The following is a 59,576-nucleotide window of genomic DNA, read 5'->3' as shown; positions in this document are numbered from 1 at the left end:
ACACAGAGAGAGACACAGAGAGAGAGAGAGAGAGAGAGAGAGAGAGAGAGAGAGAGAGAGAGAGCGAGACAGACAGAGAGACCAGAGACACAGAGAGAGACACAGAGAGAGACACAGAGAGAGAGAGAGAGAGAGAGAGAGAGACACAGAGAGAGACACAGAGAGAGACACAGAGAGAGACACAGAGAGAGAGAGAGAGAGAGAGAGAGAGCGAGAGAGCGAGACAGACAGAGAGACCAGAGACACAGAGAGAGATTTTAAAAAAAGTCCGGGACGGCTCGGCAGAGTGGGGTAATTGGCCGGATAGAACTGGGGAGTAAAATGGGGGGGGGGGGCAAAAGAAAAGGAAGGCAATACGAGCAGCGCCTGGTGGTGTTGGGTGGTGGTGTTGTGTTGGTGGTGTTGGTGGTGCATCCTTCTGACACGCTACAAGGAGGCCAGATTGGTCGGCAGCTTCAGTATGAATGTTACGCTCAACTCTCAGCTTGGTTTTTAGTCACCACCTTTTCCAGCTAAATCTGCTGCTACTGCTCCACCCGGGCCGCGCCATTACTGACGATTCACAGGCATTCCCCGCGGCTCGGGTTAACGTCTCAGTGATGATGATGATGATGATGATGATGATGGGGGGGGGGGTAAACTGCCAGGTAGAAGTGTCAAGTCAAGCTTATTTATACAGCACATTTAAAACAACCGCAGTTGAACCAAAGTGCTGCACAAGCTTAAAATACAATATAGAATAAGTGACACGGGAATATGAAAATACACATAAAGGAAACAATCACTCACATATTTTCACAATGTGTGTGTGTGTGTGGTGTTAGTGTGTGTGCGTGTGTGTTAGTGTAGATAGCGGGACCGAAAACTAAAGCACTTATGATCCTAATTCTTTGTGGAGGTGGTAGGTATTGTCTCAGAGAGGAAGGGGAAAATCCCAGAAAATTACAATTATGCATAATTATGCATAAATATGCAAAATATGCATTTTTCTTAAAAAAAATGGCTAAAAACCACTTTTCTCGGCATTTCAGATGATTCTGAGCATCTTTGATTTTTTTCACCTATATAAAAAAAAATTTCTGGGACTTAGAAATGTTTTGGCATTATGCAAAATACATGCATTTTTGCAAAAAATGCACTTATGATCCTCATTTTTTTTTTGGAGGTGGTAGGTATTGTTCCAGAGAGGACCAGAAAAATAGCGGAACATTAAAATAATTATAATGCATAATTATGCAAAATATGCATTTTCTAAAAATGGCTAAAAACCACTTTTCTCGGCATTTCAGATGATTCTGAGCATTTGGGGGGGGAGGGAGTTGGAGTGGGGAGGGGGGGGGTTAGGGGCAGGGGGGGGAAGGCGGTTAGCTGGCAGGATGAAGAGGAGGGAGATTTAGACGGGGTGGATAACCAAACCGCTACATTGTAGCGGGGTTCTTCTGGTAAAGAATATAAAATATAAACAATAAAACATAAAAGTATATTTGCACACTGAAAATCAGGGTGTCAAGCTCGACTTGAACCGAATGCCAGCGAGAGGATGTAGAGGTCTTTAACCGAGGTTTGAAAGGCCTCTGGGGCCGGAGCAGATCTTACGTGGACTGGTAGGTTGCTCCAGAGACCGGAGGCAGCCACTGCCTTAAGGCTGGATCTGGGGACAGGTAAGAGCGCCTGGCTCCTCCACCTGGGGGCCTGTGGCTGGTGTAGGATGACGTATCAGCTCGCGTGAACAAGGTGGTGCCAGCCATTGCCTAAAAACAAGTAACCAAACCTTAAACTGCAACACAAGAGCTCATGGAGGGGGAGGGAGGAAGGGAGGGGGGGGGGGTTGGGTGTAATCCTCCTCTGGCAGGATCTTCAAAGTCCCCACAGACGAGACGGCGTTGCGCTTAGATAAACTGTGTGTGCGTGCAGAGTCAGGAGATGGCTGGCAGGCGTGCAGGATCGGGTGCAGGATCGGGTGCAGGATCGGGTGCAGGTTTGACGACCGTGAAGCGCGTGGGTGCAGTCTGAGAACTCTTTACAGCCGCGTGTAAAAACTCAACCGGGGAAAGAAAAGAAAGAAAAACTGGCACAAACAGCAACAGGAAGTGGTTTGAGTAACTGGTCTGATGGGGTTTATTGTGTGTGTGTGTATGGGACGGGGCGGGTGGGGGGTAAGTGATAGATCCATCAATGTCAGAAGTGCGTTGGAGGCGAGAGTTCCTACATGTTTCATTGGTCGTTTGGCGTCCATGAAGGCGGGGTCGGCCATGGTGGAGTTGGAACTTTCTGGGCTGCAACAGCGCGGGGGGGGGGGGGGGGGGCTGGCCGTCCATCGAGCGTGACGTCACCAACCATCCGTCCATTCCACCAACCAGACCGCTTCTCCTGCTCTCAGGGTCGCGGGGATGCCGGGGCCTGTCCCAGCAGTCACTGGGCGGCAGGCGGGGAGAAGACACCCTGGACAGGCCGCCAGACCATCACAGGGCTAATTAGGGTGTGTAGGGGTGTAAATGTGATCTGTAGTGCGGTGACTTGGTAGAAAGCCAAACCGACCCTTGCTCAAACTAAAAAAACCAAATATAAATCATAATAATAATACACATTTGCACTGCACACAGCGTCTACACAACATGAGAATCTGTTATAAACCCCTCTATGCTTTCAGTTTCTCAGGTCACCGCAGCCAGGCTCCTGGTGCAGCCACAGCCAGCCTCCTGGTGCAGCCGCAGGCAGGCTCCTGGTGCAGCCGCAGCCAGCCTCCTGATGCAGCCGCAGCCAGCCTCCTGGTGCAGCCGCAGACAGCCTCCTGGTGCAGCCACAGGCAGGCTCCTGGTGCAGCTGCAGCCAGCCTCCTGATGCAGCCGCAGCCAGCCTCCTGGTGCAGCCGCAGGCAGCCTCCTGGTGCAGCCGCAGCCAGCCTCCTGGTGCAGCCGCAGGCAGCCTCCTGGTGCAGCCGCAGCCAGCCTCCTGGTGCAGCCGCAGCCAGCCTGCTGGTGCAGCCGCAGCCAGCCTCCTGGTGCAGCCGCAGGCAGCCTCCTGGTGCAGCCGCAGCCAGCCTGCTGGTGCAGCCGCAGCCAGGCTCCTGGTGCAGCCGCAGCCAGTCTCCTGGTGCAGCCGCAGCCAGCCTCCTGGTGCAGCCGCAGCCAGGCTCCTGGTGCAGCCGCAGCCAGGCTCCTGGTGCAGCCGCAGGCAGGCTCCTGGTGCAGCCGCAGCCAGGCTCCTGGTGCAGCCGCAGGCAGCCTCCTGGTGCAGCCGCAGCCAGCCTCCTGGTGCAGCCGCAGCCAGCCTCCTGGTGCAGCCGTAGCCAGCCTCCTGGTGCAGCTGCAGCCAGGCTCCTGGTGCAGCCGCAGGCAGTCTCCTGGTGCAGCCGCAGCCAGCCTCCTGGTGCAGCCGCAGGCAGGCTCCTGGTGCAGCCGCAGGCAGTCTCCTGGTGCAGCCGCAAGCAGCCTCCTGGTGCAGCCGCAGCCAGCCTCCTGGTGCAGCCGCAGGCAGCCTCCTGGTGCAGCCGCAGCCAGCCTCCTGGTGCAGCCGCAGGCAGCCTCCTGGTGCAGCCGCAGCCAGCCTCCTGGTGCAGCCGCAGCCAGCCTCCTGGTGCAGTCACAGTGGGTCATTTCTGATTAAACCATAGCGTAATGTCTGTAATGGCAAGTCTGCTTTAACCCACAGCATAAAGCAACGAACAACCGAGTCTACGTGCTCACAAACTGTGTTTACCACGGGACTGTCTTTGTGCGGGTCAAAGGTCATTCTGAGACAGTATCTGTTTAGTGTTTGAGAAAGGAGTCAGACTCCACCTTCACTTTCCCACGGGTTCACTGGGTCACTACTTTGTTCCTCTCTGTCAGAAAGCCATAGTTTATTGTGTGGTGGTATTATGTAGTCAAGTTTGATCACTGCCGTAAATATTGGAAGTACAACCGGTGTGCTGGACCGGGGCCCAGAAGCTGTCAGGGGCCCATGAAGGAAGGGGATTTGTTCTTTTTTTTCGGTGGCTGCTTACTGGTATTTTCAAACATGGAGCAATTGACGCGCCTAAGTAATCCATCCATCATCCAAACCGCTTATCCTGCTCCCAGGGTCGCGGGGATGCGGGAGCCTATCCCAGTAGTCACTGGGCGGCAGGTGGGGAGATATCCTGGACAGGCCGACACATTCACACCTAGGGACAATTTAGTACGGCCGATTCACCTGACCACATAGTATACACCATATACATATATACACACGCACACATAAATATATATATGCATACACACACATATATATACTGCTATGATATATATACCATATACATACTGTTTTACACATGTATATTTACATATACACATATACTGATATGATATATGCATCATACTGTTTTACATATATACATATATACATATATATATATATATATATATAACTTTGTTAAAAGAAACGTTCAACGGTAGGAAAAGTGCTCAAAGAGGAGCAAAATAATCCAGTGATTCAAGTAAATTCTTTATGAGACATCACAACCCTGTTTCCTGCCATAAGCGACCACCAGCTGTCAATCTGATGTAATATATAGATGGACTATATACACACACACATATATACAGTGCTGCTTGAAAGTTCGTGAACCCTCCAGACATGGTCAATGTTTTTGTAAAAAACATTAAGACGAGCTTATTACACATACATCCAAATCCCAATTTGTAAAGCACACCTTCCAAATAATGGACACACACACAAAAAGAGATATATTTTCATTATTTAATTCAACAAAGGTGGTTTATTTCACAAAAACTGAAAATCTAAAATGTGCAAAAGTATGTGAACCCTTGTATTAGTAGCTTGTGGCTCCTCCTTTTGCAGCCATTACTTCAACCAAACGTCTTCTGTAACCACTAACCAGTCTCTCGCATCTGCTTATGGGGCTTTTTGCCCAATCCTCCTTGCAGAACTCAGCCAGTTGAGAGAGGTTGGAGGGACATCTGGTGTGTACCAACTTCTTCAGGTCTCGCCACAACTTTTCAATTGGATTAAGATCCGGACTTTGACTGGGCCAATCCAGAGTACGAATCCTCTTTCTCTGAAGCCATGCCTTTGTAGTTTTGCTGGAATGCTTTGGGTCATTGTCTTGTTGCATAATCCATTTTCGTCCCAGCTTCAACTCCCTGGCTGACGGCAGGAGATTCTGGTCAAGAATTTGTTGATATGCCGGAGAATTCATGGTTCCTTGGATAATATGGAGTCGTCCAGGTCCAGGAGCAGAAAAGCAGCCCCAGACCTTCACATTTCCACCACCATGCTTCACTGTTGGGAGGAGGTTCTTTTCTTCATATGCAGTGTTGGCTTTTCTGCAAACATGTTGGTTTTGATTGTGACCAAATATTTCTATTTTGGTCTCGTCTGCCCAGAGAACGGACTTCCTGAAGGCCTCTGGTTTGTCCAAGTGCTCCCTGGCAAAGTTGAAACGGGCGGCTTTGTTCTTTTTTGAGAGCAGAGGCTTCCTTCTAGCAACCCTCCCATGATTCAATTTCCGTCTGATTGCAGACGCATGCACATCTGTCCCGGATGCTACCAGAGAGGTCTGCAACTCTCTAGAGGTGATGTGTGGGTTGGCCTTGACCTGATTTATTATTTTTCTGGTGCTTCTGGGTGATAGTTTTGATGGGCGTCCACTTCTAGGCAGAGTTGCTGTCATGTTGAAGGCCCTCCATTTGTAAATTATTTGTCTTACAGTGGATGGATGGAGCTGGAATCTTTTGGAGATGGTCTTATATCCCTCCCCAGACTGATGGGCTGTCACTACCCTCTTCTTCATGTCCTCGGATATCTCCTTTGCTCTCGGCATTGTTGATTTGTATGGGACCACAGTGGTTTGGTTGGTTTCCTCTCTCTTTTAATTAGTGCAGGCCAAACCCTTTCCCAAGGATGTCTCATTTCATTGGTCTGCTTAAAGGATTAATTAAGCACCCAAATGTGTTTCACCTCAGTGTGTTACCTGCTTGACTTAACCAATGCAGCTGGGGGTTCACTTACTTTTGCACATACCCTAATTCCATGTTTCATGTAGTTTTTGGGCTACTTAAACAAGTCCCACTAAACAAGTACCTGCAACTGATAAACATATATCTGACATTTCATACATAAAAAATGGTGATGATAGAATAAGAAATCATGGTAAAACAACAGAAACATCTAAACTGCTCAAGGGGTTCACATACTTTCAAGCAGCACTGTATATATGGCATACATATATATCAATCTATATATGTATATATACATATATATTATACACATATATATGACATACATATATATATCAATCTATATATGTATATATACATATATAATGATATTATACACATATACACTACCGTTCAAAAGTTTGGGATCACCCAAACAATTTCGTGTTTTCCATGAAAAGTCACACTTATTCACCACCATATGTTGTGAAATGAATAGAAAATAGAGTCAAGACATTGACAAGGTTAGAAATAATGATTTGTATTTGAAATAAGATTTTTTTTACATCAAACTTTGCTTTCGTCAAAGAATCCTCCATTTGCAGCAATTACAGCATTGCAGACCTTTGGCATTCTAGCTGTTAATTTGTTGAGGTAATCTGGAGAAATTGCACCCCACGCTTCCAGAAGCAGCTCCCACAAGTTGGATTGGTTGGATGGGCACTTCTTTGAGCAGATTGAGTTTCTGGAGCATCACATTTGTGGGGTCAATTAAACGCTCAAAATGGCCAGAAAAAGAGAACTTTCATCTGAAACTCGACAGTCTATTCTTGTTCTTAGAAATGAAGGCTATTCCATGCGAGAAATTGCTAAGAAATTGAAGATTTCCTACACCGGTGTGTACTACTCCCTTCAGAGGACAGCACAAACAGGCTCTAACAGGTACTATTTAATGAAGATGCCAGTTGGGGACCTGTGAGGCGTCTGTTTCTCAAACTAGAGACTCTAATGTACTTATCTTCTTGCTCAGTTGTGCAACGCGGCCTCCCACTTCTTTTTCTACTCTGGTTAGAGCCTGTTTGTGCTGTCCTCTGAAGGGAGTAGTACACACCGGTGTAGGAAATCTTCAATTTCTTAGCAATTTCTCGCATGGAATAGCCTTCATTTCTAAGAACAAGAATAGACTGTCGAGTTTCAGATGAAAGTTCTCTTTTTCTGGCCATTTTGAGCGTTTAATTGACCCCACAAATGTGATGCTCCAGAAACTCAATCTGCTCAAAGAAGTGCCCATCCAACCAATCCAACTTGTGGGAGCTGCTTCTGGAAGCGTGGGGTGCAATTTCTCCAGATTACCTCAACAAATTAACAGCTAGAATGCCAAAGGTCTGCAATGCTGTAATTGCTGCAAATGGAGGATTCTTTGACGAAAGCAAAGTTTGATGTAAAAAAAATCTTATTTCAAATACAAATCATTATTTCTAACCTTGTCAATGTCTTGACTCTATTTTCTATTCATTTCACAACATATGGTGGTGAATAAGTGTGACTTTTCATGGAAAACACAAAATTGTTTGGGTGATCCCAAACTTTTGAACGGTAGTGTATATGACATACATATACATCAATCTATATATGTATATATACATATATAATGATATTTTATATATATACATATATATACACCATATAAATGATACCATTTTACAGTATCAATGTGCTTAAATTTTTTTTTTGTGTCATTGTCAAGAAAGTGCAAGTGCAGCGCGTGCCGGTGTTGACGTCCTGATTTGAAAGCGGTGGTTCTGCAGCCGTACTGTGTTCTAGCAGAGTGTGACGGATCTGGAACATGTGCTGCGGTTCACACGTGGCACAGCTATGACATGTACCCTAGTTGACCCCAAACAGAGGCAGGAAAAGAATGTCATGGCGGCAGCTCAGCTCCAGATAAAAGTGAAGGAAACCGGGAGGGAAAAGTATGTCAACACATAATTTACACAACACCCCCCACCACCACCACCTGTCTCATTATGATCCCAGACGGTGTAATGGTGCTTTGAGCTTAACAAAAAACGCCGGTCAATCTCAGTTGCAAACACAGGCAGGCATGTGCACGCACATACACTGAGATCTTTTTTGGGGGGGGGGGGGGATTCCGGAAACGCGAGCATTTACAGAGGAGAGGGCTTGGCTCGCTTTACTATTGCTGTTGCGTTTGATTGAGTCTCGCTAAACATTGCACAACACGGCTCACACTTGTGTGTGTGTGTGCGCGTGTGTGTGGGGGTCAACTATGAATGTAATGAACTAATATCAGTTCTTGCAAAAAAACTGTACACAGTTTGAGATTATGCAGAGAGGCTTTGGTTTTTTTTAAGGGTCAGGTTGAGCGTTTACTGGCGGAGCAGTGAAGAGGAATCTTGGCTTTTGCACTTATCCGGTGGGCGGGACGCGGGGTACTCTCGTGGGGCACCCCCCCAGCCTCTTGTCCCCATTTCTGCTCCGTCTCTGGCACCAAAGTTATCAAAAGAATGCGGAGTACGGTCATTGTTGGCTTGCGCCCGATACATTTCCATCTGCCTCTGGGAGAGCCAAGAGTGCAAAAAGTGGTGTGTGTGTGTGTGTGGGGGGGGGGGGTGTGCTGGGAGGGGGTGGGGGGTTGTACACTGCACATCTTGTGAACACAAGCTAAAATGTGGGAAAAGAGCAGCTGGCCAGAAAACGTCATGTCTTCAACAAGTATTTTCACGCAGGGAGGAATTGGTAATCCATAAGAGTCTTTCAATTAAGCGCCTCTGTTTGATCCAAAACACTGTCTTTGCTCCCGGCCGAGTTTATAATAAGGGCTGTCATCGCCACTTAGGACCATCATTTTAAATATTGCAGAGACTGGTCGGTCATCTCTTAATTATGGGTGTAGATACGCAGACTGCACACACACGCGGTCACACACGTGCACATGTTCTTATCTCATTAATCCGCAGCCTTTTGCGCTAATATGATTGCACTAGTAAGTGACCCGCAACCAAGCTGCGGTGATCATGACCTTTATTAGCTATCCACCCGTCTACATCTCCCTCCTCTTCACCCTGCCAGCTAACCGCCTTCCCCCCTGCCCCTAAACCCCCCCCCCACTCCAACTCCCCCCCCCCCAAATGCTCAGAATCACTTGAAATGCCGAGAGAAGTGGTTTTTACCCATTTTTAGAAAATGCATATTTTGCATAATTATGCATAATCATTGTAATTATATTTTAGTTTTCTGCTATTTTTCTGGTCCTCTCTGGAACAATACCTACCACCTCCAAAAAGAATTAGGATCATAAGTGTAACCGGTTATTTTGTTGCCCGGTGCGGGATTCGATACGGGGTGTACTGCGCCACAAGGCGACGTCACTAACCGCTTAGCTAAAAGGTCAAACCCGTTAGCTGGGGGCTAACGTGTTTTAGTAGTTTACATAAGTGCTTTAGTTTTCGGTCCCGCTCTCTACACTAACACACACACACTAACACCACACACACACACACATTCCGAAAATAGATGAGTAGAAGGTGGGAAAGTACCCACACCTGTACGACACGTCACAGAGAGGATACACACCACCGTCTCTTCAGTGTATTGTCTTGTAGAGCCAGCAGGCGAGAGCGTCTCTTCCTCGTCGTCAGTGTCGGACGCCATGACAGAAGAGCGTAAACAACCCGCGAGCATTGTGGGTAATGTAGTGTTTCACGGACGGTTTTACAGGAAACTACAACGCGGAAGTGCGCTCGACTACGGAAGCCCAAATGACCGCGGACGTTCCTCGTGGAGTCCGCTCCGCGTGCGTCCCGCCCGAGTACGTTTGGGCCTTTAAATGTGATTCAGCACATAAGACACGCGGACACCTGCACGCGCGCAACAGCGGCCAACTGTATTGTTCGTCAGAACCGCCAAAAACCGAACCGCCCGCACGCGCTGATTTCCATTCAAAAACAGAACACTTGTATCGAGTTCACTTCACGTGACAGCCGCCATATACGCCCATGCGCGACCCGTGCAAATGCGACTGTGACGTCGTGGCTCATTGTATTTGCAACGCTGCTCGCGGTCTCCGCCCGCCGTCCAGCAAGCCGGTAAGAACGCGAGGTTTGCGCGGACGGCGGAAAGAGCCGAGGCGTGACGTAGCCAGAGCCGCCACCTTGTCGAACCGCTCAGGATTCTGAAGGGATTCCACATATTTTATGCATATTATGCATAATTTTAATGTTCTGCTATTTCTTATAGGTGCCCCCGATCATCCCCGATAACCTCCAAAAAGAACCGAGGCCCCAAGTGCTTTAGTTTGGCCGTTTATAGACTCTCACACAGACACAACACCGGACACACATTGTGAAAATACGGGAGTAGATGGGCTGACATCGCGACTGCGATTAGATTAAACTGACTGCAAGTATCAACACCCTTAAAGATGATGGATGGAAAGCTGGGGGGTAGGGTGGGGTAGGGGGGTGGGGGGGTTTACCTCTGATGGCCGTCTCCATCCTCATGCAGCAGGTGAAGTTCGTCGCCTCAAGGTGTTCTCTAAGCAAAGTGAAATGAATGAATGAATGCCTTTATCTGTCATTGCACAGCTGTACAACTAAATCAAGTGCCACTCCCCGGTGGTACAAACAAGGTCAAAAAATAAAACAAAATAACCTATATAAAAATAGACAAAATATGAATAGACACACATTTGCAGCACAAGCAACATACTGTAAGGTAACGTATGCATCAGTGTCAAAACAAGTGTAATATCTATCACACGAGATAGTGTGTATTGCACCAACTCGAGTCAGCATATGTTACTGCACATGCCAAAACGTACAGGTGTAATATTGCACAGTTTCAGGATATTATTGCAACCGTAGAGTTGGTTAACAAAGAGTTCAGTTCTTTAATGGCACTTGGGTAGAAACTGTTCAAAAGTCTGGAAGTACGCGCCTTGAAAGACCTATAGCGCCCCCCAGAAGGCAGCAGAGTGAAAAGGTGGTTGCCTGGGTGAGACGAGGCCTTGATTATGTTTGTGGTCTGACGTAGGCAGCAGGATCTGTATATGACCTCAAGGGAAGGTGGCTGTGTTCCAGTGGTTTCCTGTGCTGACTCAAATCACTCTCTGCAGAGCTTTCTTATCAGCCACAGTGCGACTGGCGTACGAGATGCCATTATGAGTATGCTTTCTATGGAGCAGTAACAGAAGGACACCAGCAGCGGCTAGGACAAATCAGCTGTCCTCAGTGTCCTTAGAAAGTAAAGCCGCTGCTGTGCTTTCTTCGCTCGGGAAGTTGTATTGACAGTCCATGTGAGGTCCTGGGAGATGGGTGTGCCGAGGAGTATGCAAGCTCATCTGTAGTGTGGAAATTGGAGCTGAATATGAACCAAAGTCCCCGGAATACAAGACTAACATCATATATATATATATATATATATATATATATATATATATATATATATATATATATATATATATATATATATATATATGAAAGACTTCAGAAATAAAGATTAGAGAAAGTTCACCCACAGGCTAAACTGCATTATCCAGCAGTTACGACACTGGGTTGGTTTTCTTCCACCCATTGTAATGCTAACATTTCGAGTGATTCAGCACCGCACACTGAAAGATTGTCTGCGTTCTTTCAGCCCTTTTAATTATTTTGCGTGCCGTGGCTCTCTTTTATATTCTACCAAACTGTCCAAAGCCACACTCGTAATTCCACCATGACACAATTCTCTTATTCCTTGTTATCAGAGTTTTAGGTATACTTTCTGAGGCAGCTTCAATTATCATATAGGTAACTTCACTAGTGCATTCATCCACATTACCAGTCATTTTAATGTTGTTCGCTAATTCCCAACAGCGTTCTTTAAATTTGTCCCATTGAGCCTTTTGAAAGCGCCATCTGTACATAGGAGCACTTTCTTGGGTACATTTATCAGTATTTGAATGGGAAAATGGTCACTACCTAGGTTATCATTGCTTATTTTCCATTCACATAGGTTAGCCATATGTGCAGCAATCAATGTTAAATCAATACACGACATCTTATTTATATCTAATCTTGTTCCTCTACCATTATTTATACATACAAGATTCCTTGTGTCAATCGTTTCGTCAATCACTGCACCATAATTATCAGTGTTGATCACTTCCCCTTAAACTATTGTGTGCACTCACCGCACCAGCCCTCTCTTTGACTTTCCTCCCCCATTATTTCCTCAAACACTGCTGCAGTTGAGGTACGACACAGATTATATAAATTAATTTGCTTTTGATTGAGTTTTGTGTTCTGTACACCTCAACAACTGTGCATTCATGTCCATCTGAAGGATTAATTCTTCTGTATGCTAAATTATCGTTAATGAATGTGACACAGCCTCCCCTTGATTATTTGCTCTGTCTTGTCTGACTGAATTGTGTCCTACCAAAACAAAATCTAGATGTGGTTTCAGCCATGTTCCTTGAATACATGCCAGGAATCAGGAGCAGTCATTTCCCCCCAGCAGTGCAACACAAAGACAAAAACACATATCCAAAAACTACAAGAACTACAAGAACACATATCCAGACTAACATACATCTAAACTGTCCAAGAGAGCGAACGCCAGCCAGGAGGACTGTCGGAGCTGCCGGTCCACATGGGCTAGCTAACTGCTAGCCCATGTGGATAGGTTAGCCATATTTGGCTAGGTTAGCCATATTTGGCTAGGTTAGCCATATGTGCTTCCGCGTCCTGCCAGACCCCCCTCAGCGTTACCTCCTTGGGTGCAGCTCCAGGCAGGGCCGTGGTCCCTGGGCCCACAGGACGCAGCAGACCAAGCTCTCCCAGCCGATCCAGCGCCAGCTCTCCCAGCCATCAAACAAGGACAAAACTCAGATCCAGACGAGTACAAAGACACCGCATGGACGGTACTGGGTGAGGCCGCCGCAAACGTGAATTCGCGTCGCCATCTTCGGAACTTATATCGGGATATACGCGGATATGATATCTGGTTTGTCATTTAAATCCTTTATGACCTTCTTAAATTCCTGTCCACTTGCTAATAAACTTCTGACATTCCACTGAAAGATGTTAAGTACCGTCATTAGTCTAATCACTAGATGAGTCACATTTTGAAAGGGTTCATCATTTCTTGAACTGTTTCACATTCTGTGCTTGATATCCCGAGGTAGTCTTGGTGCTTTCACAATTGTTTCGGTTCTCTCATCCCTATCATATTGTTCTAAAACCACTTTACATATATAAATGCAACTAAATGTACTGTATCCACTAACATTGTTCCCTCCTTGTGGAAGGTCTCACTTAGGCCTCTCCAATGAGTCTGTCTTCTTTAACAGGAGGATCATAACTGTGTCCCATGTTATTCCTTTCAGCGCTGACTTCCTTTGCTACCCGTTTGTCGTTGGCCCTCTAAACAGCCTCTGCATATGAAACTTTCTTTAGTATTTTAAAATGTTGGACTTCTCTTGCCGACCTTGTCCAACCGTGGGGGTCGTCTCGGGTCGTCCTCTGTGTGGCGTTTGCATGTTCTCACCGTGTCCGCGTGGGTCTCCTCTGGGTGCTCCAGTTTCCGCCCACAGTCAAAAGACATGTAGGTCAGGTGAATCGGACTTACTGAATTGCCCCTAGGTGTGAATGTGTCTGCCCTGGGATGGACTGGTGACCTGTCCAGGGTGTTTCCCCGCCTTCCGCCCTATGACTGCTGGGATACGCTCCAGCATCCCGTAATCGGGGTAAGCGGCTGGGAAAACGGATGGACGGACTTCTCTTGCACGCTTTTGTACCGCGTGTCCTCCAAAAGCTGCACCACGGTCTCCTCCACAGTTGCAACATTTAGCTGGGACATCTTTCCCACACTTTCCAAATGCACGATTACTTCCACATCTTGCACAACTTTCTTTGGCTTTGCACTGGCTGGCAGTACGAATCGTCCCCTGACCTTTAAAGCGCCTTAATACCGCAGGAACCAACTCTCTTACTGGCTAGCTGAAGAAACCTAAGGTAACGCTCCTTGGGAGCGTGTGTTCAAAGCATTTCTGCCCTTTCTCCACTTCTTTTAATACGTTGAGCATCTGCACTTCCCCTCCTTTCAGTTCTGCTCCAATTACCCCCCCCCCCGTCGATCGGGGGGGGGGTAATTTACCATGCAGGGATGGGTAACACGATCCAGGAAGTGTGGTGTGTGTGTGTCACTGGGGCGTAGCGGTAGCAATGAACGTTATCTTCCCCTGCTTGTGACTCAGTTTTTGATTGTAACAGAGAGGGGGGTGAGTAGGGACTCGTCATTTTCTGTTGATCTCTATCCTTTTTGTCCAGTTTCGCCACAACATCTTGTCAGAGCATCTTGTATTGTAAAAGTGTTTTGTGTGTGTGTGTGTGTGTGTGTGTGTGTGTGTGTGTGTGTGTGTGTGTGTGTGTGTGTGTGTGTGTGTGTACATACACACAGAGTGTTGTGATGTGTCTAGTGCAGCAGTGTGTAGTTGGAGGGAAGGTGCATGTGTTCTTCCAACCCGCTTGTGTCCTTCCTGCCCCTAGCTTGCTGCCGCTGGCTAGCCTTTGTGGCGAATAGGGAAGCATCCTAGCGTGTAAGCCTTCCCTTGCCAGTACATAGCTTCTCCTCCACCAAGACTCCTGCCAGGCCTCCCCGTGGCCACACGTGGTAACTGGGGTCTTGCGGCCCCAGGCTAACTTGGCAGGGGATCTCGGAGCAGCAGTGGGCCCCGGAGATATGGTGTGCAGGCCCACCCTGGTGGACATGCCCTGGCACCTATCAACCACTGCCCCGCTGCCTTGTGGGTGAGTCTGGGGAGACATAAGGCTAAGGGAGCTCACCCCAACAGAAAAGCAAGCTGTGGCGGTACGCTTCGAGGCGGTTTCCGAAAAACTGGATTTCCGGCAGCCCCCTGCAGTTGTGTGTTGGTGCCGGTCGTCTAGGGATCCCCCTTGCCATCGGAACCATCTCCTCTACAATCAAGTCATGTGGCGTTGGGAGAAGCGCACCTCCCCATGCCACTTTAAAAACCACCTCTGCGCAGGTATCTTCTGCTATCTGAGTCCTCAAAGGACCCACAAATAGAAGAAGATGGTCATCATCGGGCACGATGGACAACCAGCAAGCAAGTGTGTGTGTACAATAAATAACGTAATGCAGCCACACTCATGCTTGATTGGACAAGGCGTGTGGGACAGACCTCCCTACATTGGCCCTTACGTTTCGATAGTCGCCAGAGCATTTCGGTTTTCAGCCCTCGTACGTGTCCCTGCCCAGACCGGCAGGGACACGTGTGTATGGACACGCTTCTGCAGGTCACTTATACGCGTTCACTGACACGTATCTCACAGATGCCGCTAGGGGCGCCCTGTAGCCTACTAGGTGTGTCATGACCACGGTCATGACGCAATAGAATGTCAGAAATATTGAACAAAGATGGCGGAGCGAATGTTCCTGACTGCTGTCTTTGCCAACTTCTCCCAGAAAGTACAGCTGTTTAACCTCTTCAGTGACGTCTGTCACCGCTTTAGAGTGACGTACACGCGCCCAATGTCCCTTTTTATGACACTTGTTGCACTTCCTGTTCACTGCAGGACACTTCCGCTCATCGGTGCGCTGCGTCTTGCCGCACCTCCCGCATTCATCTACTGTGTTGGTTGCAGGACTGCTGCCGCCACGACGCTGTCCGCCCTTTTTCTTGCGCCCCCAGTGGCCAGAAGACGGGATTGCGGCCCCAGTGGCAACTAATACGTGTCCATATACACGTATTTCGGTCTCGCAAAACCGTGTCCTCTGACACGTACGTATTGTGACGTAGTGTAGCCCTGCCTGCCCTCGCTCTCTGGGCCGGTTCATTACACCCCTGAGCTACTCACACGACTACTTCGACGCTTATTTCTCTTTCTTTTGGACGCCACTTTCTGCCACTCCGCACCTCCATAACCCCAACTTTCATTCCCAGAAGTCATTATTGTTACATGCACGACACAGCTCTTAGTATTTACCGTCTTTCCCCCGTCCGTCTGCGACCTCTCACGACTTCCTCTTCCTCCAACCTCCGCTCACCTGTTCGCCGACCTACATGTCGCGCAACTTCCGCTTTCGTTCTCAGGAAATCCGATCGGCCGCGGGCTTGCCACAGCGAGCCAGCCCCGCGCCGGCCGCGTGTTTGTGGACCGTAGGATGGTTAGGGCAGAGGCTGCAATTCCGCTATTTGGCAGCAGGGGGAGTGTCCCCAGAATGTCCGCGTATTGAAATGTGACGTAGGCTTCACGCCACTCTGTAGACAGACAGCTGTCATTCTAGCCAAATATTTCGGTGACTTTCAGCCACTTTCAGGACGCGGACATTCTGGGGACACTCCCCCTGCTGCCAAATAGCGGAGTTGCAGCCTCTGCCCTAACCTTCCTACGGTCCACAAACACGCAGCCCGGCCTAGGCAGGAATTTGCTGTGAGGAGCTGGCCTACTTAGGAACCAGCACGTCGACCAGGAAGCACGTTGCCCTAGCAGCGTGTTAAACTTTAACTTTGCACCCAAGCATTGCTCACTGGCACGCAGGGAACCGTGGCCATGCCCAGTACAATAACAGAAGTAAAAGGACATCACTACTGTACGTTTTACTGCTCATGTAGCCTGGTGAAATCTAAATGACACAGGACACAAAACTATACTCGGGGTTGTTTATTACCCGACTACTCTCAGAAAGGGGAGAGTAGGATTAAACTAATTTGGAGTTTTCAAGTGGTGCAGATTTAACAAAGATGTTCAGATGCAAACAGATTTGCAACTTTAGACACAATGTCTGACTTCAAAATGTAGCTCATACATCCGAAAAGAGACTTTGCTATTCCTGGTCACTGATCGAGCCCTATGAAGTGCTTTAACACTCAAACAGAGCGCCCAAACTCTTAGGTTAGCATCAAGGGCCTACAGACACCAGCGTTACAGGAGCAGCGTGGCAGCAGTGTAGTTCCGTTAGGCGACTGGGGAGTGCGCAGTGTTCTGGACGTAGCGTGCTCCTCGACTACGGTCTGGGGCCCGAGAGCAGGAAAGAGCAACACCAGCATCTAACCAGGAACCAAATACACAGTGCGTTAATAACTGCCGTGGTAACTCTTGGTGCGTTCAGAAAGTTATCAATTTCAAGGGCCTCTCGAGTCACTCGGCACATGTAGATAAAATCCCCTCTTAAAGCGGCGAATGCTCCGCAGAAAAGCACATAATCAAATCTTACTTTATTCACACACAAAGGCAGGTCCATATTAAAGACAACAACAAAGACATACAACACAGGACAAGAACACAAAAATATAGCTGAAAACAGCAGCTCACACGTCCACGATGATTAAAAGCTGTACAGACATTTGTTCCAGTGTTTCTAGAAACAAGAGGAGTACCTGCTGTCACTTTGTGTAGGCTCCCTTCAGAGCATTACAATTCTTAGAATCCATCGACACATAAATTTGTACATAAAATTCCTCAACACCGCATGAAGAGCGGGGACATTACTAGTCACAAACAAACACATGACTTGCGCTTGTCCATCTTGCAAGCTTGAGTAAGATTCTAAATGCATCATTATATGCCACCTGCAGCTCTTTCATTTCTGCTTGGCTATAATGGCACCACAGGTGGGCAGTATAGAGTGGAGTACAGCAGGCCCTAAAAAGAGCAGTTTTAACCTCATCTGTACACATATGACATTTGCGTGTCAGCATATTGGCTTGTGCATACAGTTTGCAACACTGGCGCTGCACATCATCATCATCACATAGATCGTTCCTGATGATGTGACCCAGATATCTCATTTTGTTCACCACATTCAGCGCGTGGTCTGCCAAGAAGAATGAGGGAACGTTTTGCTTCTGATCCTCCTTGGCTTTAGCAATCATGACAACACTCTGTTTTCCTAACAACTTCCTTCAGTCCATATATGCACAAATCTGTGCTGTGTTTATTTTTAAAGCCAAACTGATTGTCAGTAGTTGATATACATTCTTGAAGCCTATCCAAGAGAATTCGTTCCAATACTTTGGAAGAGCAACTGGACTGGCCTGTAATGTTCTATGCTGGATATTTTACCAGTTTTGTCTGTGATTACTGGCACTAGTAAGACAGACAACATGGAGTCAGGTAGGATGCCATGCATTAACCGTCCAGAAAAACACACAGCCAGTAACACTGAGATTCTGTGGCTAGCATGCTTCAGATGTCCTGCTGTTATTTGGTCAAGGCCACATGCTTTTTTCACTGACAATTTCTCAATGGCGTAGCACACTTCATCAGGTCTAATAACCACATCATCATTGTTAGAGACATCACCAACATTAAACCCATCACTCTTTACACAAATAAACATGTCTCTATAGTGTTTTTTTCCACAATTCAGCAATATCTTCAGGCCCAGTAATCCCATCAATGCTGGATGGCAAGGGCATCTTACTAATTAATAACCTTAACTTCCTTCCAGAAGTCATGGACATTATTCTGCTGAAGCTTTTTGGCCATGGAGTTTGCCCTCATGGCCTGCTCATTTCTTTTAATAAAACGTACAGCATGTTTAAGTCTAGCGTTAGCCTGTTTCTTGTGTTCACACTCTGGGCCATGCCTAGCTTGTCTTGACAAGACCCAGTTTCTAAAAGCTTCTTTGGCCTCTACATGCAGTTCAGCTACATATTCATTCCATCCTGGCCTGACGTTATGTTGTTTAACCCTTTTCTGGTGGAATGATTTACTGCCATTATTTAGACATTTCACAATTTTATCATACATTACACATAATCACGCTTGTGGTTTTGGTTCTTACAGTTAATGCTGCCACACAGAATAGCATCAGATGGTATATGCATATTAATTAAGGTTCTCATCAGTCAGTGAATTATAATGCTTTAAGTCATCTTCTGTAAGCCTAGACCAATCTACTTTCCCACTATGTTCGTGGTTATCATAACTGGTCAACTCAGGTAGACTCTCCACATTTTACATCATAGACACAGGTATGTGATCTGTTGTGGCCAGACCACACAAGATCACCACTCCCTGTAAACATGAGCATCAGCTATACATATACAGTGATCCCGCCAGGATGTTGTAGCCATGCTTCACTGCTATATGTGTAGCTATCTACTGGCAGCAGCACTTTACTAGGAAGAACCAACTTGTAATCTTGACAACATTGGATTAGGTGTTGACCCAATAAGGAATTCATATCTGAGATACCAGCATTCATGTCTCCCACGACAAATATACACGTATATGCACTTTCTTTAATAAATGCACTGATAAAAGCGAGCCTATTAAGGTATTCATCCTCATTTTGGTTACATGCATAGGGAGTGTAACCATTTAAAATTATAAAGACATTCTTATTATGTACAACTTTGACTGCTGTGCACCAGTCAGCCTCTAATCTAACCACACTGATCAGTGCATCATATTTCTTGTGCCAGAGAATGGCCGCCCCCCCCAGGTATTCTGCCCCGCACTATCCCCATGCTTAGGTCCGTTGTGGACTCCCCTGCCCCATGGAAATCATTATTAACAGAATTAAGTTTGTCTACATCTTGTTTAGCTAATAAAGTCTCTTGTATACACAAGATATCAGCGTTCTCCAGGAGCTCGTCTATAACAACACGTTGCGAGTTATATGACACAACTCCCGTGAATCACAGCCTGTATCTACGTTGCGTCAGACACCCCGGCCTCAGGTCCGTGCATGTTTCTTTGCAGCCATAAGCGTTTTTACATCCGGGGGCCCTGCAGTAGTTCTGGGTTTGCGCACCTAACAGAAAACCCCTCTGGCCAAAGCTGAGGCTCATACATTTCTCCCTCGTCACTGCACCCAGCGGGTATTTTAAAGGAGCTTAGGCGACCTTGAGCAGTGTCTATCTTTTGACATGTTACAACGCGGAGAAGTTTGTCTTTCAGGTATTTAGTCGGTGTCTCGGAGTCTCAGTCAGGCGAAAACACTCACCAGCTTCTTTATGACTCGCATTTCCCCCCGGTGCAGGTTCCAACAATGCCGCTTGTCTTCTTCTCCCTGCAGGATTCAGGCGGGTTTTGGGCTGTATAATAACATTTCCAGTGGCGTGGCGTGTCCCCCCCCCCTCCTTTATAACACGGCTCCACACAGGTGACACCGCCGCATCGCTGCTCCGCTCCGCTTCCCGGCCTCCCTCCGCTGTACTTGCATCCAGGTCCAGGGCTCCAGGCGCCGGCGTCATACTCTCCACACCACGGCCCGGGGCCTCCTCGCTGACCTGGGGAGTGAGCGCACCCCCTCCGTTTCAACCAGGCCGCCCCAGGCCCAAGGCTCCAGGCGCCCGCACCACAGTCTCCACAGCCCGGCTCAGGGCCTCCTCGCAGGGCGTACCCGCTCTGCCCAGACCAGGTTGCTCGACCACGCATAAGCGTTACCGTAATAACCCGCGGTTACCGTAGGGAGATCCAACATCGCTTGTTTATGGTAGAAATGTCCGACCTTAGACTTTCAGTTTGGCTGAGCAGGCAAGACGTCGAGGCTGTTGAAGGTCAGAGGTGGAAGGTGGTCTGGGTGGTGGGACACAGAGCGGGGGATGTTTTCACCAGCCTCGTTAGTAAAACTAAACAGCCCTTAACGTTGTTAGTGTCTGTGGCCCTTTGTGTGATACAAGCTGCTGAGCAGAGCTTGGGCAGAGCTCAAAAAGAGCCCTTTTTTTTTTGGATTTCTCAATCCACTCCGATCCAGACCGGTTCGCAGCCAGTAAAACACTGTCGTCCTCGCTCAGAGTTTTCATTTTGACAACGAGCCAGTTTAAGAGTTCGTCTTCCACAGTAATTTAACCACGGACAGCTGCAGGGGGGCCTCTCCCAGCTGCCTCCGCCAACCCGCTCAAGATAAGTCGCTCTACGTTTCGTTCTGACGCAGCCCTTTTTGGTGGCCTTTAAAAGAGAACTAAAACTGTACTGCAAATCACGGAAATTTATGGAAAAGAAATTCATGAAGATTGTTGATGCCTTACACTTATTAGAGGAGACCCCTTGGCTTTTTGTTATTCTGCTTGGGTTGAATTGTGTTTGCACTGTGTGCTCCTATACATGATGTATCATTTTGGAAAAAAAATAAAATTCTTGATAAAAAAACAAAAAACAAAAGTCGCTCCACACGGAAGACCCTCCACTTCCTGTTTCCTCGCGCGCTATTTCCATGGGCGCAAATCTCAAATTGGGGGTTACCCAAAAAAGACACAGTGCCACCTAGTGGCTTTAGTGGGAACTTATTTTCCACTCGGCTACACTTATTGATGATAATAATAATACTGGATTACATTTATCTAGACACCCAAAGCGCTTTACATTGAAAGGGGGGGGGGAACTCACCCCAACCCCCCCCCCACCAGTGTGTCGCACCTCAGCACCAGAACGCTCACCTCACATCCGCCTGAGGTGGAGACGCAGGAATCATTGAGCCAGTTACACAGAGGGATGCATGGATGTCTTTATTATACAAACAACATTTTACAAAATAAAAGATAAAGGATAATTGCTTTTTTTTTTTTTTACACCCTGGCTTTTACTGTCATAGTTTTTGCCGTCATGCATATCGTTATCCATCAGCTTTATTTTGGTGATCTTTAGCACAGGCCAAGCTGGTCAGTAAGATGGTGGTGAAAAACTACAAAAATAAGACCCAGGTTGGTTTAAAAAAAAAACGAATTATCTTTTAAGAATGCGGTCTTTCATTTTTTTTTAATTCTTTATTTTTCACAGCAGTATATATTACAAAATGTATATCAAAACAACAACAGTTTCATTTTCTTCTGCCATTAAGGTTTTTTTTTAAACTTACAAGAGAAAGTAAATTAAAAAAAACAAACAAAAAACTATATACACTACCGTTCAAAAGTTTGGGATCACCCAAACAATTTCGTGTTTTCCATGAAAAGTCACACTTATTCACCACCATATGTTGTGAAATGAATAGGAAATAGAGTCAAGACATTGACAAGGTTAGAAATAATGATTTGTATTTGAAATAAGATTTTTTTTTACATCAAACTTTGCTTTCGTCAAAGAATCCTCCATTTGCAGCAATTACAGCATTGCAGACCTTTGGCATTCTAGCTGTTAATTTGTTGAGGTAATCTGGAGAAATTGCACCCCACGCTTCCAGAAGCAGCTCCCACAAGTTGGATTGGTTGGATGGGCACTTCTTTGAGCAGATTGAGTTTCTGGAGCATCACATTTGTGGGGTCAATTAAACGCTCAAAATGGCCAGAAAAAGAGAACTTTCATCTGAAACTCGACAGTCTATTCTTGTTCTTAGAAATGAAGGCTATTCCATGCGAGAAATTGCTAAGAAATTGAAGATTTCCTACACCGGTGTGTACTACTCCCTTCAGAGGACAGCACAAACAGGCTCTAACAGGTACTATTTAATGAAGATGCCAGTTGGGGACCTGTGAGGCGTCTGTTTCTCAAACTAGAGACTCTAATGTACTTATCTTCTTGCTCAGTTGTGCAACACGGCCTCCCACTTCTTTTTCTACTCTGGTTAGAGCCTGTTTGTGCTGTCCTCTGAAGGGAGTAGTACACACCGGTGTAGGAAATCTTCAATTTCTTAGCAATTTCTCGCATGGAATAGCCTTCATTTCTAAGAACAAGAATAGACTGTCGAGTTTCAGATGAAAGTTCTCTTTTTCTGGCCATTTTGAGCGTTTAATTGACCCCACAAATGTGATGCTCCAGAAACTCAATCTGCTCAAAGAAGTGCCCATCCAACCAATCCAACTTGTGGGAGCTGCTTCTGGAAGCGTGGGGTGCAATTTCTCCAGATTACCTCAACAAATTAACAGCTAGAATGCCAAAGGTCTGCAATGCTGTAATTGCTGCAAATGGAGGATTCTTTGACGAAAGCAAAGTTTGATGTAAAAAAAATCTTATTTCAAATACAAATCATTATTTCTAACCTTGTCAATGTCTTGACTCTATTTTCTATTCATTTCACAACATATGGTGGTGAATAAGTGTGACTTTTCATGGAAAACACAAAATTGTTTGGGTGATCCCAAACTTTTGAACGGTAGTGTATATATATACACACATACATACACATAAAAAAGGCAAACTTTAAGAACTTTATACAATTTGGGAGGGGTAACATGTGTACATAACCCTTAAATGACCTCTCCGCGCTCGGCCCTCCTGGTCTATCAGCCCTAGAGCAGTGTTTCTCAACCGGGGGTCCGCGGACCCCTAGTGGTCCGTGGTATAATTGCAAGGGGTCCGTGAAAATAAGATATCTTTAAAAAAAGATCCTATGACATTTATAGAAATAGGATTATTTTACTCAAATGTGACTGAGACCTTTATCTACCTAAACTATAAAGGGTAACAGGACTTTTTTCTCTAATTACATCTGTTTCACAAGTGTAATTTATTGTATTTTAATAAGAGCTCTCGCTCCCGTTTGCATTGTTAAAAGTTACTGCATAAGAATTCTGTTGTTACATATATCTGAAAGTTACTGAATACATATTCTGTTTAGTTACATATATCTGAAAGTTACTGAATACATATTCTGTTTTGTTACATATATATCTGAAAGTTACTGCATAAGAATTCTGTTTTGTTAACTATATCTAAGTTACAACTGAAAGCTCTTATTTTTGCCCCAAAGAGTGAATAAATGCTATAATGCAATTTAAAATGCAGTTTCTACTGTTTCTATCAAATTGCAACCCCCCTCCCCCAAGATCAGGTGGAGGGGTCCTCAGGGTAGATCAAAAATACGCAGGGGGTCCAGGACCCCAAAAAGGTTGAGAACCACTGCCCTAGACCATTCTGCCTCGTCCAGTCTGTCGTTCGTCCTCTTGAGTTCTTGTTTAATGTCGGAGAGCTGTGCCGCCTCGTTGCCTCTTCTGAACTCCCGGAGTAGGTTGAGAACACACCGCAGGCCGACTTCGGGGCCGCCTTCGCCATGTGGCGGAGATGAGTTTGGGGAGCTACTTCGGCTGCCTCGTCTCACTTCGGGATCGTTTTCCATCGTTTTCCCGTACGTCTAGTATCGCCACCCCTTTTCTTCATTGTTCCGACAAAAACGTCACAAGGGTTAACAGAACTAAAGGTTTTTGGGGTTATTTCTCAAAACCGTCGGGGAGCTCGGAAATTAGGCGGCCATTCTTTCGGTGGCGGAACCGGAAACCCTTTATTATTATTTTTTATCAGAACTATATATGACAGTCATAATTAAGGGATATTTACAATTCACATACTGTACAAGTCACATACTGCACATTAAAGAGTTTGATTTGTAAATGGAAAACTGGGACTGGTGCATGTAGTAATTTTGGCCTGTGATTTTGCTGTTTTGGTAACGGGGGCTGGGAGTACTTTACATCCAGGCTCATCCCTGTTCTCTGCATGTTGCCCCACCTTCCTTGAAAATGGGTGCATCCTGGGTGTTTTGTTCATTAGATCAGCCGCAATCTCACCCCCGTTTCTCTTTTTGGGTGACGAGGCAAGCATCGGGCCCGCGTCTTCAGGTGCTTGCGCTTTGATCTCGTCCTTGAGGTTTTCCAGGGTTTTTTTCAGCCCCTCGAGGTAGACTTCATTCTGCACACAGTACGTCAGGTCTGCCATTTCCCGCAGCAGAGTCTCGCATTCTCTCCTCAGCACGATCTTCTTCATCTTCTTCCTGTGCGGCAAGACCGTCTCCTTTTGGGAAACAAAGTGGACAAACAGCAAGATCAAATGTGGCTGATGGTGTGCGTTGTGTGCCGCTACAAGCATGTGTGTTACAATGTAAAGATTTCTTTAGCCCAATGTGGATTAAAAACGTGTAAAAAGACTAACCTCCTTTTCAAAGGAATGCGAGCGATGCTCGGTGAGCGCAGGAAACCGGGCACAGAACAGAACTTCCGCTTGCACTGACGGCGGGTCCTTCTCCAGCGCCGATCTCAAAGCTTTGGAGTGCTCCCTCCTCAGCCGCTCCTTGTTTTCGTTGATCTATACCATAAATAGTAAACGTTTTTCAAGAGACCGGACCAGTCTATGGGCAGCTAATACTTTTAAGGCCTGGCATGAGAGGCGATTTCTAGTTTGGGATATCGTATTGTGTGTGCTGTGTTGTAATCTCATTAATTTGAGTTTAAAACGAAATTCAAATCAAAAGAAAACACATGCCAAGCCTACTCTATTTCTTCCGTTTGTATGAAGATCTTTGCGTCAAAGTCAACAAGGCATCGGCCCATCAATTACATAGGATTGACCTTAAAACCAGGAAAACAGATGATTTGTGCGACATTGATCAGAGCGGGGCAGTCGAGTTTCTTGGTGTCTTGCTGGCGTTTCCTCCTCGATGTGAAAGTATGGCCCTCAAGCTGAAGGAAGAAGGAACAAAAAGACTCATGAATGGTGTACATTTGGAGTTGCACCGAGTCCACATTAAACAGTCAAACACAACTAACATGGACAGACATGCACAGGGGGTAAAGTCGGGTCTCTCTCGGCTCTGGTTACGGGGGAAACCTTCTCTTACCTCCTTCTTGTTTTTATCGGCAGCATACTTTGCTTTGATGCCTGTATTTCTGTCTTTGCCTTGGTGGCATTCAAAGACTTTGGTCCCCACCACCTGGAAGGGTATGCCGTTGAACGGGACGCTCTTTAATTCCCACACAATCCTTTTTTGAGCTGAAGGCTGAACATCTGTAGAGAAAAGTTATCAAAAGGGAAGTCATGTGTAGGATGGAAGGAGCAGGTGTGTGTGTGTGAGACAGAGAACGGGAATGGAGTGAGCGAGCAACATTTTAGGGGGACAGCGCAAGGATGACTTTGCAGCAGAAAGCAGGCCCAACAACATGCAGACTGTTGGGTCGGACCCCTGCAGATAACACTGAAGAAAGCCGCCTATTTAAAAGATGTGATCTGAAGATAGCAACTACGTCTATGATCATACTGCAGCAACCAGAGGAGGCGGTCGCTCTGACTGTCAACGGTTCTGTGCTGAGGCAACGCAAAGGCTCGTAGGACTGTTAATGTTCGAGTTGAAATTGTTATGCTTTATGTTAAATTTTTACGTGTTGAAATGTTTGGTTAATGTTGGGATGTGTAGTTTGGGAGTTTGACTCAGAATAAATAGAAGACTGTTTACCGACTGACTGACTGCAGGGCAGTGACTTAGACTAATGTCACCGGTTGTGACCTCCGGGGGGAAGTCGTTGTGTTGCTGTCTGTTCAAGAGCATTCCCGGGGCTGTGCGGTGTATGGGGCACAGTGACTGCCGTAAAATTAAGATACCTGTCTCACGACGCCTTAGCAAAAGCTCAACAATATGGTCAACTATTATATGATTACTGTTGAGCAAATGTACACACCACATACACCACAACACTCAACCAACTGCACCCCCTGCCAGCCACTCTCCCCTCCCCACCGAACCCCCACAAGCACTCAGGATCTGTGTTGAGGATGTGTGCCATCTCTTCTGTCTGAAAGTCTGTGCTGACCAGCTGCCCCCATTTTCACACTGATCTTCAACAAATCACTGGAGCTGTGTGAAGTCCCCTCCCGCTTCAAGAGCTCCACTATCATCCCCATCCCCAAGAAACCCCCTATCACAGGATTAAAGAACTACAGGTCCATTGCCCTAACGTCTGTGGTCATGAAATCCTTTGAAAGACTTGTGTTGGCCCACGTGAAGGAAATAACAGGCTCCCTGCTCCACCCCCAGGAGTTGCCTACCGAGCAAACAGGATGATGCCATCAACACGGGATTGCACTACATCTTCCAACACCTCGTTTTTAATCCACCTGCCAGTGGATTAAAAACTTCCCAACAGACAGGAAGCAGATGGTGAAGCTGGTGAAAATGACATTCAGCACCCGGAAAATCAGCACTAGCGCCCCCCAGGGTTGTGCGCTCTCCCCTCTACTGTTATCACCCTACACAAATGACTGCACCTCAGGTGACCCGTCTGTTAAACTCCTGAAGTTCCCAGACGACACAACCATCATTGGCCTTATCCGGGATGGTGACAAGTCTAGAGACTCATCAGCTGGCCCTCTGGTGCGGCCATAACAACCTGGAGCTGAACATGCTCAAAACAGCGGAGGTGACAGTGAACTTCAGGAGGAGTCTCCCCCCCCCCCCTTAACACTGCCCTCCCCCCCCCACCATACTCAACAGCACAGTGTCTGTGGTGAAAACCTACAGATTTCTGGGTTGCACAATCTCCCAGGCCAACAAAGACGCAATCGTCAAAAAGGCCCAGCAGAGGAAGTACTTTCTCCGCCAGCTCAAGAAGTTCAACCTGCCTCAGGAGCTGCTGATTCAGTTCTACACTGCAATAATCCAGTCTGTCCTCTGCACATCCATCACTGTCTGTCCTCTGCACATCCATCACTGTCTGTCCTCTGCACATCCATCACCGTCTGTCCTCTGCACATCCATCACCATCTGGTTTGGATCTGCCACCAAACAGGCCAGGGGCAGACTACAACAGACAGCTTAAGTCTGCAAAGAACATCACTGGTGCCAACCTGCCCTCCATTCAGGACTTTATACACCTCCAGAGCCAGGAAACGGGCATGCAACATCACTGCGGACCCATCACAACCTGTTCCAACTCCTCCCCTCTGGTGGGCGCCACAGAGCACTGTACCCCAAAACAACTAGGTAGAAAAACAGTTTCTTTCCACGGGTGTGATTCAAATGAACGCTTAACACTGTCAGTAAATCCACCCATTTTGTAAAGCTCCAGCATCCCCACGACCCCGACTGGGATAAGCGGCTTGGATGATGGACGGATGGATGGATGTACTGTACATTGTCCGTATACCGGCGGGCTCGGTCGTGTCCATCCATCCACCTCAGGCATGCATGCATGCATGTAACCTGCCAACGTCTATTTCAGCATCTCTTGATATTCTCTGCACTTTATCGCCTCTTATGTCGCCTGTACATAGACTCAAGCCTTGCGTATACATCTGAAGACTGTGTTGTAGTGTTGTCACTCCACGCGAAGCACACCGAGGGAGCCACGAGACCGGAGTCCGAGTTCCGCCTGCACGGCCCCGATAAACGTGGTCGCGATTGTTTTTCCTTCCGGCGCCAAAGACGCTTTCACGCGAACGCGCGTTTGCGCGTCCCCGCGAGGTTTTAAGCGCAACTTCTCAAACAAGTCGCCGAGTCCGCAGGCGGACTCGTGTCGACGGAGGGGGAGCGCGACGCGGGCTGGTGGCGCACAGAAACACAGTTTAGCCGCTTACCCTTCTCCCCAAACTCCTTCTTCTGGCCGTAATAGATGTAATGCGTTGAAGTCTGTCGCTCGATTTCCTCCTTTTTCCGCACGAAGTCTTCCACGCTAGGAAAGACCTCCATGTCGGCGAGAGACCGATTGGCTGAGCGGGCGAGAGGGGGGCGGGGCTTCTCTTCGACGTGGGTAGGCGAACGAGCGCGGAGCACGCGATTGCCCCGATAGCTCTTCTTCGTTGGTTTCACCTCTATTTACGACTTATTCGTGCCCGCAGCGCCCCCCCGTGGCGCCTGCTGAGAAATCAGTTACTCAGAAATCCGATAGAAACGCTCCCGTAGTAGTGCCACGTGAAACAGAAGTGGTACACTTGCTAAGAAATCACGTCATAGTTGCACATATTAAGTAACAGCAGTAAGACGTCTGCTAAATAGTCATCAGATTGCATGTCAAGTACATGTCGGTGTCTGTGCACCTTATTCCATCAAGAGGCGGGGAATAGGAGAAGTAAAGAAAATAGATTTACACTGACACATTATTGTCATAAGAGCAAATAGAATGACGGCACAATAGCAGACACTGAATAACAAGTGTTTAAGTAAGTCATAATGGTGTTAAACTAATAAGTAATAGTCGACCCCACCGGTAGTAGACTCGTATCGGATGTGAAGTGCCACTAGAGACCATTTAATTAAAGTAGGCCTGAAATAGAGGGGGGGGTTTTAGGCCTTTTTTTTGATGAAAGTCAGCAGCTCTGACTGGGAATTCATTCCATCGTTTCGGAGTCAGGTGAGAACAGACTGGACCTAGAGCTTCGCCAATTTTGTTAGACAACACAGATAATACCCTACCAGAGGTAGAAGTAGTACAGTAAGCCAGCTCAATACTTTCCCCCTTTGGCGCAAACAGGCATAGGTATAAAAGGTGTATGCAAGAGAGGCCAAGGATCAGGCAAAAGCACAAGTACTCTCAAGTTTATTACATCAAAACAGTTATTCAAATTTGCTCGTTAAGTTCACTATCAAAATCCAGTTAAAAAAGCAAGTTTGGATGTAACCTTGGCACAGGAATGGAATTCTTCCCACCATTTGGGTAAAAACAGAAGGCACGGGTTCCTTCTGCCTTTTAATAATACCCTTTTTTCGATTACAGAAGAGTTAAATCAGTAAGGTAAGTAACATGTTAGCATAGGTTAGGAATGTTTTGATCACACAGTTTATGCTTTCAGGCATCACGCCAAACATAATACTACTTTGCAATTTATAATCTCGTAAAAACCCGAGCACACCCCTTACAAAAGGTACATATGACTTCAGGTACACGGTGACACCTCCGGATTGAGGGCAGAGGTTCATTTCTGGTCTGAGATTATAAATTACAAGTTGAAAGTGACTCGAATGCAATGTGGTCCAAATATAAATCTACACTGCAGTGTGACAGTTTCTCTATTAGTCCATTCCATTTAGTGTTACAGAATGCTACCCCCACCCCCGCCCCCAGCTGCTCCACCTCTCCCATTCCCCCTCGCTCATTCCGTCTCTTTTCCTCTGCAACCCTCCCTCGATCTCTCCCTAACACCCCAACAGCTCTCTCCCCCTCGACCGCTCTCTTTCCATCCCCCACACTCCTCTCCCACACCCCAGCTTCCTCTCACTGCTTGAGGACGGGGAGCTCGTTGGGCTTGAAGAAGGCCTGTGCTATGCCCATGGCGAAGATGTAAACCTTAGAATCCACCACTATTTTATCCTTTTTCAGCAGCCCTGCCGGGACACAGGAGACAGCAACGGCGTCACACAAACAGTCCTGATCCGAACAGGTGCAAATGATGACTACACAACTTTGCAGCAATAGTGTGAATGGAACAAACGTTTGTTAAAAAAAAGAAAAGAAAAGTGAAATCTTTACCGTCTATTTTTGTCTGGAATTCGTCAAGAGGTAAAAGAATGACTTCTACAAACTCTGGAAAAGAAAGACAACATCATGGGAAATTTCACTTGAGCACAACTGCTAATAATGTAAATAATGCTAATAATAATAACAACAACAATAATGAAGTAGAGGAATATAACAAACCTCCATCACCTGTGGAAGAAAAAAAAGAGACATTGTTAATGTTACATAAAAACAAGTTGTTACAAACTAGGTTCACCTCAAATGATGAACTGATTTTATATATATATATATATATATATATATATATAGCGTTTTTTCCCGAAACTGTCAGTGGTGTTGAGTGCTCGACTAATGAGGAGTGGAATATATCAACAAGGATACAGGAAGAAAGATTTAATGCATAGATCTTTTTTCCTGTATCCATGTTGATATTTTGGGGGGGGGGGTTCCCCCCTTTTTCTCCCTAATTGCATTTGGCCAATTATCCTACTTTTCCGAGCCTTCCTGGTCACTGCTCCACCCCCCCACCCCCCGATCCGGGGAGGGCTGCAGACAACCACATGCCTCCTCCGATACATGGAGTCACCAGCCGCTTCTTTTCACCTGACAGTGAGGAGTTTCACCAGGGGGACATTGTGCATGGGAGGATCATGCTATTCCCCCCAGGTCCCCCTCCCACCTGAACAGGCTCCCCAACCGACCAGAGGAGGCACTAGTGCAGCGACCAGGACACACACACATCCGGCTTCCCACCCGCAGACATGGCCAATTCTGTCTGTAGGGACGCCCAACTAAACCAGAGGTAACATGGGGATTCAAACCAGCAATCCCCGTGTTGGTAGGCAATGGAGTAGACTGCTACGCTACCCGGACGCCCACAGACTGAATATATTTTAACTTATTTTTGTGTCATGCCACACAAGTGGTCTGTCCAACGGAAACAGGATTAATAAAGTTCTTTGGAAGTGAAGGGAAAACTAAGAGTGAGTTTGTCTCGGAAGGAGAAGGGGGTCTGTGTGGAGTGGAGGGTCTCAATGACCCAGTCAGTGTGTGTGAAGCATAACCAGTGATAATGTGCTGTTCATGTCTTTTAAACCCTTAACATCCTGTACCCATTCCCAGTAACATCCTGCTTCCTATTCAGCCACATTTCCATACACAACCACCACAACCGTAGACTCCTTCTGTGAGTTACGGAGCAGCTCAGGTGAAGCCATTGGCCATTATCTGCCTTGCTAAAAGGTACTTTGATGGTAGCTGTTGAAGGACTGTGAGAGTGTCAAACACTGTTAATACTTTGTTAAATATTAAGTGCTGAACACACCGGCTTGGAAAATCAGAGTGGGGACTAAACCACCGAACCCTCTGGTTACCAAAAGTGGAATAAAAGGGTGCTGAATGAACAAACGGATCACCATAGATTACTGATGGCAAGCGTAAGCATGTGAGAGTGGGAATAAATGTACCGTATGTAAGAATGACTGAATAAATAATTGAGTGAGTGAATACAAGAGCGAATGAAAAAGTGAGCGAGCAGCTGAAAGAGTGAGTGAATGGGGATGAATAAGAGGGAGAGTGACGATGGGCCGTCTTCTTACCCAGCTGCTGTGTGGGGTTGATGTTCTCTTGATCGTCTCCATTAATGTTGACAGTGATGAGCTGGGTGGTGCAGTTGGACAGGCCGGGGTCCAGACAAGTCACTGTTACAATAATAACAGCAGCAATAATTACATTAAAAGACAACTAATTTTTTTTTGAGGTAAAGTAAATGGACGTAGATAAGAGCAGAACCAACAAACAGAATACAGTGACGCCAATAGAGATAACAGCTAATGAATGAAAACTAATTTTAAGGTACAACCCTAAAAAAAAATTTTTTTAAATCTGAATTATTTATAACTATGGTGAGACAAGGTAACCGCAGTACTGTTTGGCCAATAAACCTCAAAGATCTAATCAAAATCAAAAAGAGTCACCAGGTTTGTTGGGTCAGAACCTTTTCCCGCGCCAAAAAACAAACAAACAAAACAAAAACACAGTTAAGTTTTAGCTTTCATTGTAGTATCTGTTAGGGCGGCACGGTTGCACAGTGGTTAGCACGGTCGCCTCACAGCAAGAAGATCCCGGGTTCGAGCCCCAGGGTAGTCCAACCTTGGGGGTCGTCCTCTGTGTGGAGTTTGCATGTTCTCCCCATGTCTGTGTGGGTTTCCTCCGGGTGCTCCGGTTTCCTCCCACAGTCCAAAGACATGTAGGTCAGGTGAATTGGCCGTACTAAACTGTTCCTACGTATGAATCTGTGTGTGTGTGTGTGTGTGTGTGTGTGTGTGTGTGTGTGTGTGTGTGTGTGTGTTGGCCATGTGATGGACTGGCGGCCTGTCCAGGGTGTCTCCCCGCTTGCTGCCCAATGTCTGCTGGGATAGGCTCCAGCATCCCCACGACCCTGAGAGCAGGATAAGCGGTTTGGATAATGGCTGGATGGATGTAGTATCTGTTGGTAAAGGTCTTCCACAGCTTGTTTTACCATATCTGCTGGTTGGACACGGTAACTTAGCTTCCTTTATAGACAAACCGCTACTGGCTGTCTACCTGTCTGCTATGCTGAAGAATGCAAAGGAGCTTTTCATTTTCCTGTGAAATGCCTACCAGACAGTCACCATTAAAACAAGCAACTCCACATGATCCTGAAATTCATGGGTTAGCTGTCTTGGTTCCCTGGTAAATCAGAAATAAATAGTATATCAAGTCCCTAAGCATGCTGCAAAAAGTAATAGTTTATAATTCCCTAACATTATCGTTTAGCTCTACATCTATGTGCTGCAAGCACGGCATATGGGATTATTTACAAAACCGTGTGAAAATGAGGAATAAATAGAAGGAATGTATACAAAAGGAGATAAGATGGGAGACAGGAAGCAGACAGCGGTCAGCAGTTTTACATACCAATGACCACTGAACACAGATAACAGATGACCTCCCTTGAAACCAAACAACAGTAGCAAGCAGCACAGTTCACTTGTGTAATGTGTGTGTGTGCGTGTGTTTTGAGAACACCACACCTGGGGTGACTCCAACCACCTCTCCTTTGTAGCCAGTTTCCTCTTTTAGCTCTCGCAGTGCCGCAGCCTCTGCACTCTCGCCGTCGTCTATCAGCCCTGGAGACAGAAACACAATTAAATACCAGAGTATTAAGCATCACAATAATCAGTGATCATCAGCAGGTCAGCACAAACATGACATGTCATTATAGCAAACGATTAAAAACTTCAAACAGGGTAGGTTCATTTGACTTTGCATTTTAGGCTTGTACTTTTATTATCAGCATGAGATTCACAATCTATCTGCATTACTGAAAGAGATTAAAGACAAGATCCTGAAGACTGTTGTGGTTGTTTAACCTAATGACACCGCTGGTGATACTGGTAAGTAGAATGGTGTTTGACCATTCCAAACCCCAGAGATCCAGTCATGGTTATTGTGTCATCACCTTCCCCACTGCCAAATAAAAAAATGATTACTGATGTTGTGCAATCTCTTGGGAAAGGTCCCTGACAAGCTTGTTTTGCAATATTTGCAGCAACAGCTTTGCTTTTGCTGCAAACTCAATTTTATCTTTTGCATTTGGCTACTATGATAAAGACATAAAACACAAAACACTAACTTTTCCTAGGAAAGTCCTACCAAATAATAACTATTCAACTAACCAACGACAAAAGTGTTCATGATTTAGATATTTGTGAATTAGTTGTTGTCTTAAATACATTAGCAATTCAACGTATCAAACAGGACAGAACATTTATTTCCATGCTGATCTTCAAGATCGTAGCTTTAACAGGGGAAATGTTTAATTATGGGTTTGTATTATTTAGAGTATGTTACACTAGTAAGAAAATTTACAAAAATATATACACATCTGGATATCATTATCCTTCATTTCAGTGTATCATTATAATAGAGAATCAAAAGAAAGCTACCGGGAGATCATATAATATATATTAAAAAAGTGACCCTGTTTTGAATCTATAACATCACAGATAAAAATGTCGAATTTAATCTATGCCTATTGCTGCAGACTCAAACAATCACGCGTTACACCACATTAAGTTTCAAGGTGTGACTGTGAAACCATCTGACCTGCAGGGAATTCCAGTGTGCAACATCCCAAAGGCGGTCGGAACTGCTTGACCATAACAACACAGTCTTTGTGGAGGGTCCTTTTCAGAAGGGCAATTATTCCCACTCCTGGAAAAAAGGAAGGCCAGAACCTGTGTACTTGATATATGGTGCGTTTCTCTCTGAATTTACATGGATTTGACTTGAAGAAGTAAAATAAAAGTGACTCACCATCTGCCTCTGAGTTTGTTTGTCTTGTTGTCCTTTTAACACTCTCCCAGGTTCTGTTAAATGAAGACAGTAAGTGAATTTCGGCAACAGCAACTCAATGGCATGGAGACCCTGGCTAAACTGTAAATACCTGTTCAAAGATTAGTACCTTGTGTTTCCAGCAGGGTCCACGTATGTGGTCTTCTCAAGCTTCACCCATTTCCCTGCTGTCATGACCTGGATCAAGAGAAATTGTGTTTTTAGACCAGGGGGACCTCATACAACTAGCATCAGGTGTTATTAGACATGTCTGCAGTCACAAGCATGGGGGAAATCTAAACGTTACCTCTTCTTTCACAACGTGAGGGATGGTGGTTGCCTCGGGGTGGTTAACGCCACTCATTTTCTGTCAGTGCAACTAGAATTGGACAAGGTGGTCCAGATTATAACAATGATGACAATAAACCTTTATTCAAACAACAGTTTTTGGACAAAAGTTACTAAGTGCTTTTCAACAATAAAACATTAAAAAAAATGCAACAGAAAACTACAAGAAAAAAAAAGGACGAAATAAAGAAAACTGCAAAAACGATTTCAAAAAAAATCTAAAAGCCAACAGATATTAAGAAAAGGCGTGCGCAAAGAAAGGTGCTTCAAGAGATTTAAAAGAGGATACATAATCTGCCCGCTGAAATGGGGGGGGTCACGCTGTGACGTCACACCGTTTTCTTTTGCTCCCAATTGTACACAAGGTCAGTTCGACAATCAGAAGTAGGGGTGGGAAGGGATTCCCATTATATCCAATTCGTCCGTCTTTCCATGGCACTGCACCGGCATGAAATTCAGACGTCCTCATATGGTACCACACACTTTGTCGATTAAATTACTCACACTGACAATCTATTTCCTAATGAGTACGACCTCGAAAATTAAGTGTCAAGCACTTCAGGAACTATTAATCTGACACCCAGTCGGGGCTTGGTATTTGACTTCACAAATGGGGGAATGAACCCCATTTCTGTTTTTGTAAGCAGATATAGTGGTACTACTCGATCACGTAGTGTGTCCTGCGAGTATCTTGACGATACTATCTGCTATGCCAGCCAGCACTAATGAAAAGTATTCGAGTCAAAGCTGAAAAGAAAACCGGATCCACCACATGACTCTCATCCCAGCCACGGAGCCCTACACACCCCCCCCCCAACCAACATCTGGGCTACGACACACACACCGAAAACAAACAGATTCTAGGGACGTCCCCCGTTATCGGCGAATACCAATTACGACTCACGTACCCACACTTTGACAAAAAGTTTATGTTTTTGTTGGAGGAAAAAGCTCAGCGAAAAGGCAAAACTAACCCGACTCACGTGAAAACCCCACCGTCGCCAAATCACAAGCCAGCGGGCTCGGCTGCAGTCCGCGTGTACCGGGGAAAGTTGTCCCCCTCCTCCCCTCCCGGATCAAAGAAAAGGACATTCGGCGTAAAGCCGTCCTCTTTGTCGTAACGTGTCGTCGTTCGCGTATTACCGAATCATAAAAGTGGACGGGGGAATATGATTTAATCCTCGGCGCGTCCTGATAGAAACCGTAAAAAATAAAAATAAAAATAAAATGTATTATGCGGAACGAAACCGTGGCAAAGCCTTTGACGGAGCGCATTCGGCGACGGACACACTTCCGCTACAGGAATCGCAGCATGAAGAAGGAGCAAGTCGTCAACTGTCAGTTTTCGGTCTGGTATCCGATATTCAAAAAGCATACGATTAAAAGGTAAACGCTTCGACGCTGAACTTAGCGTGTAGGGTGTCGTCTCGGAGTTGTTGCTCTTGCTGTATGGGGTTAAGATTACTTTGCTAGCCGTTTTGGTGAACGTTTAGCCGCGTGAGTGGAATTTTGTTACCCTCATCCTTCACTTGGTTCTCGTCCTTATCTTCGTCATGTCCAGTTTTATTCGTCTGGCCCTGAGTCACAATTCAGTCTCAGAGGGCTTTAAAATTACATCCATTCAATTCTTAAACAGATGAAAACATTAAAGGTGCGAGATCACCTTGTAAGTAAAAACATCAGCAGGAGCATCAGAGGAGGAATTCCTCCTTCCAGGGCGGATAGACATGAAATAGGTGCTGATTTTCGGTTTGCACCACAGGCGTCGTATTTCGCAGGGAGAGGTGGCTGTAATTTACTTGACAGCGTCTTAACACCGTTGCCAACGCTTTGTTGTCTTTCAGTTTGATTCTCCCACTGCCTCAGAATGTGATAGACTATTTACTAGACGACGGAACATTGGTAGTCTCTGGGAGGTAAGGACACCGCACACACAAACCCACATCTTTCTCTTTTTTCCCCCCCTTGCACTCAGTCACTTTCTAAAATTGCCACGTTGTCGAACGTGTATTTTTTGTTTTACTCTCATGCCCTCTGGAGAGAAAAAAACACACACTGAATAAATAACAAACAATTGCACACAAAAAGCTGTCCGTGTATCACTGTTAGGTTTACTGACTGAGCACTACCAACAAGTAAATCAGGCTTTAATAAAAAATCAAATAGAAGTTGTTTTTTTTGTAAATATTGTCTTCCGTCCAACTGAGCAGGTCCTATGTTTTAACATCATTAGCCTTCTTACTGCTAGCATTGGGAGACATTTGCTCATGATAACAAATAGCATTTAGTCTGTGCTAAGTGAGTTATAAAATGTGCCGGTGTTTCTCTTAATGTAATTTTTCTTCCTTCCAGTGACCACAACACACAGCGGACACACACAAACAGCAGCAACTCGGACGACGAGGAAGATATTCAGGTACAGGCTGATGAGAACTCTTAGATGAGATTTTTATAGGTATCATGGGGTAGTAACTAAGGAAGGAAATTCAGTTACCTGGGTCCTTTCTCTCATAGTTATAGAATTAAAACGGCATATTCCTGCCTGTGCAGCCCTGGGATGATAGAGCACCAGAATCTTTTTTAATTCAGCTTTTAAGGAATTAGCGCCATGCTTCAAACAGGTGTACAGTAGTTGCTTGGATATTGCAGGAGCCAGAATGAGTTGTTTTTCCCCGCTATGTAAAGAAAGGAACCCATTGAACACCAAAGAAGAGAAGCCTGCCTTTTCTGATTAGCAGACAGTCTCCTCCTTGCTTTTTCTCATAGTTTCCAAATGGTTAGAACGCTGTCAGAAATTAAGATGATAGCATAAAAGTGTCAACTGTTGTTTTGTAATGGTTCTCCAATACAACCTTTCTTGTCTGTCTTCTGATTTTCCTCTCCTTGCTCTCCCACCCATAGTGGTCAGATGATGAGACAACCACAACTGTCACAGTAAGTGTTTTTGAGTTTGGAGTGAATAAAAGATTTTTATTTTGCCCTGGTCCTTCACATTTAGCATGCAAGATGTATTATAGCTAATGTTCAATGGGTTTGCTTTATTTTTATCTCTAAGGCTCCAGAGTTCCCAGAGTTCACCTCCACGGTACTAGAGGCCATAAACGCCTTGGGTGGTCGTGTCTTTCCCAAACTCAACTGGAGCGCTCCTCGGGTATGAGTACTCCAGTCAACTGTTTTACCCATAGATTGTGGCATGGGGGATTTAGCTATTTTGATATGGTGATTGTATGTGTGTGTGTATTCTCTCCAGGATGCTAACTGGATTGCTCTGAACAGCTCCCTGCAGTGTCAGAGTCTTAGTGACATATTTCTGCTCTTCAAAAGCTCCGACTTCATCACCCACGACCTCACGCAGCCGTAAGTTTTTTTCCCCACTCTACTAGACACTCACACACACACTTAAGCAGGCCCATACATGTGCACCGACCCTCAGGTGAGGGTCGGTGACAGAAAATATGGCGAGTGCACCATAAAGAGAGTGGCTTCAATCAATGGTGAATTATGGTGGCTGTAACTCAGCCTTCTCTGCTAGATGTGCTCATAAGTAATGATTTTGTTTACGTTTACCTCCCCCTGTCCTCTGGTTTCATAATGGATCTGGCTAGCACAGTGGTTGGCCTGGGGAAAACCTAATGCATCTTCTGATTTACTGCAGTATACAAAATCTTGTAAAGGTCTGTGTGGGTGTGTGCGTGTGCGCGGTTGTGCTATGCTGTCTGTTGCCAAACACTTTGATCCAAAGCTAATTACAATACCATGACTGCATGCATTTTGAAGTACAAGAGGCCCAAGGGAAAATTTCCAACTAAGGAACAAAATGGGAAGTTGGACTTAATATACAACATGTTTTTACCACGTTTTAGAAATTGCCACAGAATATAATCTAAATGAACTTAAACCATTTCCATGTTCTTATCAGTGGAGCTACTATGTCATTTGTGTGTGCGCGCGTGTGTGTGCGTGTGCTGTTTAACCCTCGTCCTCCCGTTCAGATTCCTTCAATGCAGAGACCATGACTCTCCTGATCCACTCATCAGCTATGAGGTATTTCAGTCCCTCTATGTCTGAACCAAAACATCAACACACACACATAGTATATGTTACACAGTGTTCTAATAACAAAACGCTGCATGACCTGAGTTTACAAACTGTCCTCAGTGAGCAGAAAATGTCATCTTTGTTTTGTATGTTTGTCCTGCCTGCTCAGCTGGTCCTGAGGAAATGGAGTGAGCTGATTTCTGGTGGAGAGTTCCGCTGCTTCGTCAAAGAAAACAAACTTATTGGTAAAAACGTATGACCTTATACTTAGATAGTGTAGCCATTATTTTTGCCTGTCACATTTTACATGGAGAGTTCAGGAAACTAGATGGTTGTGAGATGTTAAAGTTGCCTTTCACATCATACCAACTTGGTTCTCCAGTGTAATGTTAAAGAAAGATTAGCCTGTGTTTTTAATACTAGGTAGTTGCAGGTTGAATGTGCTCTGCTCAGGGATCAGGAACAAGGTATTGTCGTTTCCTTCATGTACTTGCATACACAAAAGAAATTAAATTCCGTTTCAATGGGCAAGCTGCTGCTTGCCCATCTTTAAAAAAACCACTCAGATTTAGGACATCGTGTACTGCTTGCATAGACAAGACAGAGGGAGTGGTTGATGGAAATTAGACTGTCTCTCTGGTCAGGTTGCAGAACTTTTTTTTTTTTGCAGGTGTGACGTGTTTTGGACAGAAGTATTTGGACTTGAAACATGTAGGGGCGGCAGTCTTATGGGGGAGTTCTGCAGTGTTGGCAGATTTGTTAAAGGAAATGTGGAAGTTATATTTACATACAAATATTGGTGGGGGGGGCACATATTCGAACATAGCAATGTAAAAAAGATGGCTTAATATAAGAATAAGGTGTTAAATAATAATAAGACATAAAATAAGACAAAAATAAGAATAAGGCCTAAAATACGAATAAGACAAAAATAAGAATAAGGCATAACACAAGGATCGAACATGATTGTACAAATTATAATGAAATGTGATGGACTGGCGGCCTGTCCAGGGTGTCTCCCTGTCTGCCACCTAATGACTGCTGGGATAGGCTCCAGCATCCCCGCGACCCTGAAAGCAGGATAAGCAGTTTGAATAATGGATGGATGGATAATGAAATGGAGTTGTATATATTTAAGGTGGGGGATTGTGCAATGTCCTGCTGAGAGGAGTAGTGCAAAAGAGCCGCAAAAAGTGCGATGAGCGGGTGGCCAGGTTCATCTGGGTGACAGCCTGGGGGGAGAAACTGTTTCTTGAGCCTCGTGGTTCGGGCTTGGAGGCTCCAGTATGGCCGGGAGCTGGGTGCCGGTGATGTGCTGGACAGTCTCGACCACCCGCTGCAGGGCTTTCCTGTCAGCTATTGTACAGTTGCCATACCACACTGAGATGCAGTTTGTCATATAGAGTTTGCAGTTACCTTTACAGGAGGACTTCTACATTTGCTCCCTCTATACCTATGCAGATCTCTTTAAAAACACCCTCTCTGCTGCATGTGTGTGTGTCTGTCTTCGTGTATCTCAGGTATCTCCCAGAGGGACTACACCCAGTATTACCAGCACATTTCCAAACAGGAGGACCAGATCTGTCTGTCCATCCAGGAGTTCTTCACTCAACACATCCAGTACAACTTTCTGGACGAAGACTGTAAGTGTGGGAAGGCCGTTACCTTCGTACCAGTGAAAAACTAGTTTTTGATCTGCTGCTCCACCGGGGTCATCAAGACAAATCACTTTGCATTTACTGTCATTGACAAACTTTAAGAATAAATAAGTGATCCTGTCTTTATACTGAAAAACAACCGTAGGCTTCCCTTGATTTCAGTGCAGTTGTTGGCTTTAAAATTTTAAATGGATAAAAATATAATAAATTTTCTTTTGTTTCCGTTTTCTCCATTTTGTTTTACAGTTGTGTTGGATGTGTACAGAGATAGCTGGGTAAGTTGAGTGCTGGAATGTAAACTGCCCCCCAGCTAAGAAATTAATTTCGGTTTAGTATAATGTGTAGTAAGTGCATGCGTGTGTTTGTGTGATATAGGGTAAGGTGTGGCTGATTGACCTGAACCCGTTTGGCGAGGTGACGGATTCCCTGCTTTTCACGTGGGAGGAGCTTACCTCCGGGAACAGCCTCCCAGCCAGTCAGCAAGAAGGAGAGTTCGCCCAGCAACAGGTGAATAACAATATTCCTCAAAAGTAACGAAAAAAGATAAACACCTGAAAGGTCTGGCTTTGATTTAATTAGGAATTGATATCAAGGTGGCACGGTGGAGCAGTGGTTAGCATAGTCGCCTCACAGCATCGAGGTCCTGGGTTCGAGCCCCGGGATAGTCCAACCTTGGGGGTCGTCCCGGGTCGTCATCTGTGTGGAGTTTGCATGTTCTCCCTGTGTTTGCGTGGGTTTCCTCCGGGTGCTCCAGTTTCCTCCCACAGTCCAAAGACATGTAGGTCAGGTGAATCGGCCGTACTACATTGTCCCTAGGTACGAATGTGTGTCTGTGTGTTTGTGTGTGTGTCGGCCCTGTGATGGTCAGGCAGCCTGTCCAGGGTGTCTCCCAGCCTGCCGCCCAGTGACTTCTGGGGTAGGCTCCAGCATCCCCGCGACCCTGAGAGCAGGATAAGCGGTTCGGCTAAGTACCCATGAAAACCATGAAGAATGTACACCTGTTGCTAATCCAAGTTTACCATCTGCAAAAAAAAAAAGGGTTTGCCAGCCATCATCTGCATTTTCTCTGATTTAGTGTGCATAACAAGAGCAAAAACCAGGCTTGGACAACAAAAGATGGCTGACTAACCCCCTGGTTACCACTGTAGAGGGCATAACAACTCATAATCTATGACAAACTGCATTTGTCTGCAGAACAATCTTTTGACCAAACCTGTTTAGTTTGAAGTTTACTTCGAATTGAACCACCCCATTAGATAACCTTTGACGGGCATCCGGGGTAGCGTGGCGGTCTATTCCGTTGCCTACCAACGCGGGGATCACCGGTTCGAATCCCCTGTGTTACCTCCTTCTTGGTCGGGCGTCCTTACAGACACAATTGGCCTTGTCTGCGGGTGGGAAGCCGGGTGTGGGTATGTGTCCTGGTCGCTGCACTAGCACCTCCTCTGGTCGGTCAGGGCGCCTGTTGGGGGGGGGGGACTGGGGGGAATAGCGTGATCCTCCCACGCGCTACGTCCCCCTGGTGAAACTCCTCACTCTCAGATGAAAAAAAGCGGCTGGCGACTCCACATGTATGGGAAGAGGCATGTGGTAGTCTGCAGCCCTCCCCGGATCGGCAGAGGGGGTGGAGCAGCGACCGGGGCAACTCGGAAGAGTGGGGTAATTGGCCGGATACAACTGGGGAGAAAAACGGGGAAAAATCCAAAAAAGAAAAAAGATAACCTTTGAAAATTTGGGAGAAAAACAAGCACATCTCAGTTACAGCTTCATCGACTGGTTGAAAGCATCCTCACTGCACGGAGGACCACGTTATCGAAAACATTCAAGAGGAGAAGCAGGTTGAAGGGGAAACAAGAATTAATCGTTTGCTGTTGGAGAAACATGAACCGCCAGTTTCTGTCACCGTGTAATCTCTTCATCAACACAACAACCTGTTTTTACCTCAAGCATATGTAAAACCTGTGTTTTCCATTTTCCATCAACCTCAAAATTAATTTAAGTGTACCCGGAAGAAAATACAGCGTGTGTGTGTGTGTGTGTGTGTGTGTGTGTGTGTGTGTGTGTGTGTGTGTGTGTGTGTGTGTGTGTGTGTGTGTGTGTGTGTGTGTGTGTGTGTGTGTGTGTGTGCATACAGGAGGGCCCAGCATTCCGTTACCCCACCAGCGAGGTGACAGTCCAGCCCAGTCCCTGTCTGAGCTACAGGGTGCCCAGAGACTTCGTTGACCTCTCCACCGGCGAAGACGCCTACAAGCTCATCGACTTCCTCAAACTGGTAGTTGGGAAGGGCTTAAAAAACATGGCCTGATGCTCTCCCCCCCCCCCCCCCCCCAATCAAAACAGCTTGTGAATTAACGCTGCAAACTTTGTTGTTTTCTTTTTCAAAACAAAGTTCTGCTTTTATTCCCAAGCCGGCATTCTGTGATTTTACTCAAGCCTTCAAACCGCAAAATTATACCGCTAAAGGTGTTTTTCCCCAGGCGTCCGGGTAACGTGGCGGTCTATTCCGTTGCCTACCAACATGGGGATCGCCGGTTCGAATCCCGGTGTTACCTCTGGCTTGGTTGGGCATCCCTACCGACACAATTGGCCGTGTCTGCGGGTGGAAAGCCGGATGTGGGTATCTGTCCTGGTCGCTGCACTAGCGCCTCCTCTGGTCGGTCGGGGTGCCTGTTCAGGTGGGAGGGGAACTGGGGGGAATATTGTGATCCTCCCTCACACTATGTTCCCCTGGCGAAACTCCTCACTGTCAGGAGAAAAGAAGTAGCTGGCAACTCCATGTGGTAGTCTGCAGCCCTCCCCGGATCGGCAGAGGGGGTGGAGCAGATCGACAGGGGGGGTGGAGCAGTGACCGGGACGGCTCGAAAAGTAGGGTAATTGGCCAAGTGCAATTGGGGAGAAAGGGGGGGGGGGAGTTTTTCCCTTTTTTCTGCCTTGTATTTTTCTGAGCAGTTGAAGCGTGCTGTGATGCTGTTGGTGTGAAAGGCGCCGTCTTGGAGTTTAACTTGAGTCTTCTCTCTCCAGAAAAAAGGGCAACAGGAGGACGAGGAGGAGGAGGAGGAAGAACAGGCCCGACAGTGACGCTCATCAGCCTCAGTTAACCTCCCAGTCTCTCGGTCCGTGCTGCTACAGCGTGTCATCGATCACTCGTCTTGTCCAGTGGTTTAGGTCAAACTAGAGGACTACCCGTAAGCATCATTTGTATACACACTTTAGTTTTACGGTGGGTAGTGAATCACTTCTTCTTCAACATATATTCTTTTTAGTTTCGTATTCATACTTGGGAATTTTGAGAGGCGGATCAGGGGTGTTTTAAACAGCTCGAACATACCGGGGATTATTTAACGGGGGAGGCGTTTACCTAGTTTGTCATGTAACCAGATTTTTTAGCATGTATTCATTTATGTAATCTAATCGTCTTTGTCAGAGTCTGTCTTAACGCTGTTGTCTAGGTGGTCCGGGGAAGTGTGTGATGGGAAAGGGGACTCCTCTGTAATCTTGTGCTGTTATTTGGTCTTCTCTTTCCACTGCGCTGTATGTGTTGTGGGTGGAAAGCTCTCATCTGAGGAGCGGGTCTTCTGCTGGAACCAGTGTAACCGTAAAGAACAGCCGCCTCGGTGCTTCTGTACAGTCCGAGCACGAGCATTACTCAGTAAACCTCTTAGTTTCAGTTTCTCAGCCGGGAGGAACCCAAATAGTTACAGCTGCAAGAAAAGGTTTGTGAACCCATTTTGAAACGACTGGATTTCTGCATTAAATACTCTTAAAATGTTGTCTGATCTCCATCTGAGGCACAATAATGGACAAACACAATCTGCTTATAGTAGTGACAAACAGATAACTGAACCTGCTCACAGAAAATTGAATCGGTTCATCTGGACACGACGTTTACACAGCGTTCCAGATGAACCAACTCAACTTTCTGGGATTTCCTTACCTTAATTATTGAGCAGGCATAAAAAGACAGTTGAACTTGTTCTCCTGAATACTGACTGCACCATTTAAACAGCCACAGTCTACTTTAAAAACGTCTGTGAACCTCTGGGCCGATGACTCCTCCACAATCTAGTTGGAGTCGGGGGTTCCAGTCCGTGAGATGAGATTGGAGGTGTGAGTTGTAGAGGTGCCTATGAAACAGGCACACAACGTCCGGTGACTAACGATGGCGAGATGACGCTTCATGAAGCGTTGGAAGGTTTCCAGCACATCGGTTTGCGAGAGGGTTCCTACCCCGAAGGCTTCATGTGCACACTAAGCCTTCTGCGGGTCAAAGAGGGGAAGTCAGGAAAAAGAAATGATAATAGTAATAATCATTACATTCATTTAGCGCTCTTCTAGACACCCAAAGCGCTTCACGTTGAAGGGGGTAACTCCCTACAACCACCACCAGTGTGTAGCACCCACCATATTACAGATGATGTCAAAAATGTGACGTATGTGGAATATTTGGCGCCCACTAGTGAAGGCCTGTGAAAGAAACTACTGTCAGCAGTGTGAAGTAAAGTAATCCGTTTATCTTGTGTATTTTTTTTCTGGGAAGTACATCATGATTGTATAACGTAACTATAATAAATTAATTACCTTCTGAGTAATGCACCAACATTTGTTTGTAAATCCGTTCTTTGGTCAAATAATGTCATCATATTAGAATGACGGGAGACAATATCAGTGTGCCGGAAAGTGTGCGTCAACTGGGCAGAGGGCCGTGAGTGTGCTTGTGTAATCACAGAAAGTTGAATTAGTACGAAATTTGTGTACAGATGAACTGATTCAAATTTCTGTGATTTCCTTACCTGGATTATTGAGCGTGCATAAAGATGTGCTTGTGTTACGTTTCACGAACCTTATCGGGGGGGGGGGTGGTGAGGTCAGTTATCTCATACAGAGGAAACTCTTCTCTTCCTTACTGGCTTCATCTCAAACTACCAAAGCTCAATACTACCAACCACAAATTTCTGAGGGGTTTCTCAGTGTCCCTATTTAAACTGTTGCGCCAAGATCCAAAGCACCTCCCAAACCGGTCAAGTGGTACGAAAGGGCAACAAGGCCTCTGACATCATCAATCACGTCATCAATGTACGAGGAATGATGCCAGGTTATGCGCGTCACAGGAAGCTTGGAGGTCCCGCACATCACATCACTACCGTTACTGGCAGAGTCTGCTTCCCCACAAAGATCTGACCATGCAAACCATACCTGGAGCAGTAGCAATGTCAGAGGACCTCAGAACAAGAATTGTACAGATGCATGACGCTGGAAGAGGCTACAAATGCATTTCTAAGGCTGCTCATCCGTCCTGGGTGTTCCACAACGCTTCTGGGACAATGTTCTGTGCACAAATGAGACAAAAGTTGTACAAAAGAAATGCAAAACGCTATGTTTGGCAGGGGGAAGGGCACTGCACGCCAACACCAAAACCTCATCCCAACCGAGGGGGACGGTGGAAGGAGCATCATGGTTTGGGGCTGCTTTGCTTCCTCGGTGCCTGACAGCTTGCTCTCATTTTGGGAACAATGGGCCTCATTCATCAGTCGTTCGTACGTAAAAACTTGTTGTTGCACACCCATGGAATTTTTTAGCCCTGACGTTTTCCTCAGAGACCAGTGTAGAACCTGGGTAACCCCTGAATTTAGACACCAGTCGGTTAACCCGTGTCTTGGCGAGCCTAGGTGATTGTAAGTGTAAGTGGGACCAAAACTGGCAGAAGAAATCGACCCACAGCCAAAAGAGGTGGGGGCTGTTGAGGATTGTGGAGATAGAATTCAAAGCTCAATCTTTCCGAGAGCTGTAGAAGGAAAGGAAATCATTGATATTGTTAACAAGAGTAAGAACCAAACGTCGACTGACTGGAATGGAATTGATATTTTAACTGTTCTGTAAGGCGTCCTTGAATGCTCTGAAAGGCACCCACAAATACAATGTATTATTAGTTGAGAAGGTCATTGATGGTATTGTAAACACACTGACTCATATTTGCAACTTGTCTTTCAGAACGAGTACATTCCCATGTAATATGAAAATTGCTAAAGTTATCCCACTATACAAAGCTGGGGAAAGACGTCACTTTACCAATTACAGGCCCGTGTCCTTACTTTCCCAGTTCTCACAGATTTGGGAAAAACTCTATACTGCAAGTTTGGATAATTTTATTGAGAAACACAAATTGTTGTCAGACAGTCAGTATGGTTCCGATCAAACAGATCGACATCTATAGCATTAATGGAGCTAATAGAAGAAATAACTAGTTGTGTTGGTAACAAGAAATATGCAGTGGGAGTATTTATAGATTTTTTTTAAAATTATACAACTGGCCATGAAATATTACTTAATATGGGGGGGGGGGGCTAAACTGGCTGAAAAGTTACATGGGAAACAGACAATTTGTGCAGATAGCTGACTACAAATCAGCGTGCATGGACATTACTTGTGGAGTCCCACAGGGGTCAGTATTAGGCCCTAAATTGTTTTTTCTGTGTATCAATGACATGGAAGGTATCAAGTCTATTGAAATTCATTTTACACAACCATTTTTTGTTCCGGGGAGAATTTACAGGAGCCTTTGCAGTTGATCACAAGGCTGAAATGAAAAAGTTAAAAATGTTGTTTGACAGAAACAAATTACTAAATCTGAACAAGCCTAAGGTTATGTTATTTGGAAATCATAAAATAGACACACAAGTCAAGTCAATTCTATTTGTGTAGCCCAATATCACAAATTACAAATTTGCCTCAGGGGGCTTTACAGCTAGTAGATTAATGATCAACAATATTAACACTGAAAGAGTAGATGAAAGCAAATTTCTGGGTGTGATACTTGACCATAAAATGTGCTGGAAACCTCATATAAGATTCGTGAGAACAAAAATGGCAAGGAGCATTGGAGTTCTGGGAAAGGCAAGGCACATTCTGGATCATAAAGCACTGCACGTTCTGTATTGTTCACTAGTATTGCCATATTTGAATTATGGTGTGGAGGTTGGGGGGGGGAACACACTGACAAAAGCGACCTACAATCATTATGTGCACTACAAAAAAGAGCAATAAGGATAGTAAACAATGTATGTTATAGGGAACACACTAACAAACTTTTTAAATTCTCGGGCTATGGAGCTCATGGACCTGGTAGAATATCATCTACTTCCTGGCAGCATACAACAACTGTTCTCAGGTGGGGGGGGGGTACCATTTAAGAGGAAATTTTAATTTTTAGAAGCACTGTGTTCGTACCACTCATAAAAGTATGTGTATTTCAAATTGTGGGGTAAGTTTGTGGAATGGTTTAGTTGAAGAACTCAAGGAAAGCACACGTTTAAATCAATCCAAAAAGAGGTACAACGACGAGGAGGAGGTTTTGCTCCTCTCTTGACCATGACACCCGTGGTGGATGCTGTTATTGTTGTTTTTGGAAATCATTGTTTGTTTGTACAGGATTAGGAACGAGTATATTAGAGGGACAGCTCAGGTTGGACGGTTTGGAGACAAAGCAAGAGAGGCAAGATTGAGATGGTTTGGACATGTGTGGAGGAGAGATGCTGGGTATATTGGGAGAAGGATGCTGAAGATGGAGCTGCCAGGGAAAAGGAGAAGAGGAAGGCCAAAGAGGAGGTTTATGGATGTGGTGAGGGAGGACATGCAGGTGGCTCGTGTGACAGATGAAGAAGCGGAGGACAGGAAGAAATGGAAATGGATGATCCGCTGTGGCGCCCCCTAACGGGAGCAGCCGGAAGTAGTAGTAGCAGTAGTAGTAGTAGCAGGTTTTGTTTTTTTTAATGCTTTTATTGTTTTGTTTTGGTCTTTTGGGTCATTGTGAGATAGCTGTTGAGAATGACATACTCCATCCATCCGTTATCCGCACCGCTTATCCTGCTCTCAGGGTCGCGGGGATGCTGCAGCCTATCCCAGCAGCCCTTGGGCGGCAGGCGGGGAGACACCCTAAGTTTATTAACTGAGCATTTGAGAGGGGGCAGGAAATTGTGAGTAATAACGTCCTCCTGCTCCTTTTTGAACTTGTATTTGTTGGATTCTTTACTGAGAATTCTTTTGTTGGGTTCTTCTGGTTTTATTTTTATCATTTGTTTTATTTTTATGCTTGGTCATTTTTTCTTCTGTTTTGCAAGTTTGAAATAAAGACATTTGATTTGATTTGATTTGATTGCTCGTGGCAAGACCACAGATGCTAGGGGGAAGGAATTACAAATAAACATCGGCCTTGGCTTCTGGCTAAGACAATCTCGAGAGCTAAAAAGTTCCACGGGTGTGTAAGAACAAATTTAGACGTGCGAACAATGAATTGAGGAACGAGGCCCAATGAATTCACAGTTATGTCAAGACATGTTACAGGTTAGAGGGCCGTCACCTGAAGCTTCATGCAGGTTGGATGATGCAACAAGACAATGACCCAAAGCACGAGTAAATCAACAACGGAGTGGTTTGAAAAGAAGAAAACTCGTGTTTTAGAATAGCTGAAACCGGAGTCCAGACCTTGACCCAACTGGGATGCTGCGGCGTGACCCGAAGAGGGCCGTTTACGCGAGAAATCCCGGAGATGTTGATGCACTGAAACAGTTTCGCAGGAAGGAGTGGTCCGAAGTTCGTCCAAGTCTGGTCAGCTGCTCCAGGGAACGTTCGGTGGGGGTTATTGCTGCTAAAGGAGGCTCGGCCAGTTATCCCCATACTATTGCAGTCTGATCAGACAGTCATGATCAAATGACGTGTTCAATAAAGACGTGACACAGACAGTTGTTTTGTGTGTTATTAGTTTAGGCAGAATGTGTTTGTTGTTGTGATTTTGGTTAAGATGGGATCACATTTCATGAGTAATTAACGCAGAGATCCAGGTGACTCCAAAGGGTTTGCAAACCTTTTTCTGCAGCTGTACCTGGTGACCTTAGATTGACCTCAGCACGCAATATGTGTGTGTGTGTGTGTGTGTGCATGTGTGTCAAGGTAGGGCTGTCATGATATCAGATTTTCACTACACAAGTATCGTGGCCAAAATAATTCACGATAATGATCGTGATATCTGTAGAAAATTTGAAAAAAAAAAAAGAGAAAAATACAATCAGTCAAGTTCGTCTTTAATTTTGCTTGTTATGCATTTTGTGTCTTTTTGGCAAGCCAACCACTGAGGATTCACAAGCCAGCGCATTCTTAGTGCCAGGCCCAAACCCAGATAAATGGGGAGGGTTGCATCAGGAAGGACATCCGACACAAAACCTTTGCCAAATCAAATAGCCATCCATCCATCCATTATCCAAACTGCTTATCCTGCTCTCGGGGTCGCGGGGGTGCTGGAGCCTATCCCAGCAGTCATTGCGCAGCAGGTCGGGAGACACTTTGGACAGGCCGCCAGACCATCACAAGGCCAACACACACACACACACACACACACACACACACACACACACACACACACACACACACACAAACACATACACACAAATTCACACCTAGGGACGGTTTTAGTACGGCCGAGTCACCTGACCTACATGTCTTTGGACTGTGGGAGGAAACCGGAACCCCCGGAGGAAACCCGGGGGCTCCGGGGAGAACATGCAAACTCCACACAGAGGACGACCCGGGACGACCCCCAAGGTTGGACTACCCCAAATCAAATATTTGGATCATAAATCAGATTTACATACTGGATCAGTCGAGGCCCGCGTTACCAACAGCCCCCACCAGTACTGTTGGCCAGCAGGGTGCCGGTGTAAACTATTCTACTGTTGGGTGAAGGTGAAGGAGAGGGGGAAGTCATGTGCAGAGGCAGCAGGAGAGGAGGAAGGGTAGGAGTGTGGAGGTGAGAGTTGGAACTTTGAATGTTGGCACTATGACTGGTTAAAGGGAGAGAGCTGGCTGATATGATGGAAAGAAGAAAGGTAGGCATACTGTGTGTGCAGGAGACCAGGTGGAAGAGGAGTAAGGCCAGGAGCATCGGAGGTGGGTTCAAACTCTTCTACCATGGTGCGAATGGGAGGAGAAATGGGGTAGGGGTAATTCTGAAGGAAGAGTATGTCCAGTGTGTGTTGGAGGTGAAGACGGTATCAGACAGAGTGATGAGTATGAAGCTGGAAATCAAAGGTATGATGATGAATGTTATCAGCGCATATGCCCCGCAAGTTGGGTGTGAGATGGAAGAGGAAGAAGAATTCTGGAGTGAGTTGGACAACATGGTGGAGAGGGTACCCAAGGAGGAGGGAGTGGTGATTGGAGCAGACTTCAATGGGCATGCTGGTGAAGGGAACAGAGGGGATGAGGAGGTGATGGGCAGGTATGGTGTCAAGAAGAGAAATGTGGAAGGACAGATAGTGATGGATTTTGCAAAAAGGATGGAAATGGCTGTGGTGAATACATATTTCAAGAAGGGGGAGGAACACAGGGTGACATATAAGAGTGGAGGAAAGTGCACACAGGTGGACTATATCTTATGCAGGAGGCGTGATCTGAAAGGGATTGGAGACTGCAAGGTGGTGACAGGGGAGAACGCAGGTAGGCAGCATCGGATGGTGGTCTGCAGGATGACTTTGGAAATCAAGAAGGGGAAGAGAGTGAAGGTAGAGCCAAACATCAAATGATGAATGTTGAAGAAGGAATACTTGTGTGCAGTTCAGGGAGGAGTTAAGACAGGCACTGGGTGGTAGTGAAGAGCTGCTGGATGGCTGGGCCACCACTGCAGAAATAGTGAGGGACACAGCTAGGAAGGCATTTGGTGTGTCATCTGGACAGAGGAGGGAAGACAAGGAGACATAGTGGTGAAATGAGGAAATACAACAAAGTATACAGAGGAAGAGGTTGGCAAATAAGAAGTGGGATAGTCAGAGAGATGAAGAAAATAGACAGGAGTACAAGGAGATGCGGCGTTAAATGAAGAGAGAGGTGGCAAAGGAAAAGGTGTATGGTGAGTTGTATGACAAGTTAGACGCTAAGGCAGGAGAAAAGGACTTGTACTTATTGGCTAGGCAGAGGGTCCGAGCTGGGAAAGATGTGCAGCAGGTTAGGATGATGAAGGATAGAAATGGAAATGTGCTGATAAGCGAGGAGAGTGTGTTGAAGAGGTGGAAGGAGTACTTTGAGGGACTGACGAATGAAGAAAATGAGAGAGAGAGAGAGAGAGAGAGAGAGAGAGAGAGAGAGAGAGAGAGAGAGAGAGAGAGAGAGAGAGAGAGAGAGAGAGAGAGAGAGTTGGATGATGTGGGGATAGTGAATCAGCAAGTACGGTGGACTGGCAAGGAGGAAGTGAGGGCAGCTATGAAGAGGATGAAGAGTGGAAAGACAGTTGATCCAGATAACAAACCTGTGGAGGCATGGAGGTGTTTAGGAGAGATGACAGTGGAGTTTTTAACTAGAAAAAGAGTAATAGAAGAGTAACAGAAACTAGGTTAAGAGGAGAGGTGACGATTAGCGAGCAGCAGCATGGTTTCATGCCATGAAAGAGCACCACAGATGTGATGTTTGCTTTGAGAATGCTGATGGAGAAGTATAGAGAAGGCCAGAAGGAGGTACATTGTGTCTTTGTAGATTTAGAGAAAGCATATGACAGGGTGCCGAGCGAGGAGGTGTGGTATTGTATGAGGAAGCCGGGAGTTGCAGAGAAGTATGTAGGAGTGGTGCAGGATACGTATGCAATAGTGGTGAGTTGTCCGGTTGGAATGACCGAGGGGTTCAAGGTGGAGGTGGGATTACATCAAGGATCAGCTCTGAGCCCTTTCTTGTTTGCAATGGTGATGGACAGTTTGATGGATGAGATCGGGCAAGAGTCTCCACGGACTATGATGTTGGCGGATGACATTGTGATCTGTAGCGAGAGTAGGGTGCAGGTTGAGGAGAGCCTGGAGAGGTGGAGGTATGCACTGAAGAGAAGAGGAATGAAAGTCAGTAGGAGCAAGACGGAATACCTATGTATGAATGAGAGGGAGGACAGCGGAATGGTGAGGATGCAAGGAGTAGAGGTGACGAAGGTGGATGAGTTTAAATACTTGGGGTCAACTGTTCAAAGTAACGGGGTGTGTGGAAAAGAGGTGAAGAGGAGAGTGCAGGCAGGGTGGAGTGGGTGGAGAAGAGTGTCAGGAGTGATTTGTGACAGAAGGGTACCAGCAAGAGTTAAAGGGGAGGTTTACAAGATGGTTGTGAGACCAGCTATGTTATATGGTTTGGAGACAGTGGCACTGACGAGAAGACAGGAGGTGGAGCTGGAGGTGGCAGAGTTGAAGATGCGAAGATTTTCACTGGGAGTGACAAAGAAGGACAGGATTAGGAACGACGATATTAGAGGGACCGCTCAAATTGGACGGTTTAGAGACAAAGCAAGAGAGGCGAGATTGAGATGGCTGGGACATGTGGAGGAGAGATGCTGGCTATATTGGGAGAAGGATGCTGAATATGGCGCTGCCAGGGAAGAGGAGAAGAGGAGGTTTGTGGATGGGGTGAGGGAGGACATGCAGGTGGCTCGTGTAACAGAGGAAGATGCAGAGGACAGGAAGAGATGGAAACTGATCTGTTACAAGTCGCTGTCGAGTCGTAACAGGAGCAGCTGGAAGTAGTAGCAGCAGCAGTAGTAGTAGTAGTAGCAGCAGTAGTAGCATTAGCAGCAGCAGCAGTAGTAGTAGTAGTAGTAGTGTCTTTTTTTGGCAAATGAATTACACTCACAATACGAGTATAGGGAGGTGGTGAGTGAGTCTGTAACCATAACTGTACAAAAGCATACAAAAAGAACAATTACACTTAATGGATAGTGAAAAGGCAGCCAGATGAACTGATAAGCAAAAGACCCTCAAGGCCTCACGTCTGCCATCAGTTCAATGTTTACTGAATCAAATTCACTGGCGGGCAGCAGGACACAGAGTTTGGGTGTGAGACCACAGGCTGACACCTGACCACTCCGATATACCGTGGTATACTGTCCGCCGACCATGTCCTAACATAATTCTATCCATTTTTCATGACATGATTTTGTGCGGCAGTACTAGCCGCACGCTGTGCTAGCTAGCTAGCTAGCTAGTTACTGCATCACGGTGACACGTCAGGTGGGTGTGGGTGTGTGTGCGCAAAGGCCTTTTCTTTAAGAGAGAAAATCGTTCATCATGGAGTCATTGAATTTTCTTGTTTCAGCCCCCCCCCCCCGATACTGTCACTTCCGCCGAATAGTTTAAAAATGGCTTCGTCTCTCTTGGATTAATTTGTGTCTGAGTTTCATTCTTCTGTGCGCCTGCGAAAGAACGCTGTTTCCCCAAAACATGATTAAACCCCTTGCTCTCTATCGACTCATGTGTCGGTCTGGCTGGCACACCGGACTCACACATGAGGGAGGAATTGATGGCCCTGTGCCTAACATTTCTCACTACGCTCCCAGCGGCTTCTCAGGCCAACATCGCTCTTTCTGTTTTGGGCTCAGAAATACAGCTCCCACAATGAAGCAGGCTCCCGCAGGCGGTTTCTATTTCCCATGTGCGACGTGCAGCCTGTTAATAATGATGATGATGAAACCATAAGATGTCTGTCGTGACGAAGGCTTCATCCGTCAGGGTTGTAGTACTCGAGCGTGGACTCAGTCTTGGGTCCGGATTTTGAAGTTCCTGGTCTCAGTCTTCAATTCATATAGGTACTCAGACTTGACTCGGACCTTGTGATAATTTTTCAACACAGGTCAATCGCAAGACTTCTTTCTTTCTTCTTCTTAAAGGAATAGCAGTAATTTTGAAATCGTCAGTTAATATTAGACTTGTCAGATTAATTTCAAATGATAATTATGAACTGATTGATATACCTCTGAATCTTAAGCATTGCTCCCTGGGCAGAGGAAAAAACAAGGCCCTGAATGCGTGATGGATAGTTAAACTTGGATTTTGCTGTAATGGTGGACTACTACAGCTACAGTCTTGGTGTTTAATTGAACTTGAGCTGTTATGGTGTCAGTCTTCACAAGGTTTTGGGCCTATTGGTGTTGTCTTGGACTCGTCTCCCCTAAGACTTGGTCGCTCCTCGACTGGTCTCGACTACATCATTAGAGTGTGAGATGCGCCATAGCGCCCCCTCTCCACATGGGGGCGGTGTTGTCACAATACAGAAAATGCTAAAGCGCTCTGCTCGAGTCCTCACATCCGTGGCGGTGATGCTCGGTACCTGGGCTGGTGCAGTTCTGATGAAAGGAGTCCTACCCATCTTGTAACGTGTGTTTAATGTGGCGCCCTGCCCTTGGTTATAATTCTGTCACAATGGCGACAAATTGGATGCACCAGCAAAGAAGTGACAGGGTGCACGACTCAGGTGCTGCAGAACAGTGTCCGGAAATACCCAAAGAAGAGTTGGTTGCAGACCGCGAGCTGTCCCGGCGTGCACAGTGCCGGTGCTCTGACGGTGTATGCTGCCTTGTCCAAAAATGCAACCGTAGCGCGAATTGATAGCAGACCCCAACCCCAACTCCAACCCTAACCCTAACCCTAACCTCGCCACCATGCGCAGAACCGCTAAGTAGCACATATCAACAGAACACCGGCTGACACCGCCCCTCCCTTCTGCCCGGCTGTCTGCACCTCCTCTTCATCTCCCGCCCTCCGTCCTCCTCTCTCCTCATCCTCCTTCGTCGCATCATCTCATCACCGTGGTGTCCACACGCCGTACCTCCTTCAAGTGCCAAGACGAGACGGCTATAAATCCAACACCCCACCCCACCCCACCCCTCCATCTGCTGGGGTAATCATCTTTAAAGGAGAGGGATCGGGGGACCTGCTGACTCAGGGGTGGATTGTGATGAGAGGGGGATGAGGGAGAGAGCGGGGAAGAGAGAGATAGGAGGTTTCCTTGCGCTGGGAAGGAGCTGCAGTAGTTTGCAACTGGAATACTCATGAGCAGTGCTTAGTCAGCATCTCTCTCTCTCTCCTCGCCCTGTCCCTCTCTCCCTCTCTCCGCCGTCTATAAACAAACACGGTTGAGTCGAGTCGCCTAGTGTCAGTGGCAAAAATGAAAGGGTGATGTTGCAGGAAAACACTTCGGTTTCGAAAGATCCCTAACTGGCACATGTTGCGTCATATTTAACGCAACACCTACTGATTTACTTTTAATTAAACGCGGCCAGCGTCTCCCCTCTCCCCCCCTCCCTCCCCCGTTTTATTTATGACCCGGAACAAAGGACAAGCGCTTTCCCACCATATCAGAACTCCCAACCCGCGTGTCACCTGGTCGGTTTCAGCCTCAGATTCGAACGGGTCCGAACCGTGCTCGCTGTCAGCAGTCACGGGTCCAAGCGACTCGCGCTCTCACAGCGTTTTGGTGCATTGCGAACAAGGCCTATACATCCACCACGGCCGTCCGTACACATCTCGCTTCCTCTGTCGTCCCCCCCCCCCCCCACACAGACACACACAGACACACACATACACACACAGACACGCGCGCGCGCGTGCATGCGCGCAACACGCTGGCCAGGACGAATGAGCAGCATCATACCCCACGAGCGATCGCATTGCCATAACAACCGCTGCCACAATAAAGCATGGCGGGGGCACGGGAATGATTTGGAAGGCGCGGGCGAGAGGAGGCGCGGCGGCAGCGGCGGCGGCGGCGGCGGCGGCTCACCGGGCGGATCTGTAGCGCGTCGCGGTGCGGAGCACGACGCGTCCACGGCGCACCGATAAACAACGCGGCGGCGGTTCCGTTGCGGGTACCGGGTATCGGTCAGACGGACCGAGGGGGGGGGGGGAGAAAAAAGAGAAAGAAGGGAGGGGGGAATCCCGTCAGTGGGGGGGAGGGGGGTTTCCAGCAGTGTTGTGGTTGTAGCAGCGGCGGCAGCAGCGGCAGAAGGGGAAGCAGGGGCAGCAGCGGCAGCAGCGGCAGCAGCGGCAGCTCGGCAGCGGCAGCAGCGGCGGCAGCAGGAAGTGGGTATTTCGTTTCCCCCAGCGTGGGAAAGCAGCGTCGCTTTGGTCCGAGTGAAGCCCCACTCCCCCCCCTCCCCCCCGAGGTGTTCCGCCACCATGGCCCGGGAGAACGGAGACGCCGGGAGAGGGACCTGGAAAAAACAAGTCGACGAAATCAAGAAGACGTTCGACTTTAAAGAAACCCTGGGGACGTGAGTATGACGGCTCTTTTCACAACTTTATTAGGGGAGGAGGGGGGGGGTGTGCACCGTGGCGTGGACACCGCCAGAGCCCTTCCGCGGTGTCCACTTTCGTTTGTCATGACAGCGATCTGCGCGTCCCCCCTCTCTTTAAAACCCCTCTCTGCAGCTCTCGGGTAGCGCGGTGAATTACGTGCACGTTGCTTCGCCGGAAAGCGTATTTGCAACTCGTTAGCGGAGGGGATCCTTCCGCCGCCTCTCGTCTCGTTTTGGCCGAGATGGGTTTTTTTTATTACACGACGGAACCATCAGGGACCATCAGACGCAGGGCGAAATCCTTTCTGCATGTCCCCCCATCTGCTGTGCTGCGGGCATAACGGCTTTCCAGAGGAATTAGGACGCTCGTGTAGACCTGGAATAACCGAGGGGGGGGGGGTTCGGATTAAATTATTGGGATTATGCAGATGGTGGGGCAAACTTCCGGGAATAGATTGCTGGGAGAGTTGATGGATGTTGCGTGTTGCGTAACGCGGGGACATCCGTGACGGTTTGATGAGATGGGCGGTTTTCCGGTCCAGCGCATGGGTGTTCATTAGTCTGATGACACCTGCCTCGTGAAGGCCGCGTCTCCTGCAGAATAGACTGAGCGATGCGTTTTCTCTCGGCCGGAGGCTTTTATGAAGCACACCGATAAGTTTTCTCCGGCCTGCGTGGCCTCTGCAAGTTTGAACCCCTAACTAAGCACGGAGGCGTTATTACGTCCCATTCAAGCGCGCGCTCTCTCGCTCTCGCTCTCTTATCTCAGTTTCTGTCTCTCTTCTCTCGCTCTCTCTTCTCTCAGTTTCTCTCTCGCTCTCTCTCGCTCTCTCTCTCTTCTCTCGCTCTCTCTCGCTCTCTTATCTCAGTTTCCGTCTCTCTCTCTTCTCTCACTCTCGCTCTCTCTTCTCTCTGTTTCTCTCTCTCTCTCTCTTCTCTCAGTTTCTCTCTCACTCTCTTCTCTCGCTCTCGCTCTCTCTTCTCTCTCTCTTCTCTCAGTTTCTCTCTCGCTCTCTCTCTCTTCTCTCAGTTTCTCTCTCGCTCTCTTCTCTCAGTTTCTCTCTCTCTCTCTTCTCTCGCTCTCTCTTCTCAGTTTCTCTCTCGCTCTCGCTCTCTTCTCTCAGTTTTTCTCTCTTCTCTCGCTCTCTCTCTCTCTTCTCTCTCTCGCTCTCTTCTCTCAGTTTCTCTCTTCTCTCGCTCTCTCTCTCTCCTCTCTCGCTCTCTTCTCTCAGTTTCTCTCTCTCTCTTCTCTCGCTTTCTCTCTCTCTTCTCTCAGTTTCTCTCTCGCTCTCTTCTCTCAGTTTCTCTCTCTCTCTCTTCTCTCGCTCTCGCTCTCGCTCTCTCTTCTCTCTCTCTCTTCTCTCAGTTTCTCTCTCTTCTCTCGCTCTCTTCTCTGTTTCTCTCTCGCTCTCTTCTCTCAGTTTCTCTCTCACTCTCACTCTCTCTCTCGCTCTCCTCTCAGTTTCTCTCTCTCGCTCTCGCTCTCTCTCCTCTCTCTCCTTTCTCTCTAACACACACACACACACACACACACACACACACACACACACACACACACACACACACACACACACACACACAGACTGTGGTCACTGCATCAGTACATTTCCGGTTGGAGATAGGTTGAGCCCTGAGTTGGTGTCTACGGGAATCAGTGTCCTCACCACACCAGGCTACAAGCTGTGCTTTAAACCCCCTGAACTCTGGAATACACGACAGCCATCTGGGCATCAACAACAACAACACACACACACACACACACACACACACACATATAAAGAGATGGATATGTGCACACACACAGAGAGGTGCAGACAAAGACACACACATTGAGAAATGGAAACACACAGCCACCTGCACATGTGAACAGGTGCACACAGACGCATGCATACATGCAGGACCGCTCACTCTTGCAGAAAGACAGATCCACACACGCACACAAACACACACACACACACACACACACAGATGCACACAACTCTACCATCCAGAGCACTGGTGCAGGTTATCGCATCAACAGTGTGATCGATTCCTCTTCCACTCTTGTCGGTGGCCCCCATAGCAACACATTAACCCGAGGTCCGGCCGGGCCTTTGGACCTGTCTGAGCTCATCTCACTTTCCCTCCCCATCAGCACAAAAATCTGTGTGTGTGTGTGTGTGTATATGTGTTTTTTTGCTTGGTGTGTGTGTGTGTGTGTGTGTGTGTGTGTGTGTGTGTGTGTATGTGTTTTTTTGCTTGGTGTGTGTGTGTGTGTGTGTGTGTGTGTGTGTGTGTGTGTGTGTGTGTACCACAGAGGATGTTTGGTGAAAAAGCAATCTGATGGTTGCTGGCTGGCTGGAGCGGGTTACAGTTAAGTCATGGTGTGTGTGTGTGTCTGTGTGTGTCTGTGTGTGTCTGTGTGTGTGTGTGTGTGTGTGTGTGTGTGTGTCTGTGTGTGTGTGTGTGTTGTGTGTGTGTGTGTGTGTGTGTGTGTGTGTGTGTGTGTGTGGCTTACAATCTTGGTCTGCGGATTTACTGGGCTTTTTTTTTTTGCGCCACAGACTGGAGAGAAGGAAGAGAGAGAGAAAGAGAGAAGAGAGAGAGAGAGAGAGAGAGGTTCGCAATTATATTCGCGAGGCAAATATAAATACAAACCTGGAGACGCCGAGCTGCAGCTTCCGGTTGTTGCCAAACTTCTCCGTCACGGTCTGTTCGGCGCGTGGCGAAGACCATCCTGCCGTTTATGTTTTTCCCATTTAAGTATAGCTTTTTTATCCAAAGTGACTTGCAAGAGAGCCAGACATTATGTCAACCTGCAGGCATCTTACAGCGCTGCGCAGTAATCATGTCGTCGCCAAGAGTGCATGCCAGCTATGTCGTGTCATGTCATGTCAAGTGCAATTACGTGGAATCAGAATCAGAAATCAGAAACACTTTATGTGTCATGTGTTTGGAGTCCGTGGCGTGCTCAGTCCTCTCTGTAGTTAAGTAATATGTTTTTGTTGGGTGCTCTCTGGTCCAAGGTTAGCAGTTTCAGATGAGAAAAGGAGAACAAATCT

At 46.6% G+C, this 59,576-nt stretch overlaps 3 protein-coding genes across 3 annotated transcripts; 1 reads left to right on the top strand and 2 right to left on the bottom strand.

The window, feature by feature from the left end:
* Positions 1–23,512: 23,512 nt before the first annotated feature.
* Positions 23,513–28,286, bottom strand: LOC130109124 (uncharacterized). The gene is made up of 5 exons (XM_056275865.1): positions 28,175–28,286; positions 25,446–25,612; positions 25,177–25,287; positions 24,761–24,913; positions 23,513–24,622 (listed from the first exon to the last, which is right to left on the bottom strand). Exons 1-5 carry the CDS (start codon positions 28,284–28,286, stop codon positions 24,203–24,205), a joined length of 963 nt encoding a protein of 320 aa, XP_056131840.1. The 3' UTR covers positions 23,513–24,202.
* Positions 28,287–29,117: 831 nt separating this feature from the next.
* nudt5 (nudix (nucleoside diphosphate linked moiety X)-type motif 5) lies at positions 29,118–35,922 on the bottom strand. Its single transcript, XM_056277893.1, has 10 exons — positions 35,733–35,922; positions 34,718–34,789; positions 34,541–34,608; positions 34,393–34,445; positions 34,183–34,290; positions 33,108–33,203; positions 31,650–31,751; positions 30,232–30,240; positions 30,064–30,117; positions 29,118–29,918 (listed from the first exon to the last, which is right to left on the bottom strand). The coding sequence occupies exons 2-10, from the start codon at positions 34,772–34,774 to the stop codon at positions 29,809–29,811; spliced, it is 657 nt and encodes a 218-aa protein (XP_056133868.1). The 5' UTR covers positions 34,775–34,789; positions 35,733–35,922; the 3' UTR covers positions 29,118–29,808.
* A 54-nt stretch (positions 35,923–35,976) lies between these two features.
* cdc123 (cell division cycle 123 homolog (S. cerevisiae)) lies at positions 35,977–45,047 on the top strand. Its single transcript, XM_056277886.1, has 13 exons — positions 35,977–36,144; positions 36,603–36,674; positions 37,111–37,174; positions 37,660–37,692; positions 37,814–37,909; positions 38,009–38,115; positions 38,751–38,802; positions 38,966–39,041; positions 40,317–40,439; positions 40,701–40,729; positions 40,830–40,961; positions 42,589–42,726; positions 43,476–45,047. Exons 1-13 carry the CDS (start codon positions 35,993–35,995, stop codon positions 43,530–43,532), a joined length of 1,131 nt encoding a protein of 376 aa, XP_056133861.1. The 5' UTR covers positions 35,977–35,992; the 3' UTR covers positions 43,533–45,047.
* Positions 45,048–59,576: the final 14,529 nt, after the last annotated feature.

This window comes from Lampris incognitus, chromosome 3 (assembly GCF_029633865.1).
Source record: "Lampris incognitus isolate fLamInc1 chromosome 3, fLamInc1.hap2, whole genome shotgun sequence".
Taxonomy (NCBI): Eukaryota; Metazoa; Chordata; class Actinopteri; order Lampriformes; family Lampridae; genus Lampris; species Lampris incognitus.
This window is presented reverse-complemented; position numbering and strand designations above follow the sequence as displayed.

Bases quoted from the DNA above. Each gene is read 5' to 3' on its own strand.
- LOC130109124 (XM_056275865.1), bottom strand. From the start codon at position 28,286: ATGGAGGTCTTTCCTAGCGTGGAAGACTTCGTGCGGAAAAAGGAGGAA. The intron at 25,613-28,174 runs GTAAGCGGCTAA...TTTTCTCTACAG, and splicing joins GAAGGAGTTTGGGGAGAAGG to ATGTTCAGCCTTCAGCTCAA. The intron at 24,914-25,176 runs GTCAATCCTATG...TTTATGGTATAG, and splicing joins TCTGTTTTCCTGGTTTTAAG to ATCAACGAAAACAAGGAGCG.
- nudt5 (XM_056277893.1), bottom strand. From the start codon at position 34,774: ATGAGTGGCGTTAACCACCCCGAGGCAACCACCATCCCTCACGTTGTG. The intron at 34,446-34,540 runs GTACTAATCTTT...TTCATTTAACAG, and splicing joins GACCCTGCTGGAAACACAAG to AACCTGGGAGAGTGTTAAAA. The intron at 31,752-33,107 runs GTGTGGTGTTCT...TTATTGTAACAG, and splicing joins GGTGGTTGGAGTCACCCCAG to TGACTTGTCTGGACCCCGGC.
- cdc123 (XM_056277886.1), top strand. From the start codon at position 35,993: ATGCGGAACGAAACCGTGGCAAAGCCTTTGACGGAGCGCATTCGGCGA. The intron at 37,693-37,813 runs GTAAGTGTTTTT...TTTATCTCTAAG, and splicing joins AGACAACCACAACTGTCACA to GCTCCAGAGTTCCCAGAGTT. The intron at 38,116-38,750 runs GTAAGTTTTTTT...CCTCCCGTTCAG, and splicing joins ACCCACGACCTCACGCAGCC to ATTCCTTCAATGCAGAGACC.